At 35.7% G+C, this 60,948-nt stretch overlaps 8 protein-coding genes and 1 pseudogene across 11 annotated transcripts in view; 5 read left to right on the forward strand and 4 right to left on the reverse strand.

Moving 5' to 3' along the window:
* The window catches only part of LOC120004055 (pentatricopeptide repeat-containing protein At3g61520, mitochondrial-like), a 2,668-nt gene extending 2,290 nt beyond the window's left edge, over window positions 1-378 (reverse strand). Inside the window, exon 1 of the mRNA XM_038853276.1 lies at window positions 1-378. This exon is cut by the window's left edge and continues 2,290 nt beyond it. Within this exon, the coding sequence (XP_038709204.1) occupies window positions 1-339 (339 nt within the window). The 5' untranslated portion in view covers window positions 340-378.
* Window positions 379-1,212: 834 nt separating this feature from the next.
* Window positions 1,213-4,133, reverse strand: LOC120003216 (3-methyl-2-oxobutanoate hydroxymethyltransferase 1, mitochondrial-like). The gene is made up of 5 exons (XM_038852095.1): window positions 3,596-4,133; window positions 3,281-3,487; window positions 3,056-3,202; window positions 1,799-1,852; window positions 1,213-1,714 (listed from the first exon to the last, which is right to left on the reverse strand). Exons 1-5 carry the CDS (start codon window positions 4,010-4,012, stop codon window positions 1,457-1,459), a joined length of 1,083 nt encoding a protein of 360 aa, XP_038708023.1. The 5' UTR covers window positions 4,013-4,133; the 3' UTR covers window positions 1,213-1,456.
* Window positions 4,134-4,651: 518 nt separating this feature from the next.
* On the forward strand, window positions 4,652-6,110 carry LOC120003212. 2 transcript variants are annotated; one of them, XR_005469311.1, is made up of 4 exons: window positions 4,652-5,142; window positions 5,405-5,635; window positions 5,719-5,787; window positions 5,893-6,110. XR_005469311.1 is itself a non-coding variant. In XM_038852090.1 (3 exons), exons 1-3 carry the CDS (start codon window positions 5,368-5,370, stop codon window positions 5,973-5,975), a joined length of 420 nt encoding a protein of 139 aa, XP_038708018.1. In that variant the 5' UTR covers window positions 5,180-5,367; the 3' UTR covers window positions 5,976-6,110. The 2 variants fall into 2 exon arrangements, 1 of the variants encoding a protein (XP_038708018.1); XM_038852090.1 differs by lacking the exon at window positions 4,652-5,142 and having other exon boundaries at window positions 5,180-5,635.
* Window positions 6,111-22,639: 16,529 nt separating this feature from the next.
* LOC120004371 (late embryogenesis abundant protein At1g64065-like) lies at window positions 22,640-23,619 on the forward strand. Its single transcript, XM_038853706.1, has one exon. The coding sequence runs from the start codon at window positions 22,769-22,771 to the stop codon at window positions 23,429-23,431; it is 663 nt and encodes a 220-aa protein (XP_038709634.1). The 5' UTR covers window positions 22,640-22,768; the 3' UTR covers window positions 23,432-23,619.
* A 3,960-nt stretch (window positions 23,620-27,579) lies between these two features.
* Window positions 27,580-29,814, forward strand: LOC120004421 (reticulon-like protein B5). Its single transcript, XM_038853770.1, has 5 exons — window positions 27,580-27,987; window positions 28,558-28,738; window positions 28,863-29,004; window positions 29,201-29,270; window positions 29,360-29,814. Exons 1-5 carry the CDS (start codon window positions 27,795-27,797, stop codon window positions 29,524-29,526), a joined length of 753 nt encoding a protein of 250 aa, XP_038709698.1. The 5' UTR covers window positions 27,580-27,794; the 3' UTR covers window positions 29,527-29,814.
* A 575-nt stretch (window positions 29,815-30,389) lies between these two features.
* Window positions 30,390-32,999, reverse strand: LOC120004420 (annotated as a pseudogene).
* Window positions 33,000-35,283: 2,284 nt separating this feature from the next.
* LOC120004097 lies at window positions 35,284-44,174 on the forward strand. The gene is made up of 14 exons (XM_038853339.1): window positions 35,284-36,011; window positions 36,252-36,338; window positions 37,885-37,994; window positions 38,554-38,604; window positions 39,207-39,378; window positions 39,735-40,040; window positions 40,142-40,345; window positions 41,023-41,508; window positions 41,619-41,828; window positions 41,983-42,171; window positions 42,473-42,636; window positions 42,774-42,926; window positions 43,006-43,084; window positions 43,476-44,174. Exons 1-14 carry the CDS (start codon window positions 35,595-35,597, stop codon window positions 43,926-43,928), a joined length of 3,081 nt encoding a protein of 1,026 aa, XP_038709267.1. The 5' UTR covers window positions 35,284-35,594; the 3' UTR covers window positions 43,929-44,174.
* A 3,277-nt stretch (window positions 44,175-47,451) lies between these two features.
* LOC120004605 (F-box/kelch-repeat protein At3g61590-like) lies at window positions 47,452-50,553 on the forward strand. 3 transcript variants are annotated; one of them, XM_038853972.1, is made up of 3 exons: window positions 47,452-47,849; window positions 47,995-48,048; window positions 49,116-50,553. In XM_038853972.1, exon 3 carries the CDS (start codon window positions 49,125-49,127, stop codon window positions 50,334-50,336), a length of 1,212 nt encoding a protein of 403 aa, XP_038709900.1. In that variant the 5' UTR covers window positions 47,452-47,849; window positions 47,995-48,048; window positions 49,116-49,124; the 3' UTR covers window positions 50,337-50,553. The 3 variants fall into 3 exon arrangements, with proteins under 3 accessions (XP_038709900.1, XP_038709899.1, XP_038709901.1); XM_038853971.1 differs by lacking the exon at window positions 47,995-48,048 and having other exon boundaries at window positions 47,454-47,849; window positions 49,116-50,541; XM_038853973.1 differs by lacking the exons at window positions 47,452-47,849; window positions 47,995-48,048 and adding an exon at window positions 48,058-48,789.
* A 1,352-nt stretch (window positions 50,554-51,905) lies between these two features.
* Window positions 51,906-58,823, reverse strand: LOC120003374 (common plant regulatory factor 1-like). Its single transcript, XM_038852338.1, has 12 exons — window positions 58,638-58,823; window positions 56,614-56,759; window positions 56,359-56,403; window positions 56,141-56,236; window positions 55,944-56,024; window positions 54,975-55,135; window positions 54,756-54,795; window positions 54,503-54,551; window positions 53,122-53,360; window positions 52,854-52,931; window positions 52,611-52,736; window positions 51,906-52,525 (listed from the first exon to the last, which is right to left on the reverse strand). Exons 2-12 carry the CDS (start codon window positions 56,674-56,676, stop codon window positions 52,286-52,288), a joined length of 1,218 nt encoding a protein of 405 aa, XP_038708266.1. The 5' UTR covers window positions 56,677-56,759; window positions 58,638-58,823; the 3' UTR covers window positions 51,906-52,285.
* Between the last annotated feature and the right edge of the window lie 2,125 nt (window positions 58,824-60,948).

Raw genomic sequence — 60,948 nt, forward strand, 5'->3', positions numbered from 1 at the left:
TTCGTGCAGATAATCAAACAATCTGATGGCGAGAGAGGAGGAGGAGAGGCGGCGAGTGATATGAATGGCAAGTCGAGGAGAAGAAGAATCCAAGGAGATGAGGCAACGGAGATGGTCAGTCTTGCTCCACTCATCTTGCGATGATTGGAGGAGTTGGAGAGCTTCGGTAATTAGTGAATCATCACCATAACCGTAAGGGGATGGAGATTGCGAAGTGGCTGTGGTACAAAGGCCAAGAGAGGAAGAATTGGCCATGGGATTTTTGGGTCTGAGTAGAAGGAAGAGGAATTTTGATTGGCTTGACGCAGAGATGGCTCGAAATCGAATCATGGTGTTCATAGGTTGGAAAACAGATTGAGTAGGAATCTAAATACTAGTTTCTGGTTCATTTCGTATGTTTACGCAGTATCTTTTGAGTATACGACATTTAATATGGGAAGAGTGGGGGTGGTAAAAATTCGATTCTGGATCAGACAACATCGCGTGTTTACGAAATATTTATATGTGCGAATCATAATTGAGATTGAATTTCGAACGTACTTAATTCATCAAATCATGATTGATTTAAATCCAAACAAGTAAACCGGACAATAATCTAATTCAAGTTAGGGTCCAGATAAATAAATTAAACAAAATTTAAGTAATTGGACCCGCATCCAATTTTAAACCAGACAAAATATTTGACTTTGTACCTAGATTTCGGACATATAACTTATGTTTAAACTTGGTTTAATCTAGTTCGAACAAATTTGATCATATGAATCAGAGATCATTTTGCCATCCCTAAGAAAGAGTCGTAAGATAATAAGATTTGTACAAAATTACACACATAAATACGCTCAAAACAACCAATGAACATTGAAGCCCGCCAATCTATTATCTTGCATTTTCCTATATTGTTTTCTAAAACACACTTGAGAAGTGACATTTTATCTGTATCATTATAAGGAATCTATTAGAGAAAATTGATGCAGGTGCTCCTAGATTTTGCTTTAGGTTTCTATGGAAGAAAAAAGCCAAACGCTGTTTTATGCAAGGCTCTATTTTCCCGGCAAGACTCTCCACCTGATTCACCTGCATCTTACATCCTTATGATGACAGTTATAAGAATAAACTATATGGACCGACCGATCACAACTACAAGGATAGTTCCTGCAGGTTGTCAGTCATTTACCTATCCTCTTGACGTGAAATGAAGACAACAATTCAACAGCAGCAAAAATTGGGAGGTCGTTATTCTAGAAAAGAAACAAGCTCAGATGCTCTTCCAGAAGCTATTCTCACTGAATTAAAAGATGCAGCACCGCCCCCGCAACCATCATTTCAACATCTCATAGCCGATCTTGTGCTATTTTGAACCATATATGCTGCCCAAAATTGTTATTACATTGCAAATGTCTTGACTATTCATTCGAAAGTACCAAGCGGAACATGCAGGATCAAGTCTAGTCTATAATTAGTTGTTCGCCTGGCTACCTCCATCAGGTGCCTTTCTAATTTTCTCAGCAGCTGCCGCCGCCGAAGAAGCTGCCTTGTCCAGACCCAACTTCTGTAGCTCGTTAAGGAAACCATTCATATCATCAGCACCGATATTATATGGGCTGTGGGCAGGACCAGGAAATGAACCGTTTGTGACTTCTTCCTTGTACTCCAATAAAGCTTTGTTGATCACCTCCCCTACACGTGCATATTGCTTACAGAACTTGGGGGTAACCTAGAAAAAAGTGGATAAATCCTATGAGTTGGTTGCTTGCTATAATGGTGATAATTTAACAAGAAAAGTTATAGCAAAGTTCACCTTAGCATGATGTGGATGCTGCATCATCCCCAGTAGATCGTGGTAAACAAGTACCTGCATCAAAAATGTGATTTATAGATGAAGCTGGCCTCTGTAATAGGAATCCAGTTAATCCGTTCAATTTATGGATTATAATTACTTAAAATGAATCAATATAAACAATTAAGTTAATCAGAACTTAGAGAAGTATTGTGATGAGAGACATAACACAGAGTTTCTAGTAATCAGAAGTTTTATGTGTTCTGGTGCAAATTCAAAAAATGGCCCTGAAGATCCAGGCATTTCGCTTAACACAGTAGAAATATGTAAATTTTTGTAGGATTAGTATTTACAATCACAACCAAGCAAGCTAAAATTTTATTATTTGAGACGTAATATTCATAGAACCATGTTGGACAAGTTTGCAATTAAGTGAACTTACAATTACTATTACTAGAGGCATAGGAATGTTTGAAACTTTCAATGCTGTCACTTGGACAATAACAATACAGATGAGACTGCAAGCTTTAGCATCATCTATTCTCTACTTGAAGCGAGCTTAACAGATATTCTTGAAGCAAGCAACATCAGAGAGCTTGTAGGCCACAAGGAATCAACAGCAAGAGCATAAGCTTTATCAATTGCAATAAAGTTTCATATGAACTAATCTATGAAGATAATAATGAAAAAAATAAAAATACTGGAAAAACTTTATTTTCGTTATCAGGTTCCTCATCAATAGCCATTAAACAGTCAAGGCAAGTGACAATCAAAAAAATTAAATTGAATGCTTACGTCCGAGAACCAAAACTATATGATTAGCTAACGTATGCAAACACTGCCATATAAAAAGTGGCTCTCATACATAGCCTTTACAGAGAAGTTTCAGCTGCTTCTATCCTTGAAGAGCCAAACTTTCCTCGTTCCATTATCAACTTAAAAGATTCCCATTTTAAAAAAATTCAACTAAGAGATCAACAAACATACAGGGATTCGATTTCATGTCCAGCAATTGGTGTGGCAAATCAAAAATTGTCAAAATTTCCAACAAAAGCCACCAAAATACCCCATTTAATTAAGGTAGTAACCAAAAGAATTGACATTTTGATGCTGCTACAACAATCAGAATCTGAGCCCAATTACTATATTCCTAAATCACAAAACCATACTTTATTTCCCAATGGCAATGGATAAACAAATACTCATGCCAGTATCACAAATGCTTTAACAACCATAAACAAAGCTAAAACCATGAAAGATATGGGTTCTTAAGAAAACCTGCCCACTGCAGAAAGGTCCAGCACCAATCCCAATTGTTGGAATTCGAAGAGCAGAAGTTGCTGCAGCAGCAACAGGAGCAGGTACGCATTCCAGAACAACAGAGAAACAACCTGCTTCCTGCAAAGCCATTGCTGTCTCCACGACCTACACAAAATAAACAGCACTATCATTCTTGCACAACATATACAAAGATATCGACATGCGGTGCGAGAGAAAAATGACCTTGACAGCACTGGCAATGTTCTTTCCTTGAGGCCTGAATCCACCAAGAACGCTTATGGCCTGAGGAGTAAGCCCCACATGACCCATAACCGCAATCCCAGCCTCGACGATGGCTTTGGCCGCCGTGATCCTTGAAGGCGATCCTCCTTCCAATTTGATCGCATCCATTCCTCCTTCCTTCAGAACCCGAACCGCTGTATCAACTGCCTGCTCATAATCCAAACTGCAACAACATCACCAACCATCGAATACCCACTTAAATTACAAGGCTCAATCTCAATAACTTAGCTTTAATTTCACAAAAATCAACATCACCTGATTAGCGCTGGACTCGTACGACCCAAAAGGGAGGTCACCAACGAGAAGAGGTCTAGAGGCGCCACGGGCCACTGCACGGCAGTGAACGAGCATCTCGTCTAGTGAGATAGGGAGAGTCGTGTCATGTCCGTGGACAACCATAGCGGCGGAGTCACCTACAAGGCAGACGTCGATCCCGGCGGTGTCGAGGTGGACGGCGGATGGGTAGTCGTACGTGGTGACGACGGTGATGGGTTCGCCTTTCCTGTACTTCTGCCTCAAGTGAGTGAGAGTGACTCGCTGATTGGGGTTCTGGCGTTTGGGGCCACCGTAGACGGTGTTCTCCGGAACATTGCTCATGCAGCGGGTGAAATGGAAGTAAGAGCGAGGTTTGAAAATGGAGGAGACCCTGCCGAGCATGGCGAACGATGACATTGCGAAGCTTGAGAGAGAATACGATCGACGATATGGGTTTACGAGGTGAATTCAGTCTAAAATGAGGATTTGCTTCTTGGGTGCGGTGCGCCGCGCCGCCACCTGCACAATACAAGATGATTCTAGCAGTCTATCTTTTACGTCGTCGTTTTTGTTATCGATAGGCTGACCATTTGGATAACGAGTGGGCCCCGCATAGCAAGTCTTGAAAAATACAAAGTATCCCACGGGGCCACACTGACCTTAGTTGTTTTCGTTGTTCATTGTTCGTTAGTAAAAAATAAATAGAAAATGGTTGATGAAGTAGTATGTCTCAATAGAAAGAAGAATAAAAAGATGAGAGAAAAAATGAAAGTTGTCTCGCGTGTGAAGGAGGAGGACATGAAAGGACAGAAAAATCACATATCGAGACGATTTTTGTATAATTTATAGGTTTTTGTCAATACAAAGGTAACATTGTCTTTTTATTTATTGAAAGGTCATATTTAAAAGTTTTGAAACTATTCAAACAAAGCAACTAGATCATGAGGATATTGTGCATCTCGAACCCTTGACCTTGAGATCAAGGGTTCGAGATGCGGAGGCACGTTTGTTTGATGACAGTCGGGGCCACATCACCTCACGTTATCAACATATACTAGGGATTCTTTGCATGAAAAAAATACTTCCTCCTTCATCACTTTTGGAAGTTCTTGTTGCTTGATGGCTCAAAATCTTTTTTGCAGTTGAGAAAGAAGAGCAGCCTCTGCCATACCTTTTGTACTTACAAGGTGGGCCGGGATTTGAGTTCCCACGACCAACTGAAGTTGGCGGATGGATACAGAAAAGCATGTGAAGAATTCCGTGTTGTATTGATGGATCAGGCATGGCTTAACTGACATTTCCTTAGCACGAGGATTTATTGAAAATTTACTTCATCTTTTCTTTTCTTTTGCTCCAGCTGATGTATTTTTCTTTCAGCGAGGAAGAGGCTTATCAACTCTACTTTAATGGCATCCTCTGTCTTGTAATTTAAGTTTGCAAAGGATTTGACTAAGTACTTAGCTCATTTTTGAGCTGACAATATAGTGAATGATGCTGAGTTTGTTAGATTCCGACTTATTCCTGATGCTGGGCCTTGGACAGTTTGGGTAAGGCATTGAAATTACTATTGGGGTTTGTTTGGGTATCGTCTTAGTGGAAAGTCATGGTCCATCCGCTCTGTTTGTGCTTTACCCAATTCGTGCCATCATTCTCAGGACTTATCATTCCTTGTTACCCATTTACTCTTGTCGCTGTCCAATTATGCCGTTTTACTTCATAAGTGCCCGTTCTGTAATTTTTGCAGTTCATTTGTACTGCATTTGTAGCTGGATATGAGATTTGACAGTATCTTGTTCTCTTCTTTTGCAGATCAATGGTGGTTTTTGTTCTGTTTCGTATTTGAGTTTCGTGCACAAGGACCAAAACAAGTACTTTGGACTGGAGAAGTTCCTCCAATAGGTAATGGGTGCACCACAGATTCTGTGTATCAAGCAGGTTTTGAGCTTTTTTTTTGCCAAAATGAAAACTACTGCAAGAGATTTCCTCAGGATATTGAAATTGTTCGTGAAATTATACAATATCTAGCAGAATTAGAAGGAGGTGGGGTGAGAATCTAAGCAGGTCATTAATCAATTTGAAACTTTACCTGAATCTGCAGACTCCTAACCTTACTCTTCCTGTAGGTAACTCTTCCATCCGGGGGCATCTTGACTCCAAGAGGACTGCAAGGGTCATGGATTGTACAACTACATGTAAGGGTCATGGATTGTAAATGTTTTCTAGAAACGTGCTGAAATTTCACTAATTTCTGGTTGATGATTTTCTTATTCATTTCATTTCCTCTGCACGAACTACAGGTTTGAGAGCGTCTGGGGATCCTATACTTGTTCCAGGAGCACCAAGAAGGATCAGTCACTACTTCCTTAACGCAGTAAGATAGCTACACCTTCCTTTTCAACCATGAGGCTAGGGGCTATAAATTGCATTCTCATCTTTGACCTTGTAGTATTTACTGTTTGCAGTTTGAGAATTGGAATTCTTTTCGTACAAATCCTCTCCATACCCTTATCCATGAGTATATATACTGTCAGTTACACATTTTTCTCTTATAACGCCAAAAATATTATATTTGGGATTTATGTCATTACAATTTTGTATGATCAGCATTTGTCTATTTTTGAATGAAAAAGTTCTTTGACTAAGATTCTTGAAGCCATATCTAGCAGTGCAAATGAGGCTTTAGTGGATCTAGTTGCCTATTCCTATACATGCATATTCTGAAAGAGAGAATCTTTTTTTCTCATAGTGTCCTAACATTCTTGGGAAACCAAATTTATTTGATGAACTTATTGGATTCTGTTTAGTATAAGTCAAGTCAAGTATTTTTAAGTTGGTTGTGATATTTGGTTTAAAATGGTCCCTCCCGCATAGAAGATATACCGCTTTCAAGCACCTCTTCAGATGTAAGGTTGGACTGTTTTTCCTTTAAGTCAGCCTAGTGGAAATTTAAAACCTGGCAGCTTATCATGGGCACGTGGTAACCAAAGTACATGAGATGGATAATGAGTAAAGTAGGTTCATGCCAGTACCGTGGGGATGTGAATGCCTTGGCTTTGAGTTTTGGGCTGAGGGGCAAGCATAGATCACCTACTTGAGTCTTCGAAGTGAAAGTTTAATGAGAAATGCTTTTGGATCCTAGTGTGTAAGGTGTGAAAATTATTATTAGTGCAGGAGAGGAACTGGTTATTACCTTAATTAAGTATTGTATCCAGTCTTCTGGTTTACTGTGCTCATTTTTAAATATTTTTGATTTTGCAAAGATTGGAATATATTCAAAGAAGGATTTCTAAATTTCTAATGAAAAACGGAAGTTTCATTTAGTGAAATGGGCTGGCTCTATTTGGGCAACCAAGACATTTCTAGGATTTTAGTATCAAAGCATTTGCCCTCTCCATGATTGGTGACTTTTAATGTTCAATAAATGGAAGCCTTTTTTTTTCGGAGATTGCTTATAATGGTTGGATGTCATAGTTAAAAGTTATAACTTATAAAAGAAATGTATTTTGAAAATATTTTGAGAGAATGGGGGCTTTGGTATTCTCTTATTTACTTTGTGGTGGGGAATGGTTTTAATTGTCGTAAGGCGTGTTTGGAGTTTGAACATTTTGCATGCATGGATGTTCAACTATGGGGAAAAAGATTGAAGTGGTCATAAGGCCTCTTTTCAATTTGTACATGTTACATAGTTTGGAGAGAGATTAGAAAGGAATATATGAATGTTCTGCAATGGTTAGAGATTGAGCTTTGTAGTTTAGTTGCAGAACTTTTTTCCGGATGTGATCAAGTTGATATCTTGTTTTGCTTGGTGCGTTGTTTTCAATATAGTTTCTTTTAACATTTTCATTTAAAAAAGACGTATACATATGCTTTGTATGATGTGTATTCTTAGAAACTATAACCTTTTGTAATCTGAACATATTTCAATTCTAGTATGTGTTAGTGAGCTAATATTGATGATAAAGAAGATTTGTTATATCGTAGGACCTCAATCTACATTTGTCTTAGGGGCCGTCCTTAGCATGGACATGCTATCTTTATTCTATGCCACAGTGTAACCATAAATTTTACCCTTTCTATGATTATTCTCTGAACAATGTGGATGAGGACCGTCTGGGTAGAGTAATCAAATTTTTGGTCACTTAATCAAATAAGGTAACCGAGGTCTGTGGAATGTCACTGAAACTTGACTGATGATTATCTTTTGGTAATCCCATTATGCTCTTGCCAAGCATGACAACTGATGGGAAATGCCAGCTTGCTGTTGATAATCAGAAAATGCTTTGGAAGTGAATTTAAATATATAGTGTGTGAATTGACTGACAGATAGCATTCTTTACTATATATTGTGCCTGTGGATTGATGACTTTTGGTGTTGGTGTATCCAATTTGTTAGTGTGCGGTTGGTTCAGTCTATGAACTTCTTAATTTTGCATTTAGGGTGATAGAATTATGCATATATATGGTGTCTCATGTTTGATGCATCTTCCAAAGGATTACTACTCATGACTTGCAACATAAGTAGGCATTTCTTCATAACTGCTTAAGCTAAATTGCAATAATGAGTAATAATTCATCTTTTTGTGCACAAAAGCTCGTTTACCTTCCTCAAGTACTGAGACTAATGCATCAAAGCTTGATTTTTTTCTTAATCATCAATGCTTGACCCATTTGCGACCAGGGAAAAGGGTGACTATCAAATTGGCTATGTACCTGATCCACGCGCGGATCACTGAAGCTGACAAAACAAATGATAGAAAGTAAGTAAAAGCTTTATAATGTACTTTTAAGGACGCAATTATGTGATGAAAAATTTGCAGAGGACACAAAATTGCGTCCTCATCCTAGAAAGATATCGTCAAATTTATGGTTGAATCATGGTTGCTCGGCTAATTTCTTTAATTTGCATAACGAATTGTCGTGAATTGATTTATTTATTTATTTTACTTTCAGTTGCTTATTTTCTCGTTGTTGGTATCATTGGACGATTCTGTCAACTTGTTCTTGATGGTGATTTTGCGACTATTATCTATATAGAATGACAAATACTGGCATTGTCCGGTGATATTGACTTGAATGAAAAGGTATCCATTACTAATATCTTATAACTCTGGAATTAAGTTGGAGCGCTTGTCTGCCCTTGCGTGGGCTTGATAGTTTGCTCCTGCGTAGGCTTGATTTGTGCCTCCTGCGTGGCGCCTGTTGACACCTATACTTTCATAGTGTCGTATATTGTCCGGTGATATTGACTTGAATGAAAAGGTATCCATTACTAATATCTTATAACTCTGGAATTAAGTTGGAGCGCTTGTTTGATTGTAGTATTTACCAAAAAAACACATACTGAACACAGAAAGGTGAGAGATTGTTCTGTTAGTTCTCCAATTACACAAATATTGTTCAGTAAATTATCAATCGATAGCAAGAAATGCAGCATGAGACCATTGTGGTTTGCAGAACAAAAATGACTATATCCCCTCCATCCCCTATTAATTTGAATTTTCAAGAAGAAATGGTGCTTCACATGACATCAAAATCTAGTGTGTCCAAATAATTTGCTGAACAAAAATCAAGCATGCAGAAGCAGCATTTCTTAATTATGGGTACGAAACTTCATGTACCCTTGTGCATTTTTAATGTTGACATTGTATAAATGGATGGACCACATAAACTGTTAATAATGTATACATAAATAATTCATAATAATTAAGCTTATGCATATAATATAATTCACCTCCCAATCATGGTTTTTTTTTTTATAAAACTAAGAACAACACCATATAAACTATCATTTGAACATACGAATTCGGCCTAAATGCGGGTCAGGCCTACACACACAGAAGTTTCTCACCTAACGACAAGGTAAGTTCGATCAAAACTCAGCATGTGGCCACAAAAGTATTGATCACAGTGGAAATTAAACTCAGCCAATCATTGTTTATCTTTTTTTTTAGGTAGGCAAACGGGAGTGAGAACTCGAACTTAGATATCATGCACTCAATTCGAATATATATCTTAATCACCTCGGTTAAGAGGTTGTTGGCTAATCATTGTTTATCTCCAACCCTCCAAATCGTTTCCATCACTATCATAATTTTTATGCCAAAACTTTAATTGCTTTCCCATGTGTTATTTAGTCATTTAACCAAATACATAGAGGGCTAATAAATTTATACAATCCTCATTGGAACAATATTGATTGAGAATTTTGAAAAAAATTAAATACATAGTTCATAATTTCTGTAATTCATAAATCATACTCATTATCTTTCGAGTATTACGTACATTTTGTTTAGTTTGATGAAACTTTGAACACTGAATTCTTGATCAATCATATTTTTATCAATAGAGCATTGTTGAGACGAGTGAAATGCTGAAACTAATTAATTAACAACATTTACTTGATTACAACTTTTAAAAACAAAAAAGAAACTAGAGTTTTGAAATTTTCATTTCCACACAAGACTTGCTAATCTCCTAGTATAACTATGCCCCTTATAATACTCAACAGAAAGACGATTGTGAGTTTCATTTAAACTTCCAAACCCAACCATCCTCTATTTATTTGTCTTTCCCTTAAATAAGAACAGATAACCACACTTTTTGATACCGATAGACAAACATTCTTTGAGTCACCATTAATAGTGGGTCTATAGGTATCAAACCATTCACAAGCAAGCAATACTGGCAATCCTCACCATTTCCACCGCAATCAAAGGCTCTGATTGTAAGGACATGTCCACTTCGTATAGCAACCCCTTGAGCCTAGGAAATCAAATGATCTTTACTTTGTATATTTGACAGAGAGAAACAAAATTAATGTATAAAAATAAATGACTAAAGTAAATATGATGAAATCATACTCACGTCATATATGATAAATTTACTTGTTTTATAAGCCTTTATTAATTTTATCGTAATCTTTTTTATGGCCTCCTACAAAGAAACATGAACGAGTGATTGTTAATTGTATTATAGTAAATCAATAAATACCAACCCTTTTTTTAACAAGAAATGCCAGATCAAGTCAGTTTTTTTCTCTATAAACGAAATCTTATGTCATTTTTTTGTACAAAAAATGGCTTGGTATGTCGTTTCTTGTTCCAAAAAATGATAAGCTCTGCTGTCTATCAGACAAAAAAACTAAACAAACCCTAAAAAACTTACCTCTTCACTATGACTATTATTTTCATTGTCGACAATGTTGTTTTCGAGATGTTGTAGCTTATATTTATTTGTATAATTCTTCTGTAACTCATATCTTCCATCTTATACGATTTTTCAATGAAATCGGTATCACTTTACAAAGTTTCTTTGCATACCTTTTTTTTTGAGAATTCTGGTGTAAACTTAGTACTTTTTAATTCAATATAAAAATATATATTTTTTTTAGTTAAGGGTTAATATGTCATTCTAAAAAAAGATATTTATGTGAAATAAAAAAAATTAAAAATGGTGTAAATTTAGTATTTTAGTGGTGTACAAATAAAATTCAAATTTCTCTTTATTAAAGTAGTCAATTCCATCAATTATGATTCACCACCAACCATATATCCAAACTTATATAGAAATGAATTATTATTAATAGTAATTTTACTAATAGGAAACGTTTTTTTATCTATTTGGAGTGCAAGATGGATATCCAATTTCTGATTTGCCCATTTAGCTAATTATGATTCACCACCAACCATATATCCAAACTTATATAGAAAAGAATTATTATTAATAGTAATTTTACTAATAGGAAACGTTTTTTTATCTATTTGGAGTGCAAGATGGATCTCCAATTTCTGATTTGCCCATTTAGCTGAGAAAGTCAATTTGAGAAAAAGAAAGAAAAGGGGAAATGAGAATTTACTCATTAAAAATTGGGAATGTGTTTTAATAGCTCCAAGAGACATTCCCGGCTCTATAAATACAATAGACGGATACAACCAATAAATCATACACATCTGCAGATGGCTAAGTTTTCTTGCAATCTCGTCTTTGTTCTTCTTCTTGTTCTCTCAGGTCTATTTAGTTAATTTGTCCTTCTGCTTAACCCTAATTGCGTTTGTCAAGTCTGTTTTGTTCTTCTTCCTGTCGTTGTTATCTCAGGTTTTGTTGTTTCGGCAGTCACTTCGACGGCGAATGCAGCGAAATGCAGACAAGGAATGGAGCCAACGCGCATTTGTAATCTGGCAGAATGCGAGCAGCTGTGCAAAAGGTTATTGAAGCCTGGTAGTGTAACCTGGGAATGCTTTCCTCCCGAGAAAGCTCCATCGGAACGATTTTGTGTCTGCAACTGGGACTGCTGATTTCTTTCTTACCTTCATATCTCCAATTACAGTAATAACGTATGAAGATGTAACAAATCCAAAAGAAAAAAAAATCCTTGTCTAGCACGTAATCTGTTAATTTAAAAGATTCATGATGCAACTACGAGGAAATCTGATTTAGAACCTTCAAATTAGGGGGCAAATCTCAATATAGATTAATATAGTATGTAATGCAAAATTAAATTTAGGGTTTGTTTGGTTCGCAGAATCCATCATTCGAGAAATATGAATTTTTTTCCTTTTGTCAATTATTCATATATTTGGTTGGTGTTATCCTTAAAATCTATAATTATAAGGAAAGCTCGATATGATTACTCTCAAATGAGGAATTCTTTTTTTTCCCAAAACGAGAAGGAAAACGAGAAGAATCCTCCTTAAGTATTGGGAAGCCTCAATTATTTTTAATTAATACCTATAATGCCCTTTTGAAAAAATATAATTTCGTCAACATCCCACAATTATAATCCACAAATTTATTTTTTATTTTTACTGTTTTTAATTTGGATATTCAAATTAATGTATTACTTTTAAACTTAAGTTTGTTATAGGATGTGAAATAATTATTTAATATATTATTTTAAATTATATATAATAATAAGGATATTTCTGTAATCTAAATAATTTTCTTTTAATTTTAACTCTAGGCAAATGTGGCCAAAGAAACCAATGATACCAGTAAAGTAGTATAACGATATGATGTTTGACAAGGAATGATATTGTCAGAAAAATAGCTTTCCTCACATCCTATTTCCATTTCTATCTCCAAATCCATGCACCAAACGATCTCTTAAAAAAGATCTACTAAGAGGTCCCTCACTAAAACATTATATACCATTAGGTTCACTTGCATTTTGAATACTCCAATACGTCCCTCAAATTTACTTAGACGAAAAAGTCCTTATATAAATATAATCCTAAAACACTTTTAAACCATCTTCTACTCAAGTCCCTCTCCTCCCTCTCTCTAAAATTAACGCCTCTCTCACTCTACCCCACGCCTCTCTCTCTCTTCTTCTCTAAGATTCGACTCTCTCATCATCAATCTTTCTTTTAATTCGAATCACGAATACTCTTCTTATGTTTTTTCTGTTTCCTTTAAATTTTTTGGTTTATTTTTGGATATAAAATGGGAGTTTCCCACAAGCCTATCAAGACAGGGTCACTTGATCAATCAACCCTGAAAGGACACACTAGTAGGTGTCGTGTTGCAAAAAAAGTGGCAGTCTAACCAGAGAATAAAAATGAGCATTCTTGGCGGAGGTGGGAAAAGAAAAGGGACGTTAGGTTCCAACTTGTGAAAAGGGATGTTGTAGCTTATATTTATTTGTATAATTCTTCTGTAACTCGTATCTTCCATCTTATACGATTTTTCAATGAAATCGGTATCACTTTACAAAGTTTCTTTGCATACCTTTTTTTTTTTGAGAATTTTGGTGTAAACTTAGTACTTTTTAATTCAATATAAAAATATATTTTTTTATTTTTAGTTAAGGGTTAATATGTCATTCTAAAAAAAGATATTTATGTGAAATAAAAAAAATTTAAAAATGGTGTAAATTTAGTATTTTAGTGGTGTACAAATAAAATTCAAATTTCTCTTTATTAAAGTAGTCAATTCCATCAATTATGATTCACCACCAACCATATATCCAAACTTATATAGAAATGAATTATTATTAATAGTAATTTTACTAATAGGAAACGTTTTTTTATCTATTTGGAGTGCAAGATGGATATCCAATTTCTGATTTGCCCATTTAGCTGACAAAGTCAATTTGTGAAAAGGAAAGAAAAGGGGAAATGAGAATTTACTCATTAAAAATTGGGAATGTGTTTTAATGGCTCCAAGAGACATTCCCGACCCTATAAATACAATAGACGGATACAACCAATAAATCATACACATCTGCAGATGGCTAAGTTTTCTTGCAATCTCGTCTTTGTTCTTCTTCTTGTTCTCTCAGGTCTATTCAGTTAATTTGTCCTTCTCCTTAACCCTAATCGCGTTTGTCAAGTCTGTTATGTTCTTGTTGTTCTCAGAGGTTTTTTTGTTGTTGTTTCTGCAGTCACTTTGATGGCGAATGCAGAGAAATGCAGACAAGGAATGGAGCCAACGGGCATTTGTAATCTGGCGGAATGCGAGCAGCTGTGCAAAAAGTTAATGAAGCCTGGTAGTGTAACCTGGGAATGCTTTCCTCCCGAGAAAGCTCCATCGGAACGATTTTGTGTCTGCAACTGGGACTGCTGATTTCTTTCTTACCTTCACATCTCCAATTACAGTAATAATGTATGAAGATGTAGCAAATCCTTGTCTAGCACGTAATCTGTTTAAAAGATTCATGACGCAAGTACGCGGAAATCTGATTTAGAACCTTCAAATTAATATAGATAAATATAGTATGTGAACATTAAAATTTTGGGAAGGCAAAATTAAATTTAGGGTTTATTTGGTTCACAGAATCAATCTTTCGAGAAATAAGAGTTTTTTCTTTTGTCAATTATTCATATATTTGATTGGTGTTATCTATAAAATCTATAAGGAAAGCTCGATTACTCTCAAATGAGGAATTCTCTTTTTCTTCCAAAACGAGAAGAGAAGAATCCTCCTTAAGTATTGGGAAGCCTCGATTATTTTTATTTAATACCTATAATGCCCTTTTGAAAAAATATAATTTCATCAACATCCCACAATTATAATCCACAAATTTTTCTTTTATTTTTTTATTTTTACAGTTTTTAATTTGGATATTCAAATTAATGTATTACTTTTAAACTTAAGTTTGTTATGTGATGTCATCTCTCATCATTCGTCACATATCCTCATGTCATCAAAGCACTATGACCTTATTATGTCTCATCAGGGTCACGTAAAACTTCTCACATGCACCCATCTGTGTCCCTCACCATCCTCTTAGAGTTGGGCAGTGCTTCTATATGTGCTAACTCAAACCCCTTCAACAATATTATGCACCAACTTATCCATCTATGTCCCCTAGCCATCCATTCGAACGTAGGCAGTGTTTCATGTCTAGTATCACACACCAATACGTTCAAACTGCATCACGTTCATGTCCCTTGCCCATCCACTCGGAGGCAGACAGTGTTTCATATTTTATTCAACCATTCGTGTCCCCCTATTCATCTACTTGGAGATAAGCAGTACATCACGCATAGCATCACATGTCATGCATCCCATTACCTGTAGTGTGTCTTTTGTGTCCTCCGTCCATCCATTCGGAGGGGTAATGTCTCACAATTCATGCATCTACTCGTACACCTCTTTCATCCCCTACATCTCGCATCATTATGCATCTATTCATCTCATATGCATAGATCTTCTTACTCCGTACACATCACACATTCCCCCGATAGCAAGGCCCAATGCCATCACTTGGTAGTTCGTATGCATTCTTCCATAGACTCACATAGGACTCTGAGTGGCACATTTGGTTCGATTGACCACCAACCTCTTTTTTTTCTGTATATTTAAATTATAAATATTTATGTATATGCTTTCTCTTATTGTGGCAGGATTCGGAACTCTCTCTTGGATGGTGTCGCAACAGGGGTCACGACGCGGACCGGCGTTGGAGGATGAAAAATGTTTAGAGTCGCCACCAATTGATTTAAGGTGCAATTGGACACCGTAAAGACCTGCGAACCAAAGAAAAGAGTACGGGGATCGATTGAGTGTGGGGAAGGTGTTAGGCACCCCACAACTCCCGTTTGAAAACGGTTACCCTAATTAATTTCATGGCTATCTTACGGATACTTGCTCTTTCCAAGATATAATTGTTAAAGTTTGAATTATTACTTTCAACACACTTATCAACTTATGATAGTGTTTATTTGGAGACACACTACCAACTTTTGGTAGATTTAATTTAAAACACCAACTTATGGTGTTAATGATAAAATGTCCTATCAACTTTTGGTAGGTTTAATTTTAAACACCAACTTATGGTGTTAATGATAAAATGTCCTACCAATCTTTTGGTAGGTTTAATTTTAAACACCAACTTATGGTGTTAATGATAAAATGTCCTATCAACTTTTGGTAGGTTTAATTTTAAATACCAACTTATGGTATATTTAATAAAATGCCCTACCAACTTTTGGTAGGTTTAATTTTAAATACCAACTTATGGCATAAATGATAAAATGACCTACCAACTTTTGGTAGGTTTAATTTTAAATACCAACTTATGGTATAAATGATTATTTGGAAAAGTGTCATCTATCAATTTAACCTATTATTGCCAACTTATGGCAAATTCATAAATGAAATCAAATAAGGTCCATAATTCAAATAAAGGAAATCAACTTATGATTTCTTTAATTGAAATGACCTATATTCAATTTTAAGCCTATATATTCATAATCCACACTTGTACAAATAATCCAAATAATAAATGTCGAAATTATACAAATCGACATGAATAAGATAAATTACACAATATGGGGGGCCAAATATACACAAATTGCAATAAACCAAACAAAATCTTGAAATTGCTCAAGCCTCCATCAACTCGTCCAAATAATATCCAAGCCCGAGCCTCGTCCAACAAAACAAACATAAAGAGAGGGAAAAATAGAATACTCAAATGTAAATCAAGATTTAAATCGAGTCAAGACCACATTATGAGATTCACACGTATCCAAACCAAGAAAATCAAATCCAAATATGGTCTCTCCCGCTTTTTCCAACAAGAAATAGAAGAAAAAAAATGCAAAGAGAAAGGGCTCAACATATTAGTATCGAAAACACTCCCAAGCATCACATATGTCCAAGGTGAATGCAAGAAACACCATGTCTAATCTTAGTCAACATCCGAGGATGCTAAAAATGAATCAAACATTGAAATCAAGTGTAAATAGAGCAATACTTGAGTGAAAGATATGAGGGGTATGAAGCTTCTACCAAAAAAATCCAAAGAATCGGTTTTCCCCCTCTCTCCTTCTCTCCTTCTCTTCTTCTCTTCTTCCTCTCCCCTCTCTTCCTCTCTTCCTCTCTTCTTTTTTTTGTTTTTCTTCACCAAAAGCCAAACCCTCCCCCTTCTTCTCTCTCACGCCTCCTCTCTTCTTATTCTTTTTCTTTCCCCAATTTGTGCCACCTTTCTCTCTTTGTCTCCTTCTTTTTATTCTTTTTCTTTCCCCAATTTGTGCCACACCTTTCTCTCTTTGTTACCCCACTTTCCTTATTTCTTGGCTTTTTCTTTTTTACTTTTCCATTCTTCTAGCAAAAATCATAAAAAGATGTGACATTTTTTAAAACAATTCTCTTATTTTTAGATATTTTCTAAGATTTGATCTTATTGGGTCAAGATTTGAGTATTTAAGGATCCAAGAAAGGGATTATGAATATCTATGGGCTTATAGGTCAAAGAAATGAGCTTTTGCATTTTTTGTGTTCTTTTTTCTATTTTTTCTTTTTCGGATCGGACGAAATCCGGTTACTACAGATGGTAACTATCCAACTCAGACAAATACTGTGGGGTGCTTGACACCTTCCCCACGTGTAATCAAACTCTCGCGAATCTCCGATGATGCATAAGGATCTTGTCTTAATAGTCAAATGTCTAGTTGCATCTATAAATATCAACTGGTGACGACTTCAAAGGCACTCGGGTGGATTGTAATGACACATCCTAGTGCGCACTTACGCCGGGGTCCTAGTTGCGACAGTGTGATTTGAAGGGTAAGGAGTTATTTTTCTATTAAAAATAGTGATGCTCTCATTGGGGTGAAAGTCTTGTATAGAATAAAAAAATCCTATGAAATTGATCTATTATGGATGAAAATCGAAGATCCTGATGGAAAGTTAAAAAAAACTATGATGGTAACTTCAAAAAAGTGAGATTGTTATTGACAGTATGATTCTAAAAAAATAGTGATATTCAATTAAATTTGGTAAAAATAGTGACATTCAATGGAATTAAACAAAAATAATGAAATTTCACTTGTTTTCAAAACAATGAAATTTCAAATGTCACTATTTTCAAGGTTTAGAGAAATTTTACTATTTAAAAAAAATGTTGAATTTCATTGTTTCTAAAGTTTAGGAATTACTATTTTGAAAACAGCGAAATTTCACAGTTTTCAAAATAGTTAGATTTGGCTTAAAATATCGACAATTTACTATTTTTAAAGTTTGGAAAAATTTCACTGTTTTTTATTTTTTTAAAAATAGTGAAATCTGGGTTAAAATAGTGAAAAGTCACGAGTTTAGAATTATGAGAAATTTGACAGGGTAACTGGATTCAATCTAGTCGTCTAGACTAATGGCTTTGCAACTAACCCCATGCTATTTTGGCTAAATTTCTCTGTTTAGGCCTTCAAATTAGTGTTTTATTGTTTTTTGACATTTTCAATAACATCACAGAGTGAAACGCGATTGGTAAAATTGTCTTTTAATTTTTATGTTAAGCAAGTTTGTACTTAATGAAATTTTAATGTTTAACTTAAAGACTTAATAGTATAATACTTTCAATGAATTCCTTATTGGTTTATAAACTTTTCATGAGGGATTTATTCATAATTAACCTAAATTTAAAAAGCTAGGGTACACTTAAATGTCCTAAATCAACCAGTGACACCGGCTATCAATGTCTTAATCAAGAGCCCCTTTCAATACTAAAAGCAAAGGCATCAGCTCCGCCAACAAGTCGAAGCTGGCACTACCATATTGGACTATGTAGAGAGTGTGTGTGGCTTCCAAATGAAGGCATGGAACCTTGCTATTGAGGGATGTTTATGTATTTGATGATATGAGATGTATGCATGACGTGTGATGATGATAAAGGGGTGAGAAGGAGATATACGAGTGGTGGAGATACCATGAAAGAATGCTACACTCGAACCATTTTACTACCATTCCAATATGGTGGTCATATGGACCATTTTGGCACAATTATAATTTTCTTTTCCAATATATCCTCACTTTATTGTTGAATTGACCATATTATCACTTTAATTTCTAGGGTTCCAGCTCTAGAAACCGAAATCCACCCTCTACCAACAGAAATTGAGCCAAAGACTACCATTAATATTTCAGACAGCATATATGTTATTGAGGAAATTATCTGTCAAACAGAGTCATAATATTTTTAAATTGTTGTGTATTTTCACCATCTCGAGTGCATTTGTGTACATATGTCCCTCTTGTATGAAGAGGCAACCCCTGGGCCGGGCCTTTCATCCTATCAGACCCTTGTATGGAAACACCATATAATCCGGTTGACCTAATTAATATTTAACAAAGTTAGTCTTAAAAAGTAATTAGATCCAAACCTGCCAACCGCCTATAACAAATGGGTCTATTTTATTGGTACATTAAAAAACAATTTATTAGGGTATGTGCCTGTTTGGCAGGGCGTCAGACACAACGTTTCCGCTAAGCGGGACGCTGGCATCTGACGCTCTACCAAACGACACAGCGTTTATAGCGGTTTCGTTGGCATCAAATAAGCTCCACTTATTAGGGTATGTGCCTGTTTGGCAGAACGTCGGACACAACGTTTTCACTAAGCGGGACGCTGGCATCTGACGCTCTACCAAACGATACAGCTTTTGTAGCGGTTTCGCTGGCATCAAATAAGCTCCACATTGGAGTTTATTTGATGTCAAGGCCAGCGGTTGGGCTTTATTTTTTTTAGTTCATTAATGTGGGACCCACATGGACCCCACATTGATGAAGTGTTTTTTTTTATTTTTAGTGTGGATCCCACATGTTTAAATTTAATTTTTTATTTAAAAATAGTGGGACCCACTTGCATTATATTTAAATTATATTTATATTAAATAAATTAAATTCTTAAATTAACTACAAAGTGTTCCATTATTGTATTTAATTCTTAATAAATATTAAAATAAATCAATAACAATAATAAATTATTAATTCATATTATAATACTTAACCTTTTTATTAATTATTCCCACTTGTATCATATTATAAAATTTATTTAATAAAAAATATGCTTAAAATTTATTTAAATAAGAATTATATTTATTAGATTAAATTTAATATAAAATCAAAAATCTAATATTATAATACTTTATTTCAACAATTTTTCCACTACCAACAGCTTTTACTTCACTAAACACCTCACAGCATATTTCATAACTTTAAGCTTCGCTTTTCTTTCACAGCTTTTCCGCTAGCATTGAAAATCAATCTTTCCGCTCTACCAAACGGACCCAATATTTCGTGGTCCTTTGTTTTCCAGTGTTTTGTTGGGATAGTTGAGTCTTTGTTTAAAGTTCTTAAATGTAATACATCTTTATGGTAGTCCGAGTGTTTATGAGACTCAAATTCTATTGTTTAAGATATTGGGTAAATGAATACAATTCGGTCTTATCACTTAAAAAAAAATACTATCAAAGTAGAGTGATTGAAAGCTTTGTCATTAAATTAGGGGCTGCCGGGTAAACGAAGTTGTTTCTCATGGGATTATACCAAAGATGGTGATGCCGACATGCACATATTATGATATTAAAACAGTCACATTAAAAGTCAACTTTGCGTTATTTACACCGTCATTTAAGTTCTGCAAATCTCAAATTATATCTTCATTTAGGCTCTTTCTTTTTCTTTTTCTTTTTCTTTTTCTTTTTCATGTAGTGCGCTGCGCCTTACGCAAATATGACGTCTTTTTTTTTTTTTAAAGAAAGAGAAAAGTCATGACTCATGACATTTCATGATACATGGCAGCCACGAGCGACAACAGAGGACTTCAAAATAGGCTGTAGTAGTCCCCAAAATATATATATATATATATGTATATAGATGAATTCTTCTATCTGTATTTAATTTGTGCATTTAAAATACGTATTTATATTTTCACTATTGATTTAAAACATATGGGATCCAAAATAATAGGTTTCATTTATCATTTCACACATCCACACCCTTAAAAAATTGTGCGTATTTTAAATGCGCATAGGAGAATTCCTCTATATATATATAAATACACACATGAATTCTCTTATGCTAACACTCGCAAGTTATATTAATTTACGCACCTTCAATTTTACCATTGATTTGAAATATGTGGGTCCTAAACAGTGGCTCCACTTGTCATTTCACTTTTGAACACACTTAAAAAATGAAGTGCGTAAATTATTAAGTTGTGGACTTCCGCACATGAGAATTAATATATATATATATATATATATATGTTTATATAAATATACCCAAATACTTAAAAAATATATTTATATACAGTTATATACAGACTCATACTTAAATATATATACTTAGCCACCTAAATAAAAAAAAAAACTTTTTATATAAGCTCATACCTAAATATCTAAGGCCCGTCTAAATGCCTAATCAACTAATCTTCGTATCTTGAGCTATAAATTTTGGGTTTTGCATGGTTCTTCATATTAAACGAGAACTTGAGAAAGCCAATTTAGATTCACTAATATATGATTTTTATTCCTTGAAACTCGTCGGGCAAAACTTCAATAGATATTATTTCACAAGATAGCCTTTTGTTTCATCAAGATCAATATGTATTTATATGGACGTTTTGGGTTATTTTATGCCACCAAACAATGGCGGATCCAAGATTCGAATTCACTGGGGGCACAATTGAGTAAGGGGGTTCGGGGGCAACGCCCCGAATTTTTTTTTTCAGGTTATTTATATGGCATGAAAATAATAAATGTGTCATTTGTTTTGCAATGTATATCTCTAGTTGATGCTCAAAAGTCATGCACATTTCTTCGATGATAGATAATATTGTCTACCATGGACACATTCCTTTAGGTTGAGATAGTAGAGACCAAGACTGAGAGCCTAGACCACTAGTCTAAAATGATTGAATGGGTTAAAATAAAAAATATTTTTACTGTTTCATTTAGATTGGACTTGAGCATTGGGGGCCTTAAAGTATTATCAGTGGGGGCCCATATTATTTTATATATAAAAGTATAACTAAATTTTTTTTCATTGTAATGCCTTACAAGTGCATCCGCTAGTGCCACCAAATATCAAGATAAATATACATTGATACTTTCATTTAAAATAGGTATAATATTATAAACCTAAAAAAATATTTGAGGGCATTGCCACTGGATCCCAATCAACTTTTAATAGTCCCCTCTCCCTCCAACATCAATGTCTGGTTGTGTGCATGATGGTAGCCGTGTTTCCCACTTTCTAGAAGCTAAAAAAAATAGTTTTTCTTTGTTGATGGGAAAACGTAAGCCTCGAAGGAATGTACGAAAAAAAAATGTCAAATAAAAATTTTACACAAAATTTTTATTTACAAACTATAAACTTTTTTTTTTTGTTTCTATCCTGAAACTAACTATCAAATTTATGGTTTCTATTCTTACACTTGCATTAAATCATCCATTTCAATCCTGAACTAGGTGTCCAGTGTTGACTCCTACCACTATTTCTAAATTCTAATGAGATATTCAGTCATAATTAATTAAAATTACAATGAATAATCATTAATAACAATTATAATAATAATATTTAAAAACAAACGCGTATAATATTCTAAAATAGACACTTGACAAAGGCACATCAAGAATTATTATATTGGGTCATATTTATAAATCACATTGTTTAGCGTTCACCAAACAATGTGACTTTAACAAATGGTGTCTTAATATTTTATTGTTTTTAACTTCTTTTTTTTTCTCAAAATCTTATATTTATTATAATTTTTTTTGCCAAGAGGGGGAAAAAAAAAGGCAGCCAAGAGTCAAACTAAGCAGCTTGAACATTGGTTGGACAAAACACTCAAAACATCTGATCAAGTGATGTCTACTTTTTGACAAAAAAACACAACAATCGTTCATCATAAAACTACAGACATCACTCACAAAAACATCCACAACAATGTTATCACCAGAGCAGGTAAGGCCGCTAGCTCCGGCCACGGAACGCTTGAGGAGCGACCACGATGAATCCGCTCTGCGCCAACAAAAAACTCGCAGAAGAAGATGCCTCAAAATCTGCGGTTGTATTTCAGCAATAGTACTTCTCACTATAATCATACTCATCGTAATCCTGATCTTCACCGTTTTCCGGGTCAAGGACCCCGTGATCAAGATGAACAACATCACCGTCACCCAACTCGAGCTAATCAACAACACCATTCCTCGACCGGGAGTCAACATGTCTCTGATTGCAGACGTATCCGTCAAGAATCCCAATTATGCTTCCTTCAAGTTTAAGAACACCACCACAACGCTTTATTATCATGGTTTGGTGATCGGAGAGGCCCGAGGCCCACCGGGACAGAGCAAGGCCCGACGGACAGCCCGGATGAATATTACTGTGGATATTATTCCTGATCGGCTCTTGTCAGCCCCGAATTTCACCCAGGAAATAAGTTCTAGGGTTTTGGATTTGAATACTTATTCGAGGATACCAGGGAGGGTTAAAATTTTGGCGATTATTAAGCGGCGTATTATGGTGAAGATGAATTGTACGCTGTCGTTTAATCTGACTAGCCTGGATATTTCGGACCAGAAATGCAAGCAGGACGTTGATCTTTAGGAGATATACATATACATATTGGTATGTTTTTTTTAGTTTTTTATAAACACTGCCCTTTTTTATTAGTATTATAGGATGGCAGAGTTTTCTTCTTGTAGATATATAAATAATTTCTCATTTGTTTTATTTTGTGCGATTATATTTTCCTTATTGAAATCGAATTTTGAGCACATATATGTCTAACTCAATCGATTGTAAACCGAATTACTTCTCGTTGGTGATGGACATTTTTTTATAACGAGATTATGCTAGATTTTTGCCTCCACAGAGGGACGGACCCTAAGATTCACTGAGTGGAGGCATTATTTGAGAACTAGAATAGATTTTAAAAATTATGGGAGCAAAGGTGTTAATTGGAGAATTTAATTATTATTTTAAATTCCATGGATATTGGAGAAGTGTCAACCCCAGTTCTTAAATGCAGCGGTACAAATTCATTGAAAAAATTGGTGGAAAGTAGTAACAAAAGGAATTAAAATATTATTGGACTTTGACTAATTAAAAATTTATTGCTCAAGTCGACAACTGATTACAAGTTATTAAAATTCAACGGAAGCCCCTTCTTTTTTTAAAAAGCCAATTTTAATATTAAGAATATAAAATTGATTAATTAACTAGGTTGATACCTGTCCTATGCACGGTATGCATGAATTTGGAAAATATTTAAACGATCATTTTTATTAGGAAGACTTCTCTTGACTTAAACCTCCAATCGAATTGGGAGAATATGCAAACACCTAGTTTGGACCAAAATCTAAAGTTTTGGCTCTCCGTATATTCTTATGCGAGTGTGATTACTATTCAATCCACAATATTCCATTGTTTCGAGTTCAAAAAAGAAGAAGAAGAAAGGTCTCATTGACACTTGCCGCTTTCAAGTGCAATACATACTTGGGGGAGCTTGCACAATGGCGAGATAGTAATTTTGCCCGTAATGTATTAATGATTATTACTTAAAAAACAGTATCTTCTATATAACCATCATATTTGTAAGGGCTTTTCTTGATGTGTAGAATGTGTAAAAAAAAAAATAAACGATATGATACATAGCAACCACATACTTAACATACTAAAAACTTAACAACATCGAAAATATAATAATATAAATAAGTTAATGAAAAGACAAATTGAAATAAGTTGGCAACTAATATTCAAGTTTGTATTGCCCAAACTTTGCAATGTAGGCAATTTGAAACTATTGACATTCAATAAGACATCACATTACTATCAGTGATCCAACTAAGTAGGCATTCTTGAAGTGATCAAAATTTTCCAAATCCACATCCTCAGCCATGGTCATTCTTGATGTGTGTATTTGCAGCATATAAATACAAAGAAAACAATAGTATATCCAACAATAGTACATCTGTACGCAGTTGATCTAGTCGATTCATATCCTTACCTGGAACCACCACCACCAATAGTATATCCAACAAAGCCGGTATAAATCAACCTTTCTACTTTCTATCTCCGTTCTCTGACAGATGTGAAAATGGAATTAAGGTCAATTATGGGCCTCTACACTACAAATAAGACTGCAATATTAAAGTGGGTTCGAGCTTGGTACTGTTGAATTTAATTATGTTAACCTGTATTGCAAAAGTGGCTCAACACTGTGGAGTGAGCCCAACCAGTAGCCATAAGAGGATTGGTGGTAATGAACACTCTTTGAGTTTTGGGCTTAGTGTACTTGCACTCCAACACTAAATAAGACCATGAATATTATATTTATACTACTATTATTATTAATAAATTTATTTATTTAAGATATGTGCAGTTCAATCTTTGACCATTTGATCGAACCGGTTGAATCTTCAAAAACTATCGTCACGGGTCAGTTTTGATAACATTAGTCCAAAGCCTCTAACAAAGTTTGAGGACTTGGATTTCGTGTTCATTAACTTTCGTGAGTCGAGACTTATACGTATAAAATAATAATAAAAAAACTCTATTGTGAGTGGTATTGTATGTAGTCCATTATAGGTCATTAGATGAAACCCAAGCCCATCCATTTCAAAAAGGAAAAAGAAGCCCAAATCCATCAAATAATATTCATCACAATAGTTCCTGTACATACAATCATTTCATATATAACTGAAAATACAGAGGGAAAAAAAAAATGAGGCTAAAAATACAGAATGAATATTTGTAGATAAAATAATACTTGAAATAGGAGCACACTCTGTGAACATGTAAAATATATATTACTTATCATTGTCATTTTATTGACACCACATCAACATGTAATAGGTGTGCATTTTTTTTTTTTTTTGTAACATTTAATATTCAAAACATATCTATATGAACACACAATATCACATAACATTTTATCTCAATTTACACACAAATAATACACTATGAGAGAAAGATAATATAGAAACATATGAGTTTTGCGGAGGCAATGATGATGAATACGAGATATGGATGTTGATATAGTTCAACCAAATATTAGATTAGTGATTTAACAAAAAAAAATTCCTGCAAATTCATAAGTGAAGGATATAAACCACAAGAGAGATGGGGTGAATTGTGTCATCAAATCCCTATTAGAAATCCTCTTTAATAAAATTGAGAAACAAATGATAAAAATAACAACAATATGCACTAGTCAACGTAATTAAAGCAATTTCACCAATTAATAAAACAATTTAAAATCGATGCAAACTTGACTATAGCTAACTTGTCTTGTATGTATCAATCAAACAAAAAGATGAGTTCCTAATCATATAAAGCAATCACATATAATTATACAATATATATTAAACAATGAACAATATAGAACATATAAAATCATATTAAAGCAATCAAACAAAACTGTAAAAGAGTAGGGTTGAGAGAGATGTAAATCGTGATTTATAGTGGTTCGGCAACTTCATCAAGTCCTCCTACGTCCACTCCCTAAGCAATTGCTTAAGAGTTCAATCCACTAAAGGTATGATTTTCACAAGATTGGTTGTCCTTCTTTCTATTTTAGGGTATCCCAAAATTAATCTCAATTTTCTTCATTAATTAACAATTTTATTATTGTATTCCAAAATTACCCTTGTTAATTTAATTATCCTTGTTTCAAGAAAAAAGTATCATCATAAATAAAGACAAATTTGGAATAACATGATTATTTGTGTGGTTGAATTACATTAAATCATGTCTCCTTAAAAGTTGGATTTTCAAAGGATGATAAACAAATTGGAACGGAATGAGTATTATTAAGCGCAAGACAATTTTTCTTGTCATGTTCTTGCCCTATTAATCCACCATCATGACAACACCTATTCTTCTTACCGTGGATAATGATTTTCCATTTGATTGTATCTAACTTTTCTAAAAATTTATTCAAAATATGCCACATAAAAAGCCTATGCAAAATGTTTGGCAATAATCCAACTATAGCTTTACCCATTGCGTGATCTTGATCAAAGATAATCATTTTGATATTGGCATAGCTGACAACAACTGCTTCAAAAGTCACAAGAACTACTCAGTTGTTTCATCACCTAAGAATTCACATGCAAAATTCCTCAAAAAAAAAAAAAGAATTCACATGCAAAAGAAGATAATTTGTACGTGATGGTCGACTCCGAAAAGGAAGTAAAAAACATATCATAATGTTTCGTATTATAAGTAATATAAAAAATTACTACATTCCCAAAAGTCTGAAATATCTTTCTGCATTCTACATCTGCCCATAAAATGTATCTATTCCTTTTATTATTGTTTTCTCCTTTTGTTTGAGAATTTCAAAATTTGAAGAATTTTTTTTATTCGGAAAATTAGGAACCCATAAAATGTTTCTCTTCCTTTTATTATTTTTTCTCCTTTTGTTTGAGAATTTCAAAATTTGAAGAAGATTAGGAACCCATAAAAAGTATCATTCATTTTTTTAAAAAAATAATATCTTTTTTATATTTTCTCCCACATATTTTTAAAGGTACTTGACCAAAAAAGTAAAAAAAAAATAAAAATTAGCCGTCCAAAATACCATCACTCCGCTAACACATCAACACGTGTTCCCAACTGTTCTATCTTTTCGGTGACTTTCTGAATATCCACCGTCCGTCCTTGTCTCTACGTACGAGCCAAAAAAAGTAAGGACAAAGAGAATCTCTAGATTGACGTCGTTAGTCCTCGAACTTTTAAAAAGTAACGCCGTCACTTCTTCTCCGTTTCAACTTTTGAAATTCACCCCTAACCAGTAGGTTCGGTTAGAGAACGTCAGGCTCCGACGCCCAATCGGTTTATATAGGCCTATAGGGTGGCTCCCCAACCCTCAACACGCAGAACCTGCTAATCACGCTGCCGTTACTTTGCTTGAGAGTGTTCCAGCATCTGGGGTTTTGGATCGGATTTTTAGTACCCGAATAGAATGGCGGAGCATTCCGAAAACCCTATCGAGTCGATGATGGAGAAGATAAGCGAGAAGATCCACGATCACGACTCGTCGTCATCCTCGGACTCGGAGTCTGAGAAGCCGGCTTCTCCATCGTCTGTGAAAGCCAAGATTTACAGATTGTTTGGGAGGGAGAGACCTGTCCACAAAGTTCTCGGTGGAGGAGCGCGTGCGTACACCTCTTTCGTCCATTTCTCTATACTCTGTACCTTTTTTTTATATGAGTCTCTGTTCTCTGTCTCTTGTTGAATATGTTATCGTTTATTGGAAATTTCTGAGTTGTTTGTTTGGAAGAACATCTATTGGTTTTTGCGATGAGAGAACGAATGCATGTGTATGACAGTGTGAGTTGCTTTAAAATGCATTGGAATTGCTTTTGAAACTTGTCATTGATCTAATGCTTTTGGGATAGGACTATATAATATTTGTATTTCTGAAGTTCCATCGCGCAGTTTAGGCTTGTAATTACTGTTTGAGAAGTTCATATAATCTGAGAAAAAGTTGAGTTGAGTATTGAAATCCAAGTTGACAGTTAGAATAAAAGTAGCAACCTGTCGATTTTATGGTGAAATCCTTCTCTCTCAAAGAGGATTTTGATACTTCATATATTTCTAAAGGACAGTTTTTGTTTGCCTTTTCCGAGGTTGATTGAGATATTTTTTTTATCTTGTGACAAATCATGTTTGTTATCTTTTCGCTCAACCTTAGTTTGCTAAGTTTCTTTGATAATTTGTTGCAGCTGCTGATGTGTTCTTGTGGAGGAACAAGAAGATCTCAGCCAGCATTCTTGGTGGAGCCACTGCAATATGGATCCTTTTTGAATTGATTGAATATCACCTGCTTACTCTAGTCTGCCACTCGCTGATCTTTTCGCTTGCAGCTTTGTTCTTGTGGTCCAATGCCCATACTTTTATCAAGAAGTAAGCTTTTGCATTTTCACATTCTCGGCCTCTTTTTTTTTAGCTCATGTTTCTGTTATTAGTAAAATTATTGTTAATGTCTTTGAATTTGTACAGTATCATGACCTAATAATTCTCTTTAAAGGACTCCTCCTCGCATTCCTGAAGTTCATCTTCCAGAGGAGCCATTCCTGCAGGTTGCTTCTTCATTGAGAGTTGAGTTCAATTGGGCTTTCGCAACTTTGCGGGACATTGTATCTGGAAAAGATTTGAAGAAGTTTCTCATTGTATGTTTACTATTGATGTTTATTCTTCTATGAAATGTTTTATTTGATTTTTTTATCCCTCATATTTATCTGGTTGATGTTGACTCTTAAGTTGCTAGTTTTTTTTTTAGCTTATACTACGATGCGATGCCCTCTTACCGTGCTCCTGCTTTATTAGAATATCCCTAATTTGTAAGATGTTATGCATGCATTTCAGGTTATAGCTGCCTTATGGGTCCTTTCAGTTGTGGGAAGTTGGTGCAACTTCTTGACATTGTTTTACATCTGTAAGGACAATCCATAAAATTATGATGCCTTTTGTTTGATAAGTGATACAATATTATACTGATGGTTGATAATCTTTTCTGGGAAACAGCTTTTGTTTTGCTGCACACGGTACCTGTTCTGTATGAGAAGTATGAAGATAAGATCGATCCATTTGCAGAAAAGGCGATGAATGAGATCAAAAAGCAGTATGCAGTTTTTGATGTCAAGGTTCTAAGTAAGATTCCGAAAGTCCCGTTGAAATCAAAAACCACTTAGAGAGGATATGTAAGTTTTTCCCCCATAAGATAATTGGGTAATCGAGGGTTTCTGTAATTGGTGATATCTTCGAATAGCTATTTCTAGCGTCTTTGAATTTTATCAGAGCAAATTTGTTACAGTATGGGTTTAATTCAATACTAGGTTTCATTTTTAGCGTTGGTTGTCGGCTTGGAGAATAGATGGTGGTTGTCACTAAATATCGAACATAATTTTTTGTGGGGATTTTCATTATAAGCATTGATTGTCTGCTTGGAGAATATAGATGCTCCTAATATTTTATTTCAATTTTTTGTGGGGAGGATGCCGGTTGGCGAGTACTAGTGATTTTTTGTGTCTAAAAATTTCTCAGATGCTGGTAATGCTCTGTAATATGTTAACCTCTCATTCTTTCAGCAAACAACTGCAATTGTACATTTTGCTTGCCATGTAGCATCGATATAACAGCCTTGACATTGATATTTGTTCTATAAAGAGGTCATCTTAAGTGGAATGAAGGGTTATCAACGTAAGTAACATGTTAATAATGGTAATAGCATGTCTCAAATTTCTTGAGAACTGAAAGGGTAATGCAAGGGTGACTAGAAAGGCATTTATTCCTTAGATTGGGCTTTGAAACTAACAGAACAGATTCGACCCTTGTTATGGAATTCTATTACATTTTCCTATGCCTTGCAAAACTCCTCTCTCTCTCATAGAATTGATCCTGCTTACCTTTTGGTATCAGTTCAATTCAAGTTCATTCTTGAAAATCTGGACCAACACCATACAAATTTCCGGAAGCTAGGATTTCGTGGAAGGAGCGATTGTGAATTACAGACCAGTCGAGAGAGAGTTCTATGGCAGAACACAAATGGTGCAAGTGGCAAAACAGCAAAAGGGGACGTTCCCCTTAACTCACAATCTGCAAATTACGTATTTTCAAAGTAGGTTTTTTTTTTTTTTTTGCACCAGAACTGAAGTGCATACGTACAAAATTTTATGTACAGTCACTCTTTTACTTACTGTGAATCTAGTTGTAAGAATCAAGCCAAGCATGACCTGAGTCAACTTCGTTAAACACAGCAGCCCGCTGAACGGAGCATAAGCATATGAACAATGATGTAAGCTACAACAGTTATTCACTATAGTCGTAATGCGTATTATGTACCAAAACTGAACTTTAGCTCCACTTACACGGCCTTGATAGCTCTTTCTCTTTAGTTCAGCCACTATCATTTCTCCATGAGGACTTGGACTTGGACTTCGACTCGGACGAAATTTCAAAGAAAGTTGGCTGAGGAGTTGAGGGGCAACCCATAGATTGAATTGGTACATCCACTGCCAACACTCGGAACTTAGGGGGAGAATTGACAGCAATGTTGTCAACCCGGTGCTCAAAGATCTTCCCATTCCGGTCAAGTTTGTACTCGAAAGTGCCATCAAATCGACCACGACTCTCCCATGGGACTCGTGGGATGCCATGGACAATCCAGCGAACCATTATGATGTTCTCTGCAGGCTGTCACACACTTATGAGGCCAACCCACAAAGCCCTGAAAAATATCCTGCCATAGAATCGGAGTCCCCAAAAGATTGATTTATAGTGATCAAGTCCGGCAAAGGTATTAATTGGATCTCTAAATACAATGTCGTCCCTGTACAAAATAGAAAGATAATATCAAAATAATCTCATGCATATAGATTTGACATATTGGAGCACATGATTCTACAAGAGACTTGCCAAATAGCTAATTAAATTGTTTGATATCAAACAAGATTACAAGCCCAATACTTTACGTAACACCGAAAGACAATAGCTGATGATAACATGCATGGCAGATAGAAGAAAACCATACAGAATAATCTCGACATAATACTCATGTTTCTCAACCAGACTTTTCAGTGCAAGACAACACTATAAATCATTTATGGAGCAAAGCTATAGAAACAATTGCAAACCGTATAAATAGAAACTCAAGCAACACAGTCAAACTATACACTACAAACTGTTTAATATATACATATATATATATATATATATATATATAAAACTCAAACAAACACATTGATCTAAGTAACACTGTAAAATATTAAATGGAAGATGAACTATTCAGTACTCTAATCTGCATGCTAAAAATTGCGCTCTCTTCTAATGTCTGGAACCCTTACTGCTCCAGCTGTCCACAGGAAATCATGGAAGACTACTTAACACTAGAGATACATTTATGCTCCTGCACCAATGCTGATAGTATTTGCTTCATTAATGATATGACGAGCATGTTTCATCTTTATAAACAATATTCAATCGTGGCCATAGACGGTTTACACTTTCATTTCACCATGTTTAGAACTCAATATGTAAATAAGATTATCATGGATAGTTATAAGCATGCAACAAAGGTTCCTAATAATATGATACAACAAACGATACATGTTTTCCGATAGCTTTGCCAGTGTCAAATCAAAGTTAAGACACCATACTGTTGTAGAGAAACAGATTAAAATAAAATGGAGCCTAAATTTCAAGCTTATGGATTCCATGGCCAACAACTAATATAGACACTAGATTCAACGTTTAAGTTGATATAATTCAAACCAACCTTATTCCACCCGGTAAAGTCAGTTCTTACACCAAAATTTTCAACAGCAAATAAGCAATATTTTCTTAATTAAAACAATCAGCAAGTAACCCAATTCATTTGCAGCAATAACAGAAGGAACAGATTCAATCAAGTCAAGTCATTAGAAGCTAATCAATCTAATTCGAACATAAAGCTTAAGAAATTTTCATTTCCTCCATAAAAAAAACGTAGATTTAAAACGAAAACAGAACAATAGAGATGAAAAGTTAAAAATCAAACCTGTAAATATCAAAACTGAGCTCCCTATAAAAGAGTGCTGGGAATTCCTCTCGCAGATTCCTAATCGCATAACCCAAATTCACATAATAATCCTGCTTCTCCTTTTCTGCCTTGCTCTGCCCCGACCCTCGCTTTACTGGAGCCGAAAATTGCCCGTACAAACTCCAATTTTGATTTAATGCTGAAACCTTAAGCTCGCCACCCTTGACAGAAACCCTGGCTCCAGAACCAAAACCGTCGGGTCTCCTCGATAAAGTGAGGCTCTTATGATTTCCAGGGTTACAACTACAGCAGATTTTGGCAGAGACGACGGAGACCTCTTGCAAAAGAACGGGAAAGGCCATTGAAAAGTGAAAATTCGTAGAATCCGATTGCTTACCAAGGATGAATCAAAGCAGAGTGAGACGAGAAAATGCCATTTCCACGAGAGATCCGAAGCTGACAATTTTTGTGGATGAAGCTGTTTGGGCATGGAAAAAACAAAAAAATGTTTTTTTTTTGGATAATTGGAATTATCGCCTTTTGTTTTTTGAAAATAGAGAAATTGGAATTGAGGTTTAAACCTTGAAAATAAAGGGTTGTTACGTTGAAAGCCTTCTAGTCATCCGATTGCCCTAACCTTGAAAATAAAGACGGTCTCCGAAGGGTTTGGAGGGGGTAGAATACAAGACCCAATTGATAGATGATCTCTTATGTACAATATGATTATCGTTCAACTAATGACCCACTCATTTGTCAAGCTGGACTTACAAGGTGGTTATGCCACATCTCTTAATTTGCACCCATTCACTCCCTAGGATCATGGCCAATTATGGTACGAGTTGGTCAAAGTGCGTCTCTTACCAACTATGACTTGACACCTGTCATGCGTGGATTAACTTCTCACTATGGCCATTAGGAGTATTAGGTTGGTATTACAAGATGAGAATGTCAAAGTGAAGGATTCATTCAAGAATTTGAAACTGTCATTCACACTTCTGAATCTGTCATTATTCACACTTTTGCACAATCCTTTTCTAGTTGTCCACAATTGTTGCACCCAAAATATATTGGTTGATTGACCTCAAATATTCTTTTTCATACCTTTTTCCATAGTTATTCCTCTCTTGATTCTTACCCTTATGTGTTGTCTCCAATATCTTCAAGAATCATCCTACGGTATTTTTTTTTCTTTTTAAACGGGGAGGGGGGATTCGAACCCTGATCACCGTAATAATAGTAATACACATCATCTTTATCACTCAAATTAGTGGCTCAGGTGTTAGTGTATCCTATTGTATTCTTGGAGCATGCTTATAACAATTAATAATTGTGTCATATTTCAATCATATTATAGGTAAAAAAAATATAGAAAAGTATAAAACTTGAAAGACATTTTCGCAATAATCAATATTACAATATTTAACCGTTCAAAGTCTAAATGTGTTAGAATTAGGCAATATTCAACATTTTAAAACTAAATATTCATAAACAATATTCAACAACGAGAATAAGTTCAACAATCAATTTCATAACAATATCCATATTTTTTTTAACACCTCTTAGTTCCTATGAACAAGAGACCTTTTAAAATGAGTTTTCAAGACAAAATTGATTCAAATAGCGAAAATGAGAATTCAGACTTTATCGCCAATGGTTTAGCATAGCCAAATTAATTCATATTTCCCAAAGAATAGTTTTAAAAGTGTCCTTAAGACTAACTTTATGTATCAAATCTAAGGCTCATACGGATTTATGGTGGTAAGTCATTATGTTGTTGATATTATTTTTACGAGCAATAATTTGAAGTGTTGAATGGCTTTTATCATCGTCATATGAGTTTTTACCCCAAAACTTTAGTCTCGGCTATATTAATCTATTAAAAAATCAATGAAAATCCACTAAGTTTATTTGTTTTCGTCATTCAAGGTTACTAAACTGCAATTGGATCAAGAAGTAATTTAGCACAGAGACTAGCATTTATCATTCATACATCTTTTTAGGATTCAAAAATCCTACATTTATCTCTCATTTAATTTAATCGTTTGTCGTTCCCTTATCTACTCTTACTAAAATTACATTTGATATATTTTGTTTTAGTCCTACTTAATTTAAATATTTTAAATTCTAAGCCTTACCTTTACATCTCGAATTTTTAAGTTAACTCTCAATATTGTCTCCTCCGTTATAACTATATCATCGACAAACAAAAAGAACGACTTCGAAGCTTTCATAACATTAGGAAACGACGAGAATATTGACCAAACCTAGATTGCTTTAAATTCAGACAAGTAAATCGGACAAGATTTTTATGTTTGGACCCGAACTCCTGGTTTTAAAACCGGACAAAAATTTTATATTTAGACCCAAATTTTAAACATATAACTTATGTTCAAACTTAGTTTAATATGAGTCAGACAAATTCAATCATTCGGATTGGACAGAGTTTTGCCGCCCACAATTTGAAGCATGCAGTGTGTGAGGCTTTTAGGCTGAAAAGATTTCGTTCTGGTCCACAACTATTGAGTTCATTTCATTTTCGTTGATCTAATCTGTTATGTTAAATAACTACACAGCGACATGACCACATCCCACCGACAATAGTTAGATAAACAAAAAAAATAAATTTTAGTATTATCCAAATTTTGAAACAACTGTATGATGCTCTTTTTTAAAAAAAATAAGAGAAAATAAATCCCACCAATTATAAAAGGTGGCTCGATTGACAATCGATTGAGTTAGATATACGTATGTCAACATTTTTTCCTGCAGTATTTTAAGAAAACATCTTGACATTTTCCCATATTTGTAATATATATTTCTCAAACAAAAAAGAAAAAGAAAAATTGATATTAATTAGTTGTAACGTGAATTAACTAATGTTAATTACTTTTCGGGCAGCTTAAACGGGCACTTTAAGGACAATCCCTCTAAAAACAAGCGATTTTTAGATTCTTTCTTATGCCGAATTTGTGGGTTGTAAGCAATTGCTCTGTCCTTCATCACCATTTCAATGAGATCACAGCAAACTCGTTTTCCTTCCAAATCTTTCGTTGGCAAATCCGTGAAAGATGTCTCCTTTGACCGTTTGACAGAACCGCATGAGCATTGAATCTCTCTCCACCGCACTAATCTCACAAGATCTTCAACGCAGTCACAGTCCACGCTGTAGTTTAGATGTCACCGTTTATTGTGGATAAAGTGAGCTGCTACTTCGCTGTCAATATCAAATTTATGGAACTGTAGATGGGTTCTCTGGAATCCGGGGTTTCATTGAAGAGAGACCATCCTCTTCGTTCCTCATCAGCTGGGAGGACTGATAGACTCAAACCCAGATCGAGATGGTCACGTTTCTTGCTCTTCAAGAAGCTGGACTACATCCTATTGATATGTGCAATGGGCGTTTGCATCTGCTTTTTATTTCTGTTTCAAATGTTTTTGCCTGGTTTGAAAGTGGAGAAGTCAGGAAGTTCATGGAGAGACGGCGGAATGGATTATGGGAATCTGATGGGTCTTAAGGAGATGGGCGGCTTAGATTTTGGAGAGGGTATTAGATTTGAGCCTTCCAAGATTTTGAATAAATTCCAAAAGGAAAATGAAGGGGTGAATCTGTCAAACAGGACACTGCAGCGTTTTGGATTAAGGAAACCACAGCTTGCATTGGTCAGTAATCAAAATTATTTTGGGGGTTCTTAGCTTGTAGTCAACAATGAGACTTGCATGTGGCTATTTCTTCTTGCATAAGAAGTTATGTTAATATTGCATTCAAAAGTTATGCTTATATTGCAATGCTTTCGTTAGTTCATGCATGGTTTAAGCTTCCCTATTCTATTTTTATTATCAAATTCATCGGAGGTGAAGTTTGTTCTTGGGATTTGGCTAATTTCAATGTCTCCTTGAAAGGTTTTTGCCAATTTATTGGTGGATCCACAACAATTGCTGATGGTGACTCTGGCAACCGCATTGCAGGAGATTGGCTACACAATTGAGGTAATTCGTTGATCTGTACATATCATTTTATTAGTTATTTATATTTTTCACATAAGAATATTGGGAATGCTGGAAAAAGTAATGTTTCTATGACTTCACTATGGAATATGGATGCCTTGTAATATCAATCTGCTCCAAACTGGGAGTGATGTAATATTTGGTTATTAATTAAGTCACTGTGTTAATATTATTCGTGTCATAACAATTTATTTGCATGTATGATGTATCTTGTGCAAGGGTGGACCATATCCTGTGAAACTTATTTGCATTCTCCCAAAACATTCATACAATGCCCCACTCTGAAAGTGGGGAGGGTGGGGAGGTGAGGAATCTTGGGAGGATAATTACTTTGAGTCATGAGTATCTCAAATTGTCGAGTTCTCATTCTATTGCCCTTTGCTCCACTAGGGGGAAACTTCCCCTTGTCTGGTCTAATCAATTATAGCAGGAAGAGAAGTTTATTAGACCCCTTTAGTTGCTACTTCCCGGAGTATGTTTATTATATTATCATTTCAACTGAGGATATTAGGTGTTTGCTTCAATTCCCACCCCCTCTGTGGTCTCTATGACCAGGCTAAATGGAATAATATTTGCTTTAGCTACTCCAAGATTTAACTATCCTAACTAACAAGCAGACCACATATTTGGAAGAGTCTTAAAGTTAAAATTAAACACCTTACAAAAATGTTCCTTTCGTTAACTCATAATATATCTGCATTTAGCAAGTGAAAGGATCAAGAAGAGACCTGGTTGACTACTTTAGCTCTCCACAAAATTTTCTTTGTTGTATTATACCATGAAACATGCAGTACACGTCATATATCTTGCTTATCTTCTAAGTGTGCACTAATGCTTGGCCACAAATATCTGGGATCCCATTAGAAGAAAGCTTTGAGCCTTACAGGCTCTAAAACAATCTGTTCTGTCAAATGACATACTGTGCATACATATGTTTTTAAATCAGGCCATCTCATTAAACTGGCATTTGGAGATATCATATGAAAGGCTGTCATGCTCTGACAATGATTTTAAAAATGTGAACCATGATGTCGGTTTTGTTTGCGCATCCAAGAATTTAAAACCTAATAAAGTCCGTTGAAAGATTTTTGTGTGTTTAAATATCCTTAACCGGTATTATGGAGTTTGGAACTTTGGATCATCATCATTGCCTTTATTGCTAACAATTTTTGATATATTTCTAGGAGTAATATATATAGCTTATGGCAAACCTATGGCTTGAAACTCCTTCCAGGTCATTATGTATGGTTATTTAATCTTTGTTCTTGGTTCAATCAAAATCCCTCTCGGGATGGTTAGCATTTCCTCGTTGTTCTTCAGTAGAGTTCATGTAGATAGTCTTTGCTTTCTTTCGAGTTGGCACCCACCCGATACCCTTTTAATGGATTACCTATTTATTCTTTTTTTCCCCCTTAATTCATATGTAGAAATGACATTTTCATTCCGTTACCTCCGGAGAGATGGATGGGTTTTTGTATTAGTATTTTTAAATGGAAAACTGATAATTTTTAACCCTGTCTTTTTGCAGGTTTATTCTCTTGTAGATGGTCCTGCACATATTATTTGGAAAGAGATAGTAGTTTCAGTCTCCATTGTTGAAATTAGCCACAAGGCCGTGCCTGCTGTTGATTGGCTCAAGTATGCGCGTCAAACAAGCCAATTCCTATTGTCATGAACTTTATAGCATTACTAGTTGAGGAACTTGTACTTCAGTTATAGCATTTAGCAAAATCGTTCATGGTCCATCAAATCAGTTTCCTTGACTTGCGTTATAACCCCCTGTATCTTTTCCTTTGAGAACGAATTTTGATTTCGGTCAAGAAATCTTACACTACAAAGAGGGCCAATGAGTTCTAGTTCTTGGCTCTCCTGTCCATTTCTCTGGGTTATCACTTGGATTGATTTTAATTTTTTGGGCTTTTATTCAGTGCTTTAATTTTGAAATTTAGTCATGACTAAAAAGGCAGAACTACTTTTCCCGTTATTTTCTTTTACTTCATTACATTCTGCTTAGTGAATGGCTGCTGAGATAAATTCATATTTAGGATATTTAGATCTTTTGGGGATTTGATTATTGTGAGCATGAAAATTGTTTAGCCTGGTTTGGTATTTTGGCATTTAAAATTTTGAGCTTGCTGCTGTTCATTAAATTCATTTAGTTTTAGTTTTATTTAATTATGATGTATTCTGTTTTCAGCTATGACGGCATACTATTGAACGCTCTGGAGGCAAAGGATGTCTTTTCATGGTATGATTCTTTTCTTTTTTTTCATGGCTTTATTTCCAGCACATGGAACTTCCAAAACTTTTGGTGTTATTTATTTTCCTCTTCTCATTTTTTTGTTCTATAATATGTTCTTCTGGATTTATTTTATTAGAAGAATAACAGATTTTTATTGTTTTTTGCATTCTCAAATTTCAGTTGATCCTCATTCAACTTCTTGAGACAGAAATATTGAACTGTTCAAAGTGATCCATCAGCAGTCTCTTATATATTTAAATCAAATGAACAATGCATGGCTTTTGTGTTGTTACAACATCCCTATTAGAATGTACTTGTGAATCTTCCTTGGCTTTGCACCGTGAGCTAGATGGCTTTCAAAGAATGAAACTGCATAGGGGGCTTTACACTTTTTCTTTATTTTTCTCCAACGTATAGCTTGGTTTGGTATTGCTTACTTTATATGCCTTGGCTTGTTTTTGCTTACTTTTACCCTTTTTTCCTAAAAAGCAAGCAGAAGAAGTAATGCCAAACCAACATTAGATGAAGATCAGACCTGCTAGTATTGAGTATTACTTCTTAAAAATTTTACTTTTGAAGTCAATTAAAGTGAACTGTACTTGGAACAGTTTTATGCAGGAGCCTTTTAAATCTATACCTCTTATATGGACTATCCATGAAGCAGATCTTGCTATTCGTTCAAGACTATATGCTTCAGCTGGGAAGACTGACCTTCTAAATGACTGGAAAAAGGTTTTTAACCGTGCTACAGTTGTTGTCTTCCCAACCTATGCCCTGCCGGTAATTATTTTTAGTCAAATTATGTTTTCCTGGTTGAATCTATACTCTACTATTGTTATTCCTCTTCACTTGCATGGGGAGTATTTTTATTATTTCTGCTGATAAAAACTACTTTTTAGTGGATCCTCATCCAATCTAGAAAGAGAGTGGACTGATGCAAAGAAATAATTAGAGAGAGGTTGAGAACTTTAAATAATGCTTGCTTTCACTTTGGAAAGAAAGCAAATTAATCATATTTAGTCACAGAAGATTGCCACTTTTGTGCATCCATTGCTAGAAGTACGTTCTAGGCGGTCTTGACTATTGAGCTCGTATTTCTCTCCAGTGTTCTTATTTCTTTCTGTACTTTTCAATAGATGCTCTACTCTGCATTTGACACTGGAAACTATTACGTCATTCCTGGTTCTCCTGCGGAAGCATGGGAAGCAGAGAATATGATGGCATCTTACAAAGATAATCTACGTGTGAAGATGGGCTATGGGCCTGACGACATTGTCATTGCAGTTGTGGGAAGTGAGTTCTTGTACAGGGGCTTGTGGCTGGAGCATGCACTTGTTTTACAGTCTTTAGTACGGCTTTATGCGGTTGATAATCTAACTTCGAATCTCAAAATTCTTGTTTTAAGTGGGCATTCAACAAATAATCACAGTGCAGTTGTGGAGGTATGAATAAAGACTCGAAACTCTGTTTCAGCATGTCTCTGGATAGGTTTACTGAGCTTTGATTCTTCAATACCGATTTCACTATATTCCTTTCTCCTCAGGCCATCGCTCTTAAATTAAGTTATCCTACTGGTGCTGTGAAGCACATATCTGCTGATGGGGATGCAGAAGGTGTTTTAAGCATGGCTGATATTGTGGTGTATGGATCCTTCCTTGAGGAGCAATCTTTTCCAAAAATTCTCGTTAAAGCCATGTGCTTTGGGAAACTAGTTATAGCCCCAGACCTCTCCATGATCAAGAAATACGTACGCTTCAAATTACTTTTCTTTATTTGTCCAATGCATAATGAATTAGCTATTAATGTCAAGCGTTGCTTTGAATTGTGGAAGGGATTATCTTCCATTAACTATATCGAACTTGAAAGGCCATTCAGTTCTATTTTGGGGCCATGCCTTCTAGATTAATATGGAGTGTAGTCTTTTTGGTAGCCTCAAGCCAAGTTTTAGTTGGTTGCTTTTGATCCTTTAACGCCTTTTATCTGCATATCCATTTGAGTATTTTTCTCATTTCATGGGCTTGCTATTTGCTGGCCATAGTTGCCTCTATTTTGGAATAAAAATGTTAAGAATCTCGCATGACCTAACTTTTTTTATTCAAATTTTTTTTTTTGCTTTGAGTGAATGCTCTGAAAGTCATCATTCTGATGTAAAGCATAAACCTGTTCAATCAATGTTTTGTAACTAGCAAAATATACTTCAAGATTGCTGAATATTTGTGGCTCCAGTGATTAGCATATGTGCAATTTCTTTTGGTGTAAATAATATAAGATGAGGCCGTATCTAATAGTTCTTTATTTTCTGCTGGCATTAATGATGATTTTGGGGAAAATAAAAATAAAAATTTCTGCTTGCTAGTCTAATTTGTTCATTTATGTTGCATCTTTATAAAGGAAACTAATGACTTTGTTGGCAATAATAATTAGGTTGATGACAGGGCGAATGGGTATCTTTTCCCTAAGGAGAAAATTAAGGTTCTGCCACAGATTATATTGCAAGCAATCTCAAAAGGAAATTTATCTCCTTCATCAAGCAATGTGGCTTCTTTGGCTAGGAAAACTGCTAAGAATCTGATGGTTTCGGAAACTGTTGATGGTTATGCTTTGCTACTTGAAAACGTTCTCAAGCTTCCATCTGAAGTTTCACACCCAAAGGAAATTAGTGAAATCCCTTCAAAATATAAAAAGGAATGGCGCTGGCATCTAGTTAAAGACTTTTTAAATTCAACATATGAAAATAAAAGCTTGAGAAGTTACAGATTTTTAGACAAGGTTGAGGAACAGTGGAACAATACTCACAGGGAGAGCTCTGGTTTCACAGCTGCTACCGATGACTCATTTTCGTATGACATCTGGGCTGAGGAAAGGTACAATGAAATGGTCAATTCCAGAAGAAGAAGAGAAGAAGAAGAGGTAAGGGTTGTTCTTGACGGTAGCACATGTTAATGAATTTGGATGATTTCTGGCATCCTTTGTATGAGTGGACACTATCTGAATATCATGTTGTTTTTAATATCACACAGTTAAAAGATAGAACTGAACAACCTCATGGAAAATGGGAGGATGTGTATCGAAGTGCCAAAAGGGCTGATCGGTTGAAGAATGAATTGCATGAAAGGGACGAAGGGGAGCTTGAAAGAACGGGTCAACCATTGTGTATTTATGAACCATACTATGGGGAAGGAACTTGGCCTTTTCTACACAATTATTCACTTTATCGTGGTATTGGGCTGGTGAGTTTGGGAACGCATTGTCTTATCTGTGCGGCTACATCTACTGCTATTTGTATCGCGCATAGTATGCCTTTTTTATTTTCTGATGTATTTCTATAAAAGAAGCAATATTTTTTTGTGCATTGATTTGGGTGAAATGATTTGGCAATTGCAGTCCAGCAAAGGTCGAAGACCGAAGACAGATGATATCGATGCACCCTCTCGTTTGGCACTTCTTAACAACCCTTACTATCGAGACATACTTGGTGAATATGGAGCATTTTTTGCAATTGCAAATCGGGTCGACCGGATTCACAAAAATGCTTGGGTAGGGTTTCAATCTTGGAGAGCAACCGCGAGAAAGGTAAAAGTCCTTAAGCCTGCAGGCCCAGACCTTTTGTGCTTAATGTCTTTATCTGTTACTGAAGCATGAATTATAGCGTGTATGGAATTTCTTACCTTTCATGTTAAATTTTTTGAAACAACCAACTTTTAAAAGCATAACCTTGAGTGTCGAATGAATGAAAAAATAGGCCATCTCATTCATTCTACCGCTATACCTTAGTGAGTATTGTTTGACGGAAGTAAATGGAAGAAAACAAAGCAGTTATAGAATTTTTTGTGCATTTTAGCACCTTCATATCCTGACTTGTTCCCTTATTTAGGCTTCATTGTCTAGGATTGCTGAAAAGTCACTTTTAGATTCAATACAATCTCGAAGGCATGGAGACGCACTCTACTTTTGGGTTCGCATGGACATGGATCCAAGAAACCACTTGCGACAGGATTTTTGGTCTTTCTGTGATGCTATAAATGCTGGAAATTGCAAGTAAGAGATGTGACGTTTGACTTTTGATTTATTATATAATTTTGTGCCTCTGTGCTTGAACTTGTGAATATCTTTTCTCTTTCTTCTACTTCATTTAGACTTTAACCGTACATCTCCACTGAATGATTTTTCTTAAGGTTTGCTTTCTCTGAGACCCTTAAGAAGATGTATGGCATAAAGAATGACTTGGAGTCTTTACCACTCATGCCTGAAGATGGTTACACATGGTCTGTCATGCATAGTTGGGTGTTGCCGACAAGGTCATACCTAGAATTCGTTATGTTTTCAAGGTATGTTGCTTTTGTGGGTTTAACTAGATGTGCTTTCCATTGAGGGAGTTCATTCCCTTTTAATCTGTTTTCTATGTAGAATGTTTGTGGATGCCCTGGATGCGCAGATGTATGATGATCACCATGAAACTGGGCGCTGTTACTTGAGTTTATCTAAGGTAATCTCTGTTCATAAGTTCTGTTTTATTCCGAGGCAATGCAAACTTTACCCCCACATAATATGTTGATGGACTGTTTCCAAGAATTAAACTTGTGACCTCTAGGTTGCACCCATGCATAATATACGGTTCTTGGTGTTTCAAATTGAAAGTTTAAACCAAAATGGCGAATTTTCAACTCGATGGAGACATTGTACCCAAAACAATTCTGACCATTCTATTTCTCATAATGGTGCACTAATCCATCAGATCAAAAAGCTATTAACATAGGAACTCTAGTTATTTGTTAAATATTGGGATGATATGAATTGCCTTTCCCGGTTTGTATTATGTAAAACAATTGGGTGTACCCATGCAATCAAACTAACAGTTTAGTTTTTGCATTCTGCAGGATAAACATTGTTACTCGCGGCTGCTTGAGTTGCTTATAAATGTGTGGGCATACCATAGTGCGAGGAGGATGGTCTACATTAATCCTGAGACTGGCATGATGCAAGAACAGCATATGTTCCAGAGTAGAAGGGGTAAAATGTGGATCAAATGGTTCTCATATTCCACGCTCAAGAGCATGGACGAAGACCTGGCAGAGGAAGCAGATATTGACCACCCCACGAGGCGGTGGTTGTGGCCTTCAACTGGTGAGGTTTTCTGGCAAGGCGTGCTCGAAAGAGAGAAAAATCAACGTTATCGACAAAAAGAGAGGAGGAAGCAGCGGAGCAAGGAAAAAATCTCCCGGATAAAAGGTAAACGTAGATATCAGGTAATAGGAAGATATGTGAGGCCCCCACCAGAGGATAAAGAAAATTTGAACTCTACAATGGCTACACTAAAAGCTAATAGATAGAAACTAATCTATTGGAGTTTGGCATCCTTGAAGGTAAATGTAATTTGATAATTCTTTTTATTTTTGATATTTGTTTTCGTCGAGTAATCGTTTTGGTAATTTTTTGAGTGGAGAAGGATGCATGAATTTGTATTTTGTATGTGAAAGCCCTTTGTAAGTAACTAATCTGCAACACTGCATCCTTCTTGCCTGGAACATTGATGAATGTCTAGGATGTATACTACCATTCTTTTTCTTCCATCTTTCATCAATCTACCTTCACTATATACAAAGTCTTATGCGACCAAACTCAGTCCCATATGAAATGACAAGGAAGGGGATATAATTAATGGATTTTATAGGATTTGGAAGACCCCACGAATTACAATAACCAACTGCCAACTGATCTTTTTGGTCTTTGAGCTTTGCGAATGACATGCAACCTCCAATTTTTTTTTTTTTAATTTTTCACCAAAAATATGAGTACATATGAGTATAGATCTAAATGATTACACTCACGACTTTGTAATAATGTCCACTTTATATATAGACACACACACACATGTATGCGTTCAACTATGCAGGCACGTTACGTCTCTTTCCTCTATTTAGTAGCTCCACCAGGCACCAATTCGACTTTCAACTTTTCCTATAATGTTAATCTTATGTTGTTTAAGGCACGAGTCCACCCAAAAATTTAGCATGCTATCGCTCTTCTTCAAAAGTGTGTGTGGGGGTCGAATAACAGTACGTGTTTACGAAATATTTACATATCTGAACTTTAACCCGGATTGGATTTCGGACATACTTAATTGACCAAACCCAGATTGATTTAGATCCGGACAAGTAAATCGGACAATAACCTAATCCGGGTTAGGATTCGGACAAGATTTCTGCGTTTGGACCCGAACCCGATTTTGAACCGAACAAAAGTTTTGTGTTTGGACCCGGATTTCAGACGTTTAATTTATGTCTAAACTTTTTTTAATTCGGGTCGGACAAATTCAGTCATTCGGACTTGACATAGTTTTGCCACCCCTATTCAAAAGAATATGCTTTCTAGATGATCTCTTTGGAAGAGATCACTTTCATCACTGACGTAGCAATACTATTTAGTGAACATCGTGTTGTACTTGTGTGACTCCTAATTCTACTTATTAGGTTTGAGCTCAACCCACAAATAAGGCGGAGATTGATGACTTCCTCTCTTTCAAAAGTAATTGGTGGGCTTTCCTCAATGTCACTACATACACATAACTAGACAAAGCATATACAAATTCTTAGCGATTTAGGGATAACTTAAATTTCGTAAGACTTTGAGGTCATGAATTCAAATTCCATGGAGGTTAATGGTATGAGTTTTCTTTCAAAAGGATTGGGGTATGAGTGTAATTATCCCATGTGAGTTTGATGTATAAAAAATACGCACGTTCATCAAAATTGTGAGGGAGGAGAGATGAACGTATAGTTATAAAGGTCTAATTGGAAGTGAGACATGAGTTTGTGTGCACAATGTGCATGGCTTGGCTTCAAAGAGTTAGTTGTTGTTGTAGTGGTTCTTCCACTACCAGCACGTTTGAGGTATCTTTACACACAACACTCTCATAACCAATATGTGTTTGAGGTCAATGCTCATATTTTTTTTTTTTTTTGCTTTTGTGCGTTACAGGTGAATGGAATGGAAAAATCATGTCTTTATATAGTGAAAGGAGATGAAGAGGGGTGGATGAATCTAAAGTACAAAAGTATGTAAATGAGAAGATTCATGTATTCACATTATTAGTGATACATGTATTCACTATTCATTTGAAGATACATGTACTTAAAGATTCATCATGTATTGATCTTTATGAAAGATTCTTGTATTCATTCTATTTTGACGAGGCATAAGTAAATGTGCATTCGAACAGTTCAAGTATCGATTAAAACAATTCAATCATCCATTCACTTGAATCAAGTGGGCATTTTATATATTTGAGAGAGCATAAAACATTTTATTGGTTCGTTGTATAAGCAGATTGTAGAGGTAATTCTGTTTATGAAAATCATTTTATCATTATATATTGAAAGACAAACGCCTGAGAGATTTAAAACACCTGTGTGGGGGGTGAATTCTGTCTTAAGTACACTAGCTTTCTATCTTACATTGCTTTTATCAAATCCACTTGAGAGGTAATGCCGTTTTATTTATTATATATTTATTTTCTTACTTTTCTAGTTATCTTATTGAATCACAATAATCACTATATATTTCCCTATATCACACACCAAAAGATTTTTGGAAAAAAAAGGTGTAAGCTTTTGATGTTTTCTTTGTGTACTGTAAAGCTATTTGCAGATCCTCCATTTTATGTGTATATGTTTTTTTATCAGCCTCCAAGTGGTACCCATTAGTGAATTTTGCTGGTAAGACTGTACAATGGTGAATTGAGTTATATTCTTGGTGACGAAAAGGGACTGGCTTGGCCAAAAAAAATCTCTCAAGGAAATGGTGAACCAAACCCGAGGGCGGAGAATATTATGAATTCTATGTCCCACATCGTTAAGTCAAGTGATGGTAAGTTTATAAGAACAAGTCCACCCCTTACATGTATGAGACATTTTTCTTTGAGCTCAAGTACCATTAACTGAGGAGATACAGGGAGAAAAACGTGCGGTCCTGATTTATTCACGAAAACCGATAAATCCAAAGTGTATAATGTCATAGATATGACTATGATGAGAGTTCTAACAAGGTAATGAAGGCCCATATGTTTAGGCTTAGGCCTCAAGAAACCAACCTAAGGCTTTCTTTCAATGTCTAAGACAAGAAGTAACCTTCTCCACCTTTTACCCTAAGACATGTGAAACGATAATTGGGGCAATCCATTCCATCCTTGTTTTAGTTGGTAAAGGATATTCATATACCAAGAGTATGGAAACAGAAAACTATAAAGTTGAGAATTATATATGTACAAAAGAATAAGAGAATATCAAGAACAAAATGGAGAAATAAAAAACTTAAAAGGGTCAAAATTGGAGGGTGATGAGTAACAAAACATTTTCTTTCCTTGAATAACACACCTTAACCCATATTAGACGGGTTAACATAATATTTCATTGTCGAAAGATAGACCATGTTCTATTTTAGTCATCGAATGTTCGAACATTCCAGTTCAATAACCTTAAGTTGAAATTTGTTTTATTTTGATAACATTCCAGTTGGGTTTGTGGGTTTACTGAACCAGTTAACGTCATAGATGAAATTGGAGGTTAGGGTTCATACTAGAGAAAGAGAGATGGAAGATAGGTGTATGGTTTTTCCACCTCTTAATTTTTAAAAAAAAAATATTTTCCATGTGACAACATCAAAAAGTCATGACCAAAATAGAGAAATTATGCCTGAGTTATCAACATAGAAAAAATTTCAACTTCTGATTACTGAATTAAAACGCTTAGATATTTAGTGACAAATAATGAACATGATTGATTTTTTGGTGATGAAATGTTGTATTAACTCCCTAATAGAGAGAGCGCAAGTCACAACTAAGCTATATAACAACGACCACGCGCCTCTTATTCGTCACAACTCTCCATCCCTCCCCTTTACCGAAGCAAACCCCAATAGAAATAACCGCCTTCTCGCTTCATTCTCTCGCCCGTCGTTTTTCTTGCATCGAAAAGGGAACCCAAAAAAGGAAAGAAGACGCAACGCCCCTCTCCCCCTCTCTCTACCATATATGAGGTGTTGCTTGGGCATTGTATACCGGGCAAATCTGGAGTGACCCATTTCATATTTCACTACCATTTCAAAGGAATCGGCACATGTTCCGTTTGTTCTTCTTATACCCTTTAATCCCTTGTACGGTTTGCGGCTAAAGCTGTATTTTCGCCCTTTGCTTTGAGGCGTTAAATTTATAGAGATCCAGTTGGGGACTGGCAGTGGATGTCGCTCTAATCGAGGTACGAAACTATATTCTTGATGGCTTTCATTTGTGAAAGTGGGTTCGTTTATTAGTCCTTTTTTTTTATGGGGGTAGAGGAGGTTTTTCTGTGTTTTAATTGATCTGCTCTCGTCCTCTGATCTGTTTAATGTGTTGGATTTTAGGTATTTGATGTTGTTGGAGTTTAGTTACGTGGGGTTTTGATGTTTGATTGATAGGTAAGCATGGCCTAATCGCTTACTTTTGTCTACCTAACATTGGTTTTATTTATCAAACTCAAAGAGAGCACTTTTTAGGGTTTGATGTTAAAATTATAGATGGTTGTTTTCTGTGAAGAGAAAACATCAAGACATCTTCTGGTTGACAGACTTATTTTGGTAAAGAAACTTGACTAAAATCCCTCTCCTTTATTTTTTTTTTAAAATGTTTTCGTAGTGAATGAAACTTTCCTGTTTTTCATCCTAATAGCTTCAATGTGGCGTATTATGCTGAAAAAGGGTAAACCGTTTTTCTTTTAAAACCTCCAGATTTGCCTTCATGTATTCGACGTTTCTTTCCCTCTGTGACCGGTGGCTGATATTATTATAAACGAGTATGCTTTAATTGTGATGTTGGTTGGTCTGGTTGTCCCTCTTAGTCATTTATTCTTTCTTGATTTGCCTATAGTTTCATGTGGTTGTTTCATTGTCTCAATATGACATTATTTCCTTTTGGATTTCTATTTAATTCCAGCATACGTGCAAAATGTGTTCTTCCCTATTCAATTCTTTCAGTTTCTGAAGTTTGAGATGCAGAATTGTCTCTACTTAATTTCTCACTGGCAATATTTGTAGTCATTGGCAATGGCATTTTGTTAATTTCTTATACAAGAAACTTGACATTTTTAAATGGATCAGATCGTTTACAGATAAATCATGTCCAAGTGGTCTGAAAACGTATGAATCTGAAATATAGAGGAGGTATTACTGCATGGAATTTGTATGCCGTTTAATTCTATCATTCGTTCTGATTGATATTTTGTTTGTAAATTTTTTTTGCTCCCCCCTCCCATCTCTCTGTCATACATCTGATGGTGGTCTACTATAACTGATTCCGCTATATATTTTGGCTAATTTTTGCCATGTTAGACTTGTGACATATGTGATTACCTTTTCATTCCATTACCTTCTTCTGCAATTGCTGATCTGAGACAAATTCAGTGAACTGGGTCTTGTTTGTCAGCATGAGGCTTCAATTTATTTCTTGAGGAACTTAATTGATTTTTGCTTTTGTGCTTAACTTTTAGCTTTTGATCATGGAGGGGGAAACGTCATGGGATTCCTTTGATGACATAGCACGAGATGTTACTGAGTTTGATTCATTCTCGGAACTCAGTGATGAAGGCAATAAAGAAACTGATGTGGTTTCTATTGACTTAATTCTGCCAGATGACCTATTGGAACGAATTTTAGCACATCTTCCCATTGCGAGCATATTTAGAGCAGGTTCGGTATGCAAAAGATGGCATGAGATTGTCAGTTCTACAAGGTTTTTATGGAATTTTTCGCATTCCCCGTCACAGAATCCTTGGTATTTTATGTTTACAAGCTCCGATGAACCAGTGGGTTATGCGTATGATCCTGTTCTTCGAAAGTGGTATGGCATAGAAGTCCCTTGCATACAAACATCCAATTGGTTCATTGCTTCTTCTCGTGGTTTGGTTTGCTTCATGGACAATAATAGTAGAAGTGAGTTACATGTCTGCAACCCTATCACAAACCAGTGCAAGAAGCTCTTGGAGCCCCCTGGTTTGAAATTTCCTGATTATAGTGCCCTTGCAATATCTGTGAATAAGATATCACATGGTTATACCATTTCAATTGTGAAATCTAAGCAAGTCCCAGGGAATTTTTTTCAGTGGGATCTTTCAATACATATTTATGATTCAGAAACAGCAATGTGGGTAACCTCTTTGAAAGAAGTTTTGACTGGATGGAGGGGTGGTGATGAGAGTATGATCTGTGATGGGGTGTTGTATTTTTTAATTTACTCAACTGGGGCTGGCACTCCTGAGACTCGCCACAGTCTAATTACATACAATCTTTGTGGCAGATCTTCCCATGGTTTGTTGATAAAAAATTTCATTCCTGTACCTTGCCCTCTCACTTGTGGACGTCTTATGAATCTGAAGGAGAAGCTGGTAATGGTGGGAGGAATAGGGAGACCTGATCGACCTGACATAATCAAGGGAATCGGCATCTGGGTTTTGAATGGTAAAGAGTGGCAAGAAGTGACACGTATGCCTCATAAGTTTTTCCAAGGATTTGGTGAATTTGATGATGTTTTTGCTAGCAGTGGTACAAATGATTTGATCTACATCCAGAGCTTTGGAGCCCCAGCTCTTCTTGTCTATGACATGAACCAGAAGCACTGGAAATGGTCCCACAAGTGTCCAGTGATAAAGAGGTTCCCGCTCCAGCTCTTTTCTGGCTTTTGCTTTGAACCTAGGCTTGAAACATCTCCATAATGTGGTTTCTTATTGGATTTGTGTTGCAGAAATTATAAATTTTTCTGAAATCCCATATTTCTTTTTCCCTTTTCTATTCATTTCCAATTATGTTCAAATCTATGTTTCAAAATGTTTACACAGAATGTACCAGCATTTACTGCTGCTCAGTATATGAAATGGAAGTTTGGGACTTGCAAGTTGCAACCCTTCCCCCCAATTAAAATATACTTTTGCCTTTACCATACTCAACAGGGGTTTTTGTGCTTGGAGCAGTAGTCAAGGTCTAGTGGGCTGCCATGCCAAATGACATCACAAATGTCTCCTCCTGCTGCTGCTGCTTTCATTTTTGATCTTCTTTGTTCCTCAAATTTGGTGGGTTTAGGTTTGGGTGGTGGGTTTAGGGTCCGGACCACTCTAGGGTCACAAACACGTTAGAGACATAACTGGTAATGAGTTGCGTGTGGCATATGCAAATCTTTCCAAGCCAACACTGGTGACCTGACCACACCACTCCAAGCTTTTTGCTTTTGGGGTGGGAGATTTGAGACCTTGATTTGGGCAAAACTTAATTCCCCACCCCTAGTACGACAAGCTTGTTTGAACTTTGAACTACTCCATCAAATGTCTCCCTCACACATCAATAATCTTTAAATTAAGGTGTAATGTGGTTGGTGGAGAATGACACAGGAAGCAGTCAGGCAGAGGAGAGAATTGGTAAAGTTGACTTAAGTTTGAGGGTTTTAGGGTTTGATTCCATAACAAAATGAAGAATATCATGTGGACGGCTAATTATATTGGCTGTGTGTACTCATATAATAAAAATAATAATTAAACCATATGCCATGCCATGCCATGCCAACAATACTTGCAAGACAACTTGAATCGGTGCAAACAAAGGATTTAAGAAGACTCTGTCATGCATGAGTTCCATAGCCTGATCGCCCTTTTAGGACTCTACTGTTGGCATCCAAACCATAGCCACATTTTTAGATGTCATGACATCAAACTTCAACTTATAAATTGAAATATAAAAAAAAAAAGGACACCACCAGCTGCCTCCATTTTGCACAATTTGGAGTGTTTTATGTGCGTGTTCTCCCTTGGAGTAAGTAGAAACATTGAATTCTTCCCGATGTGTAGTGTTGTGTAAATTTATACGCTCAAAGTGATATAATTATGAATAAAGTGTCGATCCCATGAATATTGTCTAAAACCGATGACACAATCATATGCTCAAAGCCTACTCTCTCATGCGCATTGGATCAGTTATTTATATATTTCTTTACTTTGAAGCACATGGTATAAGCGTCGTTAATATATGATGTCGTTAATTTATTCGCATAATTTCAGCTATGGAATTGGTATTCACGGTAGACTGAAGCGTCGTAACTAAAGCAATTGCATCTTAACATTCAAGGGAGGAGGTGTCTTTTTATCAAGGACTGGCGATTAATTCCGTTTGGATTAAAGACTCAAGAACTTAGGTGTAAGTCTTATGTAGATCTATATCTTGGGTAACTCTTGTATAAGATCTATTACAACAACAACGACCACACAATTATAGGACCTAAACACAACTTCACAAGATGGATAAACTACATCCAATGAAACATAATTGTTCCATTCATATACAGCAAAAAAGTCCACATTGCTTCAACCAGTACAAGAAACAAAGTCGCAAGATCTTCCCTCTACCAAACCCTTAATTCTATTCTCCTTACAGAAACCCTTAATTCTATTCAATGCACATATAAACTTTCGCGGCCATTTCAGCATTCTGAATTCGATACATCAGTGTGCTGCCTTGAAAAACCTAACTAAGAAGTGAAATTTTTAAGTTACAGGGATGGAAACAAATCCCTATTCAGCTGATCCATCCCTCCGCTATAAGTTAGCAGTAATTTTGGGCTTTCAATTACGCCAAAATTACAACAAATACTTTGAAAAGATGTTGCTTCCACCTTTATTCAGCCAGCAACAACAGCATCAGCCCTGCGGTTTGCATCCAACAGGTGATGCAGCTTGGTGCCAGATTTTGAGTCGTTCTCATACTCATCACACTCTGCCCCTCTGCCTCTTTCTGCAGAACCTGAATTGTTAACTCTTGACAAAAGGTTCTCAGTACTAACAGGCATGGCCCTCTTGTCATCACTGTTTTTCAAGTCCATTTCTTGAGGCTTTCCTAGATGGGCATTCTTTAGCTTCACCTGTATGTTGAACTTCATTAGTCAACAAAATAATTCTGAAATTAAAATAGAACTTTGGAGGGCAGTGAAATAGGGGGGGTTATACCAATAACATAGCATTTTTTGTCCTCAGCTTTTCTGACTTCCCCATTAATTGATCAACTTCAGATTTCAGTGCCCTATTCTCAGCAGTCAATAATTCAACCTTATGTCCAAGTTCGTCAGCTTCAGCCTAGACAACAGGAGGTGAAGCTATTAGTTTCATTAGTGGAAAAAGGTAACAAGAGGATCATACAAGAAGTTAAGATCATAAAAGTATCAGCAAGAAACATCTTCACATATATCCTACCTGCTTCCTTAACCTTGACCTTCTAGCAGATTCTCGATTGGATTGTTTCCTCCTCTCCCGCTTCAGCTCCCGTTCATTCTAAGCAAACCGTCAAAAATATTAACAGCCAGCAGACGCTAAATGTAATAAACATACCATAATAATCAAAGTCGTAACATTAACGCAATCCAAATTTTGGATAATCCAAAAACGTATGTGAACATTCATATCATGATGAAAAGGCATCAGAAAGACCAAAATATCTAAGAGCACTGTCTAGAGAAACTACCCGTGGCCAGGTTTCAGAAGGAGACAGTACACCAAATTGTGGAACATTAGCAGGGCTTGTCTCAGCATTCGTGTTTGCAGGGTTCCTGATCTCCAATGTGGTTGTAATACCAGAACAAGGAGGTCCAACAGATTTCCCAGGAATAGTATCACCTAACACTTTGTCTGAAGCAGCATGCATCTCCCCATCATAAGCTGGAGTTTCCGGACTAGTCTGTGTTTCAGTTTTTCCTTTTGCACCTGTAACATAGACATTGAGCTGTATAAAACCTTGAGACCTGTGGCTTAGGGTGGTAGCATTGTAATGGTCAATTATTTGTTTTCCTCTTTCCCACCTATGATTCTTCACTAGGATAATGATTACAGCATCATTACAATGTGCGAGTGAATGAATATGATCAACCATTCTTGTCAAGGCAAGGTCAATCATTTTTCTTCACTCTTTCTCTCCTAGCTCGTATTCAAATCAATATTTTGTTTCGCCTTTTAACTTTGTCCTACACAAGCAGAGTTTCGACACAACAACCTCATAAAACCCATTAGGTGGGAAGTTTCTGTGGTGCATAAGGAAAGTAATGGCTGCCACTATCATGTGACAGCAAATATCCTATATCGAGCATGATCAGTCACTTAAAAATATACTTCTGAGGAACCAAGCCTGAAATACATAGAGGACACAAACTGAAGAAAAGGAGGAGAAAAAAAGAAAATATCTCAATTAAGATACGAAGAGGACAAAAGGCAGGCAGATAATTGATGCATAAGTTTACATTCCTTAAACTTTTTAGTCATAATCACTGAAAGCGAAGACTGGGTAAAACCAAATACATCAACGGGTAATCATTTTGCAAGCCCAAGCAAAATACCAACATGAGTATGTGTCAATGGAATTATTACTCAAAGTGAATTAAACTTAGTTTCTTAAACGATCATCACCATTAAATTGTGCACCTGAAGACACAATCAGTCCTTGCCTATATCCACACTCTCCGTGCTATTTTCTGTGTGGTTCGAAAAGATCTGACATGTATGGGTGCCAACCTCTGCTTACAGAGAAGGGAAGTGATCACACATAAAATCTACAATAGCCTTCTGACCATAGGAAGATCAGTGAGTTTTTCCACTTTCACCTGTGTCTCTAACAGATGCTTGACTTTCAAGATAAATAATGTGACACTTGTTTATCCATGCTTTATAACCAAAATCACATATAGCACATGAATTGCCAAAATTATATAATCAAGGACATTGGAACTTTCTTTGGATTTGACAAATACTCATTTGATGGGCAGCTCTCCAAGTCGGATAAATGATGACAGCTTCACCATTGCACTTGAGAGAAAAATGAAGATATTACACTAGGTGAAAACTAGCATATATACCTGAGACGGGTTTTCCCTTCCTGCTTCTTCTCCTTCTGATTTGATCGGACTGAAATAGGACACGTGGACATCAGAACTAACATTTAGGAAATTTTTGCTTTGACAATGCATGTATGGTTTCTTTTTTTTCCGAATGGAAAATTTTATTGAAAGCACCAAGAAGGTGCAAACCAAAACTTATGGTAAATATATGGTGTCTAAATGAAATGACATTAAACAATAAATATTGTGAACAAAATACTTGAGCCCTCACCCTATCAGAGTTCGCGACAAAAGAACCTTCAGCCTCTGCACTGTTGGCACAGCCAGGAGATTTCAGAATTAGCTTAATAAAAAGATTTTAACAGGATAAAAATTTACTAAAGCAGGACACAGAAAGCAGATGCAGTCTACACAGACCAGCAGATTAATCCCCAAGGAAAAATACAGCAGATGACATTCGAGTGAGAAAAGTACAGCTAGTTCAGAATACCTTAGTGACCGCGTACATTCAGAACTAGCCTCAGCATTCTCAGCATTTTCATTGCCTATTGACATTGCAAGCCCATCAAATCCTTTCAACTTTTTCATCAACCCATGATCTGCCTTTCCTAATGACTTTGAAGGAGTCTCTACACTTGACGGTGCTGTGGCCTGCATCAGAAAAATTACATCCAATATTCACTTATGGGGCATACACTTCCAATTCTCAGTATAGAAGAATTTTTAAAAATTTGTCACATAAAAATTAAAGAAATTTTGACAATAAAGTATAAAGAATTCAAAATGAAACCTCAAAACAATGCCATCACTTATGGAAAATGATGAAGGCACAATATTACCATGTGATTGTTGTGGTCCCTAAATTCATATATAAGTATACACAAGGTTAGAGTCTAACTACTGTTCACTATTTAGTTAAAGATCAGGAACTTTTCGAAACAGCAATAGTTGGGGTAGGAGAAGGCAAAGAAAAAAAAGGGGAGATTCATCAATTAAGAAGCTCATAATTTATTATTAATGTAACCAAGTCTTGTTAAAAAACAGGGTTGGAAGACGTTAATATGGATGATGAATCTTTCTCATAAAAAAAATCAGTTCAAACAGGACATGTTGACCTCAGCAAAAAAAGTAAACAACTCCCATGCAGGAAGCTCTTGTAGTGGGTGGGCTAGGACGGGAAGGATGTACGCAAACTTTACCCTCACATAATATGTGAAGTAGTTGTTTCTAAGAATTGAACATGTGACCTCTCGGTTGCACCCCTGCAACTCTACCATTGGGCCACATGTTCATTTTATGTTCACCTTGATACATTTCAAAATTGAGGACTTTTACAAGACACCAGAGGCAGTTAGGGCAACCACGTGCTCAAATAGTACTATCCTATCAAATAAACCAAAGAGAGGTTTGGCGACAAGAAACAAACACTAATTGAGGGATAGAAAAACTGCATACTTACAAGAGGAACTGCAGGATGTGCATAAACTCCTCCGGGTGAGTAAATTGCAGCATAAGGGCCCCCATAAGTTGGCATCATGGGCTGGAAAAGCAAAAGTTTTTAATCATCTTCGTCTACAAACGGAATATATCCTCAGCATACAAAACACTGCACATCTCGAATACGAGTTGCCATCACCAATGCCATTTAAGAATTACCTGAGGTGGGCCCCACATATAAGGGTGAGGAGCATGACCCGCCGCCAAAGTTGAGTTGTAATATGGTGGAAGAGCAACTCCGGGTCTATAATAAGCCTAAAAGACATGATAAGATAATTTTAAAAAATAGATCTGACAAGATCACAAGCAATGATGATTCATCTTTGCTCTTTCTTCAATTAAGTAGGGAACGCTAAAGCATGCGAAAAGAATATAACCTGCATGGCTGCCCAATCAGGGTATACATGAATATTGGTCTGATCCTGTAAATAAGAAAAGGATTAATTGATTCTTAGATAATTTTTTTAAGTTAATTACCAAGAGAGACATGCATGTACAATAAGCTTTAAGGTCGGTTCCATACCAATAAACTACTATTTGAGAAAATATTGTTCTATCACAGGAAAGTAATTGAGAGGAAAAAAGGGCCAAGTATTCTGATTATAAAAATGCAAACAAACTTTCCTACTTACCGATGGTGCAGTTGATGAAGATTTATCAAACTTAGAAGATTTCACTTCTTCATTGTTTCCCATGGTCGGAATCCAACTCTGAACAATTACTTCAGAGATGATCAATAATTTTTCTTTATGCTTCAATGTCAGAACAATCTAATCACCTGAGTCAAGGGTAGCTATGTCAAGGCAAAGGTTGTCAAAGAAGCACATGCAGAGCTGGAAAGCAAAAAACTTTCAAGCAAACTAAATTAGAAATACAGATTATTACGCAACATTTGAGCCCAAAATATTGTAGTCTGAAAATGACTTAAATGTAGGTGCAAACAACTAAAGTATCCTTATCCTAAGAAAACTTAAACTAGCTAACAGAAGGAAATGACATGAATACATAAGAAGCCACCAAAGTTTGACCAGCAGCATGTCAGCTGAGAGAGAGCTCAGTGGAGACATTAAGCTCCAAGACCTATATGTCCACAGGAGGGGGAAGTCCTTGCTTAGCATCACGTGCGAGCATAATTGTAACATGCATGAAGACCTTTACAACTGGATGAAAATTGAAAACTGAAGGAGGATCCACAATTCCACATGGTAGATTCCGTGTAAATCATATGGATTTATGGAGCCAAACACTTATTTTTTGGCATTAAGACTTTGATGATGACGGTTATAACATGATATATGGATATAATATCTACTATAGTCATTGTTCTTTCCAACATCATGATAAGGAACTTTGATGCATGCAAAAAAAAAAAGAAAGAGTAACTTTGATCATTTTGGCCCTTGTGATATAAACTCCAAGGTTTTGCTCCTCCTAATTATGCTAATTGATGCTTCTGAAGTAAAAGGACATTGGATCTCTGCCCAACTTCTTCAAGAAAATTTGAAGCATAATTCCTAGCAGCCTCTCCTCTGTGAACTTGACCAAACATTTATTTAATTTTCATTTTATGGTATTGCTGCCATTGCCGCAAAAATGTATTTACTGTCAATAACTCAATCTATGAATCAATTCTCAGCAAGTCCCATCAAGAAACAAGTGCGATGTGATTCAAAGAAACTGATAAATCCCTCGACATGTGGAAATTTCAGCATTTAAACAGTCAAGTATAAATTACCAATGGTGCATAAGCCAGACATATCAAATCAGCATGAGATAAAACACATTCTCTCCTTGAATAGCAATATTAGATACTTGTTTTTCTTTTTTCCTATTAACCCAGGACTTTTGCAGCCACAAGGCACAAACCAGCAGTAGAAAGAACATTACAACACAATAGAAAAGAAAAAAGCCAAGAAGACTGAATTTTTAATGTCCTGATCCAGAGCAATATTTGAGAATTAGTTGGGGAAAAATGTGAGGAAACCTATCAATATATCGTAGTTATCCTAGGAAGCGAAATCAATGATCCATCATAATTTTTGCAGATCCTTCAAGGAAAAATTGCTCAAGAAACTCAAGAGATCATGTGAGAAAATGTTACAAACATTTGGAAGATCGAGGGCATTAACGTCTTTCCACCACCCCACTGATAACGAGAAAGTGAAAAATATTCACCAAGTCCACCTCAACCGGATAATACACGACAAGAAAGACAAAAGAAACCCTTGAATGTCCTCATTCGGCCTAAATAATCCCCCATCTTTCAGTAATTAACAAAGATTTGTTATAGTTCAAACCTTCAAATTTCGAAAACAAGCAGATAATGAAAACGCTAATTAGAAGAAGCTCATTGGAGATCCAGATAAGTTCCTTTAAATTCGTTTCCAACGAATGAAAAAAAAAAAATCTATGGACTGATTGAGGTTATAATGCTACATGATCCATCGATACCGTCAATGAAGTTTTCAAACTAATACCTTCCTGCATTTTATCATCAACAAAATCGCCGGAATTCGAAAATTGATTTCAACCACTCTCTCGATAATCAAACTTGAGTCATAGAATCAAATAAGAGCCGTAAAAATTTCTGAAAGCGTTCAATGTGGGAAAAAAAAAAAACAGAGAGGATAAAGCATAAATTCCAACTATGGCGTACCTTCAACTGCGTGGAGTCTCAACCCGTCCCAGAATCGCAATAGAAAAGCTCAATACTCACTTCATATGCTCGGCGAGGGAGAAGTTGCCGTTTGCTGAGACGGATGGGAGGAAGAAGGTGAGAAGGCAACAATCCACGTCACGAAACACGTGTCTCAGAATAGAAAAGGTTTAACAGGAAGGTAGGAGTGTAGTGGTTGTCGAGCTGGCGTATTCATATTCGCGTGGCCATTTAATTTATTCCTGCGTCACCTGATCCGTACACGTGTTCGTCATTCTGTCGATTTACACGTCTCGACCTCTCGGGTAAGGGTCCAACAACCGATTCCAGCAGTCACGTGGCTTACGTAACCTATGCCATTTTATTTGAAAAGATTTAGCTAGAATGAATAGGTTTTTTGAATCCACGACCACGACTGCCCAGTCATAGGCTACGTAAATGGCATTAATTATTTTATTTTTTTTAATAAAAAGTTTAAACTCCGACATCTCATTTTATAGTAATAAACATTACACCCTAGTGCACATTAACGACTTAAATTTATAAATACTAACAGACTAATTATAAAATCAAAAAACAAACACTGAATTGATATTGAACAACACCGAGATGTACTTAAAAAACACTATCTTAAGCAAAATCCGAACAAATTAAACAAAAACATAAAACAAAATAACATACATAAATTAGATTAAGATTCTTGACTTCTCTTTTATCAAAAAAGACTATTTTCACCAGATCATCTAAGAGTCACATCACTTTACACTAAATATGTGTTGCCAGATCATTTAGAAGCCATATCATTTTGTACTAAATATATATTGTTAGAATACACCAATAGAATTGATGTTGTGAAGAATCCACAACAATTGAACAAGAAAAATCATATTTTATTTCTATAAGAAATGATGTGGTGAAAAAACCTTACATATTCATTATTGAAAAGAACATAAGAGATTGTAAAATAGATCTATGAACCAGCAATAATATTTTATTCTTTTAAAAGTTCATTCAAAAAAAATTTAAATTTAAATTTATATTTTTAATTTTTGATTTGCTAAACAGTATAATCTTTGCTAATTGCTATGCACCCTGGTCTACTCCGAGGCGGAACACTCCATGTTCTGATGCACTTTCGTTTCTCATGCGGAACCAATCCCTGCCGTCCAATTAGTTTTGATCATAAATCATAATCCAACGATTTTATTTGAATCAAATCTGACACATGATTGAATCCTACGGTTTGGAATAGACAGCTCGAACGGCTAGATCAGGTACTCCCTATATGGAAATGGTCCCCACAGACTTCCGGATATGTCGGTGTAATGTACTGACGTGTCCCTGAACTTAGCCAACAGGGGGGTTGCGTAGCCAGCTCACGTTTCACGTCCCCTAGACTTTACTTCTTCTAGAGAGGTTAAATAGCCCACGACGTGTCTCCACGTGGGGGACTCCACGCGGGTCAGCGTTATTGGTGAGAGGTTACCATTGACCGATAAGATGACGACCGTTGCAGGCTGTATGGTTTTTTTTCGTACATAGACGACATTGCATGTGGGCCCCATTGACGTGGACGTGAAGCCATTGTTTGAGTTTTACAGGTATGTTTTTTGAAGATTTATCCTTTCATTCGGCTCATATTAACGAAAGTACGAAACTGCCCTGCCCTGCCCTGCGGCATTCTTTCCTTTTTATCTTTTTTCTTTTTTTTAAAAATTTTCACATTGCTATCGAAACTTGGACATGTATATATATATATATTATGACACCTATTTGGTATATTAAAAAGCCTTATACGACAAATTTTGACTAAGTTCAATGATATGTCTGTCCCCAAAGTATAAGAGTGTGGCACCTATATTTGCATATGAAAAAGTATTATGTGACAAACTTTGACAAAATTTAACAATACGTTCATAAATTATAAGAGTGAAACTATAAGCATGTAACACTTTTTGTTTACCTAACCGAAAAGTAATTGTTTTCATCCTTGAAATCACATAACGTCATACCTAATGAACTAATTCAGAGACATACCTAATGAAAGCAAATATTGAGCTTAAACATAAAAATGCATTTAAAGTAGACACTATATTATCGTTCCAACACACAAAAAATATATCGAACATGTTTGGCAATGTGTTTCAACTGCGTTCAGTTGCACCGCACCTCACAGCACCACAGTTTTTTGTGACACGCCAAACAGCTTTTGCGTTCCAACTCACCTCACAGCACCACAGTTTTTTACCTCACAGCACCTCACCACACCTCACAGCACTCCCAAATGCTTACAATATATGTTGAATTGTCC

This window comes from Tripterygium wilfordii, chromosome 8 (assembly GCF_013401445.1).
Source record: "Tripterygium wilfordii isolate XIE 37 chromosome 8, ASM1340144v1, whole genome shotgun sequence".
Classification (NCBI taxonomy): domain Eukaryota; kingdom Viridiplantae; phylum Streptophyta; class Magnoliopsida; order Celastrales; family Celastraceae; genus Tripterygium; species Tripterygium wilfordii.

Bases quoted from the DNA above. Each gene is read 5' to 3' on its own strand.
- LOC120003216 (XM_038852095.1), bottom strand. From the start codon at position 4,012: ATGTCATCGTTCGCCATGCTCGGCAGGGTCTCCTCCATTTTCAAACCT. The intron at 3,488-3,595 runs GTGATGTTGATT...GATTATGAGCAG, and splicing joins ACGAGTCCAGCGCTAATCAG to GCAGTTGATACAGCGGTTCG. The intron at 3,203-3,280 runs GTCATTTTTCTC...TATTTTGTGTAG, and splicing joins ACATTGCCAGTGCTGTCAAG to GTCGTGGAGACAGCAATGGC.
- LOC120003212 (XM_038852090.1), top strand. From the start codon at position 5,368: ATGAGATTTGACAGTATCTTGTTCTCTTCTTTTGCAGATCAATGGTGG. The intron at 5,636-5,718 runs GTGGGGTGAGAA...CTCTTCCTGTAG, and splicing joins TCTAGCAGAATTAGAAGGAG to GTAACTCTTCCATCCGGGGG. The intron at 5,788-5,892 runs GTAAGGGTCATG...CACGAACTACAG, and splicing joins CATGGATTGTACAACTACAT to GTTTGAGAGCGTCTGGGGAT.
- LOC120004371 (XM_038853706.1), top strand. From the start codon at position 22,769: ATGTTATCACCAGAGCAGGTAAGGCCGCTAGCTCCGGCCACGGAACGC.
- LOC120004421 (XM_038853770.1), top strand. From the start codon at position 27,795: ATGGCGGAGCATTCCGAAAACCCTATCGAGTCGATGATGGAGAAGATA. The intron at 28,739-28,862 runs GTAAGCTTTTGC...TTCTCTTTAAAG, and splicing joins GCCCATACTTTTATCAAGAA to GACTCCTCCTCGCATTCCTG. The intron at 29,005-29,200 runs GTATGTTTACTA...CATGCATTTCAG, and splicing joins ATTTGAAGAAGTTTCTCATT to GTTATAGCTGCCTTATGGGT.
- LOC120004097 (XM_038853339.1), top strand. From the start codon at position 35,595: ATGGGTTCTCTGGAATCCGGGGTTTCATTGAAGAGAGACCATCCTCTT. The intron at 40,346-41,022 runs GTACGCTTCAAA...AATAATAATTAG, and splicing joins TCTCCATGATCAAGAAATAC to GTTGATGACAGGGCGAATGG. The intron at 41,829-41,982 runs GTGAGTTTGGGA...TGGCAATTGCAG, and splicing joins TTTATCGTGGTATTGGGCTG to TCCAGCAAAGGTCGAAGACC.
- LOC120004605 (XM_038853972.1), top strand. From the start codon at position 49,125: ATGGAGGGGGAAACGTCATGGGATTCCTTTGATGACATAGCACGAGAT.
- LOC120003374 (XM_038852338.1), bottom strand. From the start codon at position 56,676: ATGGGAAACAATGAAGAAGTGAAATCTTCTAAGTTTGATAAATCTTCA. The intron at 56,237-56,358 runs GTTATATTCTTT...CATGTCTTTTAG, and splicing joins CTGATTGGGCAGCCATGCAG to GCTTATTATAGACCCGGAGT. The intron at 56,025-56,140 runs GTAATTCTTAAA...TTGCTTTTCCAG, and splicing joins ATATGTGGGGCCCACCTCAG to CCCATGATGCCAACTTATGG.